At 41.9% G+C, this 66,968-nt stretch overlaps 3 protein-coding genes across 3 annotated transcripts; 1 reads left to right on the top strand and 2 right to left on the bottom strand.

The window, feature by feature from the left end:
* The first annotated feature begins 21,416 nt into the window (after nt 1-21,416).
* On the top strand, nt 21,417-30,533 carry LOC134449571 (fucolectin-3-like). Its single transcript, XM_063199587.1, has 6 exons — nt 21,417-21,623; nt 21,800-21,858; nt 22,192-22,501; nt 29,046-29,200; nt 29,327-29,606; nt 30,224-30,533. Exons 2-6 carry the CDS (start codon nt 21,801-21,803, stop codon nt 30,372-30,374), a joined length of 954 nt encoding a protein of 317 aa, XP_063055657.1. The 5' UTR covers nt 21,417-21,623; nt 21,800; the 3' UTR covers nt 30,375-30,533.
* Nucleotides 30,534-40,536: 10,003 nt separating this feature from the next.
* LOC134449818 (uncharacterized) lies at nt 40,537-49,375 on the bottom strand. The gene is made up of 8 exons (XM_063199926.1): nt 49,318-49,375; nt 48,534-48,703; nt 48,174-48,268; nt 47,606-47,764; nt 45,716-46,009; nt 41,651-41,805; nt 41,245-41,524; nt 40,537-40,687 (listed from the first exon to the last, which is right to left on the bottom strand). Exons 1-8 carry the CDS (start codon nt 49,373-49,375, stop codon nt 40,537-40,539), a joined length of 1,362 nt encoding a protein of 453 aa, XP_063055996.1.
* Nucleotides 49,376-55,268: 5,893 nt separating this feature from the next.
* si:ch211-215k15.4 (uncharacterized) lies at nt 55,269-58,309 on the bottom strand. The gene is given in 6 exon segments (XM_063199925.1): nt 55,269-55,419; nt 56,207-56,489; nt 56,991-57,031; nt 57,033-57,140; nt 57,487-57,784; nt 58,300-58,309. Coding segments are annotated over 6 exon segments (891 nt in total).
* Between the last annotated feature and the right edge of the window lie 8,659 nt (nt 58,310-66,968).

Genomic DNA, 66,968 nt, shown 5'->3' with positions numbered 1-66,968 from the left:
CAACCTGGTCCCCTAGCCAAAGCTGTGGGCAATGTTTTTATTTGTTTATTTTTTTAGGAGGATTTTTTAGAAGTTTATTTAGGAGGAGTTTTATTTGTCGTATGTATAGGCTTACTAAAAGTAAAACATGCCGTGAAATAAAGTAGCCTCCCTGTACCCCAGGGGTGTCAAACTCATTTTGGTCCGGGGGCCGCATACAACCCATGTGGACCTCAAGCGGGCCGCATTAGTAACATCATCGCAAAAAAAAAAAAAAAACGTAAAGCAGAGGATTAGTGTTCAGTGCGTTGAATATGTAGAAAGCAATGCAATACTGATAATCCTATGCAAAATTTCCTTGACTTCATTCATTCATTGCTAACCATCAATGAATTAAATAAGGGACAGTTATTTTTGGCAGGGGGTCTGGGGGTTTTCCCCCAGAATTTTTTTTATTTCTTAGATGTAATTTCCTGCATTTTCACGCATTCTAACATCCCGTTTCCAGTTTCAGCTTAATAGGAACCAATACAAATCCAATTATATTTATTATTTAATTACAACCAATACCAATACAATACGAATAAGAAATATTACATTTTATCTCTATATATGAGGTCTATAATATATGAGCTTTATCAAATGCCTGTTACAGTACAAATTCACCATTTATAATAGAAGTGTGATGTGCACTTTACTACATATATACAGTATAAGAGAGGGACCATTGGGTTAATGTCATGCAGGTCTCGATTTTGTGCGTAACTGCACATTTCAGTTATTTCATTAAAAAAAAAAAAATATTTTTTTTTTTTTTTTTTCCGGGCCGGATGGAACCCTATGGCGGGCCGGATGCGGCCCGCGGGCCATATGTTTGACACCCCTGCTGTACCCTGTACTGTGCATAGGTGTGTGTGTGTGTGTGTGTGTGTGTGTGTGCGCGCACGCACGTGCGTGAAAGTACAGTATGTGAATGTATGGGTGAAAGTAACTCTATTGACATTTGCAACAATGTTGCGACATGAGCGGAAAGTGGAGAGAGTGACAGAGCAATTACAGGATCAGTGTATCATTTTGTCACGGTCCAAATGCCCTTAAAGGTAGGGTCTGAGATCTTTGAAAAACGGTTCCTGCAAGCTGGAAAAATGGTTCCTGCAATAAAACGTCAATGTCAGAATGGCGGTGCGTCGGAATGTCGGTGTGTAACCGTTACAATTATAACTTACTGCTAGCTTGTCATGGTGAAATAGAAATCCCCTTGCGGACCACCTGCTCTGTCAGGGACTAGAGGTCCCCGGACCACTCTTTGAGAATCACTGCATTAAAGAAAGTTGTCCTGCTTTCTTTGTTTGCATTAATTTACAGTCAATCATTGCACCAAAACATGGTTGATTTCACTCACACCCGGGTGCAAATAGCAACAATGGCTATTCACACACAGGGGCAAACAGCAACAATGGCTATGCAAATATCCACAATGGCTATTCACACCCAGGTGCAAATAGCAACAATTTCTATTCACACCCGGGTGCAAATAGCAACAATGGCTATTAGCAACAATGGCTATTCACATCTGTGTACAAATATCAACAATGACTATTCACACCCGGGTGCAAATAGCAATAAAGGCTATTAGCAACAATGGCTATTCACACCCGGGTGCAAATAGCAACAATGGCTATTCACACACATGGGGGGCAAATAGCAACAATGGCTTTTCACATCTGGGTGCAAATAGCAGCAATGGCTATTCACACCCAGGTGCAAATAGCAACAGTTTCTATTCACAGTCGGGTGCAAATAGCAACAATGGCTATTCACATCTTGGTGCAAATAGCAACAATGGCTATTAGCAACAATGGCTATTCACATCCGGGTGCAAATATCCACAATGGCTATTCACACCCAGGTGCAAATAGCAACAATTTCTATTCACACCCGGGTGCAAATAGCAACAATGGCTATTAGCAACAATGGCTATTCACATCTGTGTACAAATATCAACAATGACTATTCACACCCGGGTGCAAATAGCAATAAAGGCTATTAGCAACAATGGCTATTCACACCCGGATGCAAATAGCAACAATGGCTATTCACACCCGGGTGCAAATAGCAATTGGTATTCACACCCATGGGGGGCAAATAGCAGCAATGGCTATTCACACCCAGGTGCAAATAGTTTCTATTCACAGCCGGGTGCGAATAGCAACAATGGGTATTAGCAACAATGGCTATTCACATATGGGTGCGAATAGCAGCAATGGGTATTCACACCCGGGTGCAAATAGCAACAGTTTCTATTCAGAGCCGGTGTTCTGTCGAGATGTGTTGCCTCGTCGAGATGAGCGACCGGTCGCCCTATTCGATAGTGGTGTTCTATCGATTTGCGATGCCTCATCTAAATGAGCGACCTTGATTTTCCGCGGAATCGGTCCACGTAGGACTGTTTTAATAACCATTACTTTGTTTATTTCACGGACAGGGGTGTGCAATCGTTCGTGCCGAGTTTAATAAGAACGTGCGGCTGCTGACCACTAAAAAACCGTGAGCCTCTCGTTTGAGCAAGTTAAGAAACGTGCCATATGAAAGAGACTGAGTTGAGTTTGCGCAAAATACTGGAGAAAGTGTTTGGGATCAGGGCCTGGCTACGGGTTGTTTAATGCAGTCATTTACTGTTGGTTTGGTTTCAATGCGACGTGGGCTCGCAAGGCAAATTGCCACATGAAATCATGTGCTATGGGGATAAGTTTAGATATTCCCAGATAGCGTATTGTGGCTTTGTTTTGGCAGATGTCTGTCTTTTAATGACCGGAATCATATTTTCATAACATCCCCACCCCAGCAGTGCATTTCTTATTACCATGTTCAGGCATTTTACAATGCAGTCGATTCAAGTTCTTGAGTGAAAAGGAGCATTTTGACAGCTCAATCAGAGGTGGCGTTTTTTTCCATTTTGTAATGAGAACGCCTCCTCTACATAAATAGTCTTTTCTGATCGATGTTACAATGTTCGAGGCTGAGTGTGTGAGCAATTACGGTTATAGGCAACAAAGTAGCAAATGTTCGAGGCCACGCTATTTCGCAGATTTCCCAATGATCTGCTGGATGATCCACGCTATCTCAATTACAGTAACGCGAGTTAAGTAGTTACTTTCCACCTCTGCCGTTTTCCCCCCAGGGGATATATCGTAACTTTCAGTCCATGACAGTCGGTGGACAGGCTATAGCCTATGCTAACTAGACTATGGATGACTGGTGGTAACCTCAGGCTACAGTTTGAGTCACTAAAGTTGACAGTCTCAGGGGGATCCTGTCGTAACTTGCGGTCTCACAATTCGATGGGCAATCACCCGCGAGGGTGTGCGCATGCGTGCGCATGCTCAGTAGCGAAGAGAATCACATTTCGACGGGTCGCTCATATAGATAGGACACCGGGTGCAAATAGCAACAATGGCTATTAGCAACAATGGCTATTCAGATCTTGGTGCAAATAGCAACAATGACTAGGCCTATTCACATCCGGGTGCAAGTAGCAACAAGGGCAATTTGCAAAAAGGGCTATTCAAGCCTGGGTGCAAATAACAACAATGGCTATTCACACCCGGATGCAAACATCAACAATGACTATTCACCCCAGGCTGCAAATAGCAACAATAGCTATTAGCAACAATGGCTATTCACATATGGGTGCGAATAGCAGCAATGGCTATTCACACCCGGGTGCAAAAAACAACAATGACTGTTCACACCCAGGTGCAAATAGCAACAATGGCTATTCACACCCAGGTGCAAATAGAAACTATGGCTATTTACACCCAGGTGCAAATAGCAATTGGTATTCACTCAAAAGGTGGAAACAGCAACAATGGCTATTCACATCCGGGTGCAAATTGCAACAATGGCTATTGACACCCAGGTGCAAATAGCAACAATGGCTATTCACGCCCAGGGGCAAATAGCGACAATGGCATTTCACATCCGGGTGATAATAGCAACAATGGCTATTAGCAAAAATGGCTATTCACACACGGGAGCAAATAGCAACAATGGCTATTCACACAGGGGGGGAAAGGTGGTACTAATTCTAACGGCCCGGCCCAACGCAGCACGGCCCTCGGCCCGCGGATGGGATAATAAAATATTAATAATATATTCTTGCTTTTTTAATTTTTTTTTTTTAGAAATGTATAATTACAAAGAAATAGTAATTGGAAATAAGCTTATTAAACACACAACTGTCGATTCCCATAACGTTTTCGTCAGTTCTTTATTATATTGTCATTTACCCTTCCCCCTGAGCTCTTGCGAAATGGTGCGGTCCAATCTGGCGCGCGAGGCGTTGAATCGGACAGCATCCGAAAAATGCTGGCAGCAGGTCTACAGAGCGACTGAGGTCTTAGGCTTGGGCTAACCCATAGAATGTTAGTAATATACAATCTATGTGTTAATCACATGATGGTGAGCTGGTGGTGACAGTGAGGACAAATTTTCTCCAAGAAAGATAGGTATGCTCACTCAATGACATTAAGTTTTAAGAAACTCCACCTTTATTGTCACCGCGCACAAACGGAAAAAGTGGATGAACGTCCGTGATAAACTATGAGCCTCGTGGGGATTAAGTGAAATCTTAACCACAGAGTGGTGGGCAAATGTGAAAGCAACCGACAGCATCAGTTGAAACTAATGTGCGGGAAATTAACGCAGATTTGACAAACAACCTGTAGCCTACGTTGGGGATGCTGCCATCCATCCAGGGGCGCCGCCAGAAATTTTGGGCCCTAGGAAAGATTCCCAATTTCCTCCTCCCTTCCTCACGAACTTGACACTTTTTTCCTCGCTCTTGCGTCCCTTGGGGGTAGGCAAAACAACCGTGGTAAGTTGAAAGGAGACAAAATGTCACCATCCACTCCACCTTAGGTTTGAGACTCTTCGCCAATTGTGTTGTCATCAACAAAATAGACAAGGCAAGCGCGTGCATTTTAGGGAACTTACTTTGCCATTGATCAGATCGACTTATATCATAGTTTTTTGACATTAAGGAAAATAGCCTACCGAGGACGTGGTGGTTAAGCAGGTGAGTCGTGGTAGAGTCGGACATGGGCATGAGACTACACGGCTATGCGTAAATCTCAGACGTCTATGATGAGATAATAAAAGTAGAGATCTTAAACGAAAATTTGCACTGCAGACTGACTGTAAAATCGGTCTCTTGTTTAGATAATTCAACTGCGTTCGGGCAATTTTGTTTGTTCAGTAGGCCTAGGCCTATCATTTTGATCTTGATCACATTGGATCAGGGTCAGTGAGCGATTCCTTTCTTTGAGGAAAAAACTGAGCGTCCTGTTGTCTTCTTCTGTCTCTCTCCGTTTTATAGTGTCTGCTTCATTTAGGCTACAACTTAGGCTATCTAGGCCTATTCCATCACCAGCATAAGTCAATCACATCGGTGCATCTGCTCAGCGGCTGATTGCGTAGGCTATCACCAGCCGGTCAGTCATGTAGCAGCAGGTTCGCGCGTTTGACAGAACTGGACTGCACCATTTCACAAGCGGGGGGAGGACAATACGATATGATGAAGAACTCGAGAAAAAAGTTATTCAACTCGATAAACCTAATCTAATTGGTTCATTATACAGGATTCAATTTTGAATATTATCGGAAAAGTCTAAAAAGAGCAATATTATTAAAAATATGTCATCAGCAACCTCTCTGGGCCTACTGTCAGTGGTTGGGCCTTTAGAAAGTGTATCACCTCTCCCCCCCTAGCGGCGCCCCTGATCCATCATCCATTGAAGTACAGTCCCCCTACAATGCACACCCTTTACCGAGGTAATGCCACGTCATCCACCTCGGTACGTACCGGGCCTAGCTGCAGTGTACCCAAACAACCGCCAGGTGGCACTTGGGAGCGCTCGCTATACTTGGGAGCGCTTGCTATACTTGGGAGCGCTCGCTATACGCTTTACCACGTGGTAGCGCATGTTCAGGTTTGTAATGAGAGATCAAGGACCCAAGAACCCATAATCCAGAAGGATTTAAAAAAAAAACCTGTATATATATATGATCTCTCTCTCTCTCTCTCTCTCACACACACACACACACACACTTTCTCTTGCATACACACAATACACATTCACTCACGCGCACACACACGGGCGCGCGCACACATACACATAGCCTACACACACACACTCTCTCTCTCTTTCTCTCTCTCTCTTGTTCATATCAGATAACCATAGTACAGAGTGGTGAAGAAGCGTGTAGGCAACATTTATTACCATATGGAATATTTTAGACGATGTTGACGGCATATTAATATATGCTCATATTCACCAGCACGCACCGATTCAGCGGATAACAACATGCCTAATTAAATTGTGTGAGAACACCTCCAGGAAGTAGGAAGAGTCATAAAAAGAATAAATAGCCTAATGAATTTTCTTTTTTTTAATGATGATCGGATGAATTGCCATTAATGTGCAAGCTCTGACAAAATGTGTAGACCTAAATTGAGTGTAGCCACAAGCCCCTATACCGATTCTCGCATCGCAAGATTTGAAACGTCTAATATTGCAACTTCAAACTTGTTTTCTGGATGTGGATACTTTTTTCGTTTGGTAAAAATTACGGAGAGTGCAATAGGGGGCCTAAACCTCACCGCAGTAACCTACAGCGCCGCGTTTAAGCGTTTGAGCGTTGGCTATTTATCTTATTTATCTTACATAGCCAACAGCTGGGTCGATAACCTAACCTACACTTCCCTAATGAATTTAATGTTGTCACATTGGCAAAAATTAGCAAGCGATTGATATTGCTGTTTTCGTGCTCAAATTAAGTGTAAGCAACTGTCGGGTTATTTGAGGGAAGGACAGGCGCACACATGTGGAACTCTGGTTACCATAACCAACAGAACAGATGTCACGTGTCAGATGTCACATCCCCACCTGCATTTTTTGCTGTTTGCTATGACTAATCAATGCACCGAGTGTAGTGTAGGCCTATGCCATTAAATTATGCCCAAAAACTATGCCTATGCCAAAACATTTTTAAACTAAACAATGTCTGCGCAGCCAGGGATTCTCTCTCTCTCTCTCTCTCTCTCTCTCACTCACACACACACACACCCGCATGTTCATATAGGCTAGGAGAGGACGTTAATTTGGCATAGGTCAACTGCAAGGGACTACTAATTTGTGACTTGACGTGATGTGTGAATAATTACGCTATGCAACAGGCATATTTAGCCGCCCATTGAAAGGCGCGTACTCAGTCATTTTTGTGCTCATCGTATTGTGGTAGCCTGAATGTGACTGTCGTGCCGAAAAGCGAGTCCCTGCCAGAACAAGAGTGCCCTCATTGAAACCAATGTCATTTTTTGAGAGAAAAATATACTCATTTTTGCAGAATGAATTACATAATATATGAACTAAAATATGCTTATGAAATATTACTCGTCCTCCACTTAATATGAGCTATTTGACTGAAACCGCAACATTTGTTATGACAATTATTCGATTCTTTTATGGAAATAATACTGAAATTGTAACCAGCTCTTTGTAGCCTAATTCTTCCAGAAGGAAAGCAGATGCTTTATGGATATGCTTTCCATCCATGCACTCTCCGTGCATGCAGGGGTGGTGGGAAGACATCAAACGTGCCATCACCATCCCCCCGGACCCACGAAACCCACTGTGATGTCATCTCATAATCATGGAGTTCCGTGCATGCGATTTCATCTGGGTCAGTCAGAAATGCATGCACCCTGCGCACCGGGAAGTGTGTTTTTTCAAACAAGAAAACTGGTTCATCATATGCATGGCTTAAAGGATTTATCCGAAGTTGGAACAAGTTTGCCTGATTTTTGCATGTTTGGGATGAAATACAGTCACTCTAGAGCAAAATCAAGGCAAAAGGATGCGTTTTGAGAAAGTTTGATAATATCACGTTAGCCTCGTTAGCCATATCAGCTATGCAATATGAAAGATGCAGGCATCGTTTTTCGGCGGTTACACACATTTCAAAAACACAACATTTTAAAGTCTTGCACAGCTCAAAACAACGTCACACGTACCTCATAATATGTTGAGGGTATCCACACATAAACCGAAGTGTCCAAAGCCCTTCATGTATTCTTGAAAGGTCTGCAGAATGTGTTTTGTGAAGCTACTACCTTGAGAATATATAAATTACGTTCAAGCCAACTATTTGACACTAAAGTCCACCAAGTAGATTGCCGAGTGCGTCGCATCATCAGCTGTGGTTACTCGCTATGGAAATAATCATAGCTGATGGTGCGACGCACTCGGCAATCTACTTGGTAGGGCTTTGATTTTGCTCTAGAGTGACTGTATTTCATCCCAAACATGCAAAAATCAGGCAAACTTGTTCCAACTCCGGATAAATCCTTTAAACTGACTTTAATGTTTGCCAACGTGCTATAGTTTTCCTCTCGTAATAGCACCTGGCGTGACCACAGTTAGATGACCTCGCGCGGGTAAACCCATTAAAATATAGCTTAGCCTTCTGTGACTATTCAGAGCAATATGAACCAATCAGGTCGGCGTTGCTATTAAGCAAAATACTTCCCTGATGTCTACTTAACCAAAATAAGCTGCATTTGTCTAATATTTGGAGACATCGCTATGCCCTTTCTGCGGGGAAGCGACTCTTTCTCTCGCCCACACACACACACGCGACGTAGCCTGTAACGTAACTCTTTCCACTCTTCGCAAGACCTAATGCCATTCGACTCGTCTAGTTGGATACCAGTCAAACTCACAAGCTAGATAGCCAATACTTTCGATTGTGCTGTTTGGAGAGGACGCATTTAGGCAGTATTTAAGCATAGGCTACACACATTTCAACTTTCACGTTGTGCGATGGGTGGGGGACAAGTTTGGAATCGCTATAAGTTAGAGATTTACTTAAGAACATAGGCTGGCAAGATGTAAATGACACGCACTGCTAGAGCAATATGAACCAATCAGGTCGGCGTTGCTTTTAAGCAAAATACTCCCCTGATGTCTACTTAACTAAAATAAGATGCATTTGTCTAATATTTGGAGACATCGCTATGCCCTTTCTGCGGGGAAGCGCCTCTTTCTCTCCCTCTCTCTCTCTCCCTCTCTCGCCCACACACACACGCGACGTAGCCTGTAACGTAACTCTTTCCACTCTTCGCAAGACCTAATGCCGACTGACTCGTCTTGTTGGATAACAGCCAAACTCACAAGCTAGACAGCCAATAGTTTCGATTGTGCTGCTTGGAAACGAGGCATTTAAACTGTTACAATTTAGGCAGCAAAGAGAAGACGGCGGTCTTCCCGGTGTAACACCCCAGCCGTTTTTTAATGGGAGCACTTGAGATGACTATGATCCAACTTGTCTTGAGCACCGTCGTAGCGCAACAAATCGTTATCGTAAACATAGCCTAGGTAATTGGAAATTACAAAAATAGGCTACAGTTTATAGACTTTGGCTATAGGCTAAGCCGACTTCTCTACCTGTTTGAATTAGTGCAGCCTTACAGGGAGGACGTTAATTTGGCATAGGTCAACTGCAAGAGACTACTAATTTGTGACTTGACGTGATGTGTGAATAATTAGGCTACGCTATGCAACAGGCATATTTAGCCGCACTCAGTCATTTGCTCATGGTATTGTGGTGGTGAATGTCCCGACCCCGTGTGTCCGCGTGCGTGCAGGGGTGGGGAAAAAATAGCCTACATCAAGCGTGCCATCACCACCCATCCCCCCGGACCGTTTTTTTCACTTCAAATCTTACCCGACACACACACACACACACACACACACACACACACACACACAGATACGCCGCTAATCGCTCTCTCTCTCCGTCTCTCCCTCTCTTTCTCATTGTTGCTATACGTGCATCTGGATAGGCAGTGTGGTCACCCAGCACATTTTCATACAAATGCTGTGTTTTTTTTTAATGAAATCTTTATTCAGTTATTTGTGAACAGTCTCTGCTTTTCTCTTTCGATGTTGCGTCACCGTGGACAAGTGTCTGCTCGAAAACTTAATGCAAAGCGGCTAAAATGTTCAGAACGTGTTGAACTTTTCAGAACATGAATGTTTGTCTGTGGGGGAGGGGGTGGGTTACAGCAGTGCAGTGCAGTGCACGGGACTCACTGCACAGCCTTTTGTGACATGTCGTGGCGTGGCCATGGTCGTGGCGCATTGAAAGGATGAAATGTCCACAAGCAACAATAAAAAAAACCTGTCATCAACCTGTTAGTCCGTATCCTGAGGATATCCGTTCCTGACTTGAATAGGCTAGCGCAGAAATAATTAACAGTCATCACTTATAAGTTAGGGGCGGAATTGAGACGGTGAATGCAGGACAGAATAATAAAAACAAAACACCCTCGACTGGCGGTCATGTTTAGGGATCACGCTTGTGTTGTTATCAAATGCCCAATGCTACGTGCAACGCGCAATTGGCTGACTCTTTCCACTTGTAGCCTACTAAAACTGAGGGAGGGATCAACGTACAATGAGCTACACTGAAGCAGATTACTCTGCTTCGCAAAAAAAGCAGTGCACCAATAATACCCCGTTTTCAACCTACTATTTACTAGATATATAGGCTAGTAATAGCATTAAGTTGTGCTACCTTTTTTTGTGGTAGCGACAGTGTAGATCAGGTAATAGCCTGCAATAGGGGAAGTGGCCAATGCGCCAGTTTTAAAGACAGAATGTCGTCGCCAAATGTAAAATCACCTCTCTCATGCTGACGTGACGGGGCACTACTTCATTAGGCTACAATGTTGTTCATGTCTGTTTGACCTTTTCACCATTTCAAACCCGTCAATCTGGTCACGTTCGGTTTAAGTCCGACGGAAAACTTGGATGCAGAAAATGAACCGTGATTTGACGAGACAGCTGCAGGTTAGATATTGCCGGGCCATCACTAAAGCATTTTGGATGATCTGCGCATTGCACAGCCTATGGTTACCTGACTGACACCGACCACCAATATGCTCTGTGAGTGCAATGGAATTGCGTCGCGGACCCAGGCGGCAATACTAGAGTAGGCGCAAAGAAAGGAAAAGGAAAACGTTGAGTAGGCCTAAGCTATCTGCGCAATTTTAATTGTTAGTGAAAATTATATTGGAATTGGGGGCAGGGGGGGGGGGTTAGTTCCAAAATTATAATCTTTCATAGGGCCCAAAATTCCTGGCGGCGCCCCTGTATTTGTCTTCACTGCAGGTGAGAATGTGGCGTTAAAGGGGTAGTCCGGTGTGAAATGGTTTACGTTGTGTCAATATGTGATGCTGAGCGCTGACGTTTGCCTCATACCTCGCATCCAAAGGTCCCCTGCATTCCGAAATCCGAGTGGTAGGCGGACCCCGCGAGCTAGGTGAAATGCAGCTTCTGTTGGGAGGTCGCGGCACCTGGGCTAGCCATGGGGCTAAATCTTTACTTTACACCCATTTACGAGGCTCAAAGTTGCAAAAATGTTGATCCCGTAGTGTCGGGTGGTTGTTGACATGTAAATCCAGGCACTGAGAAGTTTGATAGTGCACCGTTGTTTTAACTACAATTACGTTTTTGAAGGCTGCGCCTCGGAGGACTCTGCCGGGCGCCGCCATCTTTTTTTCTAGTCGCGATACGTCAATAGGTCATGTGATACATCACGTGGTTATTGGACTGCAGTCGGAGACCGTCTAAAACTTCAGCTTCAGCGACAAAACACCCATTGTATATATAAAAAAAACAAACCAAACCTATAAGTACTGTAATATTTTGTCGCTGAAGCTGAAGTCAGTTTTAGACGGTCTCCGACTGCAGTCCAATAACCACGTGATGTATCACATGACCTATTGACGTATCGCGACTAGAAAAAAAGATGGCGGCGCCCGGCAGAGTCCTCCGAGGCGCAGCCTTCAAAAACGTAATTGTAGTTAAAACAACGGTGCACTATCAAACTTCTCAGTGCCTGGATTTACATGTCAACAACCACCCGACACTACGGGATCAACATTTTTGCAACTTTGAGCCTCGTAAATGGGTGTAAAGTAAAGATTTAGCCCCATGGCTAGCCCAGGTGCCGCGACCTCCCAACAGAAGCTGCATTTCACCTAGCTCGCGGGGTCCGCCTACCACTCGGATTTCGGAATGCAGGGGACCTTTGGATGCGAGGTATGAGGCAAACGTCAGCGCTCAGCATCACATATTGACACAACGTAAACCATTTCACACCGGACTACCCCTTTAAGAGGGAAAGCCACTCAGTCACACCTTCACCTACACGGCTTTGCTTACAACGCTATTGATGGGAATCGAGATGGAATATGGGGTCATGGGTCCTGTAGTAGCACGGAGGCTGACCTTAACCCTTGGTGGAGGGTGGACCTGCTCCAGACACACAAAGTCTTCTCAGTGATCATCTCCAACACTGTGGCTAGTGTCCCCAGTCGGCTGAATGGAGCTGAAATCCGGCTTGGCAATTCTTTGGACAACAATGGCATCAATAATCCCAGGTAAAAGACTGCTCCGCCGATGGATAAATGATGAATGGGACTTCACACATATCATTCTTAATGTGAATTCAGTTTAAAAAAACAAACAACAAAATGCTGCTCACTATCGGCCCTGGTGCCACCCCCTGTGGAGTCAGTTTTGACAAATAGAATTCACGAACAATTAATCCACAGGGATATCCATCCATATAATGTTTTGATAGCTGCACAGCATGCCTAGCCTGGCCAGTCAGACTATATAGCAGTAATATGACGAGTTTAGTCTTGCACTGCATAGTTCAGAAAACTAGAGGCTGTGGGTTCAAACGTTGTTGTTCAAATTTTCTGCCACAACCAATTAGAGAGCAAATATTAGTAACCTGTTCCAGCAGTGACAAACCTGCTCCATCGACTCAAGCAGGGGTTAAAAAACATTGTGTTGAGATTGGAGGACAGGTTTGCTGTCCTTTTGTGTCTCACCTCCAACGGTGCAGTACTAGACCAACTCAACAGACAGAAATAGTTGTTTGTCTCTAGGTGGGTTTGTGTATTTGCTAGGCTACATTATGCCATAATTTACGCACAGATTTGGAATATAATGACTATGGTTCACTATTACAGTGGATCTGCCACATTAGGTACAGTGTAATAAGCAGTGTAACAACATTTAATACCATGTAGTGTAATGCCAGTGTAATACCATGTACCAACCCTAACCTTAACCTTAAATGTACAAAAGTACGAAATTGGTACATGGTGTTACACTGGTATTAAATATTGCTACACTGGTTACTCTGTACCTAATGTGGTAGATCCACTCAAATAGTGAACCATTAAAATAAAGTGTAACCTTATGGGGTCATAACTTGGACTATGTACAGCAAATATTGTCTTTTTAACCTTCTCATCTTTTCAGGTGTGCTGTAATATCCTCGATTCCTGCAGGGTTTTCCGAGACGTTTCAGTGCAACGGCATGGAGGGACGCTATGTGACAGTAGTGATACCTGGACGTGCAGAGTATCTCACTCTCTGTGAAGTAGAGGTGTACGGATCACCACTGGACTGAAGCTCTTCAAAACAACACATCATCCATTATGTTGAATAAAGCAGCCGTAATGAGGGGCGTAGCAGCAAATTGTGGACCCTATATGTACACTCAGCTCCCAGGACTGTGTGTGGACCCCCTATATCACTGTTGTACCCGAACGCGTTCAATGAACGGAAGTTCATAAAAGGGTTCATATTTTGAGCGAACGTGAACTGAACGTACAATATTTACAAGATGATGAATGAACTATGAACGCATTCATTCTGGAGCCCATGAACGACACGTTCATTAGTTCATCATTCCGTTCATTCTGTAGTTACCAGATCTCATTCATATTCCTAAACACGTGTGTCAGAGAGTCTAGTATTATGTCTTATCCATTCTCTCTAACAGCGTCAGACACCATTCTCTCAAACTGCCTTCCGTCTCGTGCAAAGAGGCGGGACCAAGCAAACAGCAGGCATAGCTACTTAAAATCAGAGCGGCCAGCAACCAGCCAGCAATGTGCGAGTTTTCTGACTTCCCGGTGACTTTTTAGATTAAAGGGGTATGCCACTATTTTGGGGCTTAATACAGTTAACATTGTTGGCTGCAGTGTTAATTTCGTCAACCAGGACGATGACGAAAATATTTCGTCAACGCCCCATTTTCCCATGACGATGACGAGACGATGACGCACAAAAATTGCTTCCAGAACATAAAAATATGACGAAAATAAAAATTGATTTTCGTTAAGGAGACTAAGACGAGACGAAATTTACAAGCCATGGACGAATGGACATTAAAAATGTAATTGTTTAAAATTAATTTGTAATTGTTATTGTTTCTTGAACTTCATAGAAGATTACACACTGTTGCCCTGTTTGTCTCTGCCTGGCGCTGGTGCGGCTCAATCAGTAGGTAGTAGCCTAGTTCAGTGAGTCCTGTTCAGTTGAGTTTTGGTCCTAAAATGTTTCCCAGAAAGAGAAAAAGAAAGAGCCGACGTTGAGGCAAGTGTTAATTTTGAAACATGTTCAACAACCCTTTTGTCCATAACGAAGACGTGTGTGTTTGTGCAGTCATGATAATAGTGCTACCGTCACTCGCGCCAATCTTCCTGTCATTTTAAACCTCCTCGAGCTTCCTCTCTTCTCCTTTCCACTTACGCATACGACGACGTCCGTTGTCTGTTCTTTTGTAATGTTTGCTATATGTAGCGTGTAGGACTGAAGGCAGAGTAGTTCTGTAATTCATTTTCCCTTTTGAATGGTTGTCTTCCAACCCCCTCCTGTGTATGCGTTGGCCTTAGCGCAAACGTGATTGGTTCATTAGGCGCTGGCATCTATATGGGCACCTGGGGTCCTTAGGCAGGTAGCATTCCTCCGGTGTTAGCTGGGAGCTGTGTGGCTGGCGGCGTTTGGTTGGCGTGTGTTTCACCCTAAGGGGGAAATGCCGGGAGCCTCTTGCCTTGTGATCGCAGCGTTATCTGCTGCCTTGGTACAGCGTCTGACTGAGCGTGCGACTGTTTATGTAGGCACGACTGCCTAGGCATCCGTATGATGTGCATCAAGTGCCGGTCTGAGTAGACTACTACTACTGTAGTGGGGTTGCCTGTGGACCCACCCCAACGCTTGTGTCTGTGTGTAACACAAGATAGCCACAGATCCATATGCTGCACAGTTCAGTTGCTGTTCTCTTTTAAGTTCTTTTGAGTGCATGAGTTGTGTGAGTGTGTATGTGCTGCTGCTGCTGCCTGTTGGTTGGCTGAGTCTCACCCTGTTAGTTTTGTTTTGGTTTATCCCCCTCTGTCCTGGTGGCCAGAGGGACAGGGGACTAAGTGTATAGTGGGCCACAGGCTGAGGGGGACTCATTTATTTTCTTGTTTACCTTTTGTTTGTCTTATTTGTTTGGTCCCCACTTCCAAATCCCCTTCAACTCCCGGTCTGCACCAGGCCCTATTGGCTAGGCCTACTAGCGGTGGCGGGCCTAGGGCATCCAGTCTCCTCGTGTTACCAGACACCAGTAGCAGAGTGAAATAGTGAACACTGAGTGATCAAGTGTGTTTAATTGTAAACTTAAGGTTGCAGTGTACATGCTCTGACGGTGTTGTACCGTAAGGGTCGTTTCCCCTCTCGTGTGTAAAAAAGCTTGCAGTGCTTGAATATTCTGAATTATTTGTGGTCTGCCTTAAGGGGTTTGTTTCCCGTCACGTGTGTAATGGAGACCGAGCCCTAGTCTGTCACCGTTCTGCTGAGTTGGCTGGTAGCCGGCCGGGTACTTAGGGTTCCCCCCTCCCCATGTATTTGTTTGTTTATTTCCTCTTCCCCTTCTGCAACACTTCCAAAGAGTCTTTTAATTGTATAACTTAATAAAAGCTTGTATTTTTATACTTTTCTAAACAACCTTGTTGTGTGGATTTCTGACAGAGTTCCTCTTGCTCTAAGGGTGTTAATCAAGGGGTGGCGTAGTCTACTGTAGGGGGCGCTGACGCTACATGGTGTACTGTAGGGGGCGCTACATATATTGGTTGTATAACCGTATGAATGCAAGCAAACCATGAAGATCGGATTCATGCATTTATTTACATCAGACACCGGGAGACGTTTAAGGGATGCGCGCGCTACAGGGGAAAAGTTGTTTAAGTAGTCTAAACAGAGGCACGGCTACTGTAGTTTTGATAAGAATCAATGTGTGGGCGATCAGGGTTTAAAGTGCGGAGAATTGAAACTTGTTCCCGTCGAGGGCAACGCTAAAAAAAAACCAAGGCAGTCGTCATTCCTTCCATGCGATGCGTATTACAATAGTGTCTCCCAGACATTCAGAGTTCTAAAAACTCATTGCTTAAACTTGGATATGCTTATCGATCCTCAACATCCCGACAAACAAAACAGCATTAGTGTTCAACCATTGTTTGTCAATGTCCTTTCTGTCGTCCAGTCTGCATAGAACAACTGCCTTCTTTTCCCCAGGAATTTTGCAGGGCGTCCTACGAAGTGCGCGTAATCTATTTGAAGTATTCCAGGAATGACGCACGAGCATTGCCAATCGAAATAACGCGAACTTGCATAGTCTAAAATCAGGAATATTTTATCTGACTCGCGGCCATCGGGGAGCCACTATCAAATATCAGGGAAACTTCTTGGACTTCATTGGGATGTCTGGTCTTCCCACTGCCTGCAATCTGCAGGCTATGAGTCACGCGGTCAGGTGAAGAAGAGCTTGTAGCCTACGTGATCAAATTCAAAAGCAAATAATACGCAGCAGCTTCTAATGCGCGAGAGACAGAGAGAGAGAGAGAGAGAGAGAGAGAGAGAGAGAGAGAGAGAGAGAGAGAGAGAGCGCAACCTGCACCTGGAAGTGTGTGTGTCTAATGCTCCTTTGCTCTATGCTGTTGAAATTACTTTTACAGGACTGATTTGGGTTTTGGTGGAAAATAAGCTAGTAACAATGTGAATATTTGCTGCAATAGGCTATCTAGTAATAATTTGTGTAATAATTTGACTAAAATGACGAAAATGTGAAATGTTGACTAAAATGACTAAAATTTGACTAAGACTAAAATTAATTTTCGTCATTTAGACGAAGACTAAGACTAAATTGTGAAGGCAATGACTAAATTTGACTAAGACTAAAATTGATTTTCGTCATTGTGACTAAGACTAAGACTAAATTTAAAAAAGCTGACGAAATTAACACTGGTTGGCTGGGGTTTGTAAAGGTGGTAAAGTGTCTTATTTTTCAGGTTAAGCGTTGTTCCTACACTGTGCAGGAAATGGTCAAAAAAGGTACTGCAACTATGCTGCTCATTGAAACTGGGCTGCCTATTGCCAAATTTGATCTTCACATGAAAGTTTACTAAGTAATAAACTAATATTTTCTAGTATGGCCCAAGTACAGTCATTTTTGTAGCTAAAAATGGCTATTTCTGGAAATTCAAAATGGCGGACCATGGAGAAGATCCCCCTTTTCATGTATGAAAAGTGCAATTTTTCCAGTCATAATGAATACTTAGAATTTGATGGTGGTGGTAAGTATTCATGAAAAAGGTAACATTAGTGAATGGGCTGCATGGATTCTGGAAATAAACAACCAAAAATCTCACACAGTGTCCCTTTAAGGGAATTTAAAGGAGGGAATATGTCTCTAAGCTTGTGAAAGTCAATGGATCCGTGTAGCATGCTACACGGATCCATTGACTTTCACTGGCTTAGCGACATGCTCCCTCTTTTAACTTGTCTTAAAGCAAGGCAACGGCTTAGATGAAAAATAAGACACTTTACAACCTTTATAAACCCCAGGCAACGATTTTAACTGTATTAAGCCCCAAAATAGTGGCATACCCCTTTAACGCTTCTAGCGACCGTCTTCGGGGCGTTTGGAATAAGTGTGGAGTGTTCTCGCTTCACTATTGAAGTTCAAATGCGCCGCCCGCAGCATCACCAATAACAAGAGAAATCTGTATAGGCCTACTGGCATGTTGCAGGATGACAAATTTTGCGCAGGAGACAGAGAACAACAGTGCAGGAAAACGTTACAGAATCCATGCACCCGTTTTAAGTGCAGTCCATACAGTAACCTAAAAGAAGTGAAATCGCTCAGCACACAGTGTCTAAACAACAAACACTGTAAAGGACTACTAGGCCTACTGATAAACCACTCTTAATGCAAACTAAAATACAGTAGACTAATATCTAAAACGAATTAAATAGGCCTATGGGCTTTGTCAATTAGGCCTACACTTTTTTTCAACATGGGGGGTGAGCTGTGAACTGAACTATGAACTAGTAGAAAATTAACTTTCCCAACACTGCAGAAAACAAAGTTAAAGACTATACTCTCTACTAATAATAATAAACCGCTGCTGTAATGCACAACTAAAATACAGTTATATCCAGAAATGTCCTTGTTAACACTAATTAACCCATTAAATAATGGCTATCTGTGGAGCATTTATATGGGCTGTGTCAATGAATTTAGATTTTTTTTGGGGGGGGGGGGGTGAACTGAAATGAACTAGTTCATTTATTTTGTGAACTATGAATGACCTAGTTCATTTTGAAAAAATTATGAACTATGAACGAACTAGTTCATTCTGAGAGCTGTGAACTTGAACTTGAACTAGTTCACGTACAAAAGGAACTTTCCCAACACTGCCCTATATATTGGGCCCTGCTGACTCAGTCACACTCTACTCTACTTTTTATATGTGGCGCAATCTATCTTTGCATGGTAATTGCACAAAATATAGTCCACTAAATTGCTCAGATCTTCAATTCACAAAAATTGGCGCACCTCTTGACACAATTTAGCACCACAAGGGATTATCATAGCCTGTATGTGTGTGTGTGCACGTGTGTGCTCCTGTGTGTGTGTCGAAAAGAGAAGGCCACGATGAATCTGCATGTAGCCTAATTATTTAAACTTAAGGAGAAATACTTCACCTTAAAATCATATCTCTGCTTGAAATGGATATTTACAGGTGAATTTAGTCATGAATCTTTTTTTCTGTTTGCCATAACTACACAGTTATTTGTCTGACTATGTTTTGATCCACCAAGATGGGAGTTTTAGAAATCATGTGCACCAGTCCCTATAGGAAGATGTAATCTTTACTGACGGCAATAAAACCTCAATAATAAAATCTTCAAGTAGTTTTGCCTTTGTGTGGTTTTCCCTTCGTGGTGTATGAAGTAGATGTATAAGTATGTAACAAGATAAGATAAGATAAACGTTTATTGTCTGTTTGCACAGAAATTTGTCTTGCATGACACTTCTCCACAATCCACATATAAACACACATTAAAGACACACAAAACACAATGTTTCCCAACCTTTTTTTGTCTCGCGTACCCCCTAAACTGTTTTGTTGTACCATGAGTACCCCCTAACCAATGCTAAGTATCTATGTCTTAATCCCCAATCAGTTGTCCCCTCTTCAAAATAATATTTTCCCACGTACCCCCTGAGGTGTGCTCGCGTACCCCTAGTGGTACACGTACCCCTGGTTGGGAAACACTGGTCTAGGTCCATAAGCTGTTAGGGCAGCAGAGTCCAATAAAAAATAAAAAACGTTACTAATTAAGTTACAAAGTTAAGTTACTAAAAAGAAGTTACTAAAAGTTCATGAAAAAGTTAATTAGTTACTAATTAAGTTACTAAAATTAATTTACTAAAATTGTCACTGTTCTCCCCTTTTGCTATGCTATAGAATGAGGGAGAAAAGAGTGTTTATATTACATTTTTCGACAGCAAGGCATTCAGAAACGTCTCTCAGAAGGGAGGAGCTAATATTCCTGCAGCACATGCAAAGGGTCCAGGGTCTTGTCCGCCATTCTGAGTGTATGACTTTAAACAGATAGAGTAGTAATGTTGCTACAATTTCAGTACATTTGAGGTAATTGGTGGTCTATAGAATTAAAAGAAACGAGACACCCAATGCTTATCCGGCCAAATTTACCTGATGGCCCAATTTACCTGAACATACTCTATCATATTACTTCCACTTCTTCTTTACACACCTTTTCCTTATTTCCCGTTTGTTTGCTTCTTTTTAATACAATGGGTTGCAGGGATAGGGAAACAAGGTTACATGTGTAATCTATGAGCCCCATGACCATGGTTGAACATTCAGGTGAAGGAATTCTGGGAAATGGTCCGAAAATGTTGTAGTTAACACATTTACAAAACTCTGTGTGTGTGTGTGTGTGTGTGTGTGTGTGTGTGTGTGTGTGTGTGTGTGTGTGTGTGTGTGTGTGTGTGTGTGTGTGTGAGTGTGTGTGTGTGTGTGTGTGTGTGTGTGTGTGTGTGTGTGTGTGTGTGTGTGTGTGTGTGTGTGTGTGTGTTGTCTGCACATGTATGGAGGCATGAATGCCTGTGCATGATTTTCATTTTTCCTTATTGCACCCTTACTGCTCTTCCTTGAGTTCATGTTTATGACCTGGAGCTGATAAAAACATGCACACCATGACACCACCTACATAAATAGGTCTGAATGTTTTAAGGCTGAACATTAGTAGGCTATACCCTCAAAGACGTCTCACTTGCTAAGACCAACCGAGAAAATGAGAAGGTAAGACAGAAATTACCAACCATTTTTCCCCCAATATGAAGGGTCTAACAAAATACAGCATTTGTATTTCATCAAATTCACAAACGTAAACTTAAAAAAATGACCTCATGTGAAAAACTATATAAAAAGGTCAGGCAATTTTAATGCTGAGCAATGCACATGGGTAAGCCTTCAAAGAGATATCTCACAAAGGGAAACCAAGAACAACAAGGTAAGAAAGAAATAGTTTGCAACCTTTTTTCAAGTATGCCTATAAAAGTTAAGGTACCCTGAAAAAAGAGCCTGCAACGATACATTTTTACAATACAACATTTCCATGACCAATTTAAGACACTGACTGGCTATACAATATTTTCCGTCCAATCACATTCACTGCTTAATAGAAATAGTAGCCTTGCCTACTAATACAATAATGCATTTTTTTAATAACACAGTAACCCATTAGTCATTTAAAATAATAATAATAAAAAAAACAGAGCAAAGGAGTTTAAAGGTACTATAATGCAATACAATCAGGATGGTCTAGAAGATCACAATGTAGGATTAATTAAGTGTCTATAATAAGAGTGCTGTAATGCTGTAAAGTGTTCATGGTACAGCAAGTGCACAGTATTGTAGTAAAAAGTCCTGGGTAAGATGTCCATGGTATCAGATGAGGGCAGTAGGGCAGTAAAGTGTATAATAAGTCACCAGTAGAGGCAGCCAGATGGAAAATGTGCAGAATAGAGACGCATGGGGTCCAACCAATCACATCTCCTTCTGAGGCGTAGGCCTATATGGCCATGGGGTTAAGCTCCAGACCTCCACAGCTGAACAAGCTCCTTTGATTGGTTTGGTTGGTCAAAGTTTTTTTGCGGGGGTGTCGTGTTGGAGGGAAACCTGCTCAGGGTCATCCTTGCAGTGATTGTTGTGAGAGTTGCTATGCCCACCAAAGTCTTCATCACGATTCAGTGATCTCTTCCAAGTACCATCTCAGTAACATAGCACAGCATAGCATGCATGCTGAGCACAACAGACTGTCAAAGTATCTGCACATTGTTGTTTATGACGATTGTTGAAGGTAAGATGAATTTTAATTAACACCCACTTTACATAGATTTTAAGTGTGAATGCATTTTATTGGGTCACCTTGTATAGACTAAACAACCTTTGGCTTCCTCCAGCTGAAAGACATTTATCATTGAAAGAAAATAAATTAATTCATTATGAACTATTGTCTGTCTTTTTTGTCTCTAGGATGGAAACACATTTCCTGTTTGTGTGTTTTCTTTTAACAGTTATTACAGCTTCTCAAGGTAAGCACTATTACACTTTTACACTGATAATAACATTTTAATTAATTTGTATGACCATCAGCTTAATACGTTTCCCTCATTTTTGTTTTGAGCTGTACTACCAAAAGTATACATTTATGAGAGTGTGCTCCCAATATTGATAAAACAGCTTCTTAACAGAAATGTTCCCAATCAACCAATTTGTGTGCATATCTCTAAATAGAGGCTTACAGTATACTGCAATGTAGTTATCAAATGGCGGTCAGGGCATAGGTTTGTCCTCTAATAGTTCCCTTGTATTATAAACAAATATTTAAAAATATGTATTTTATTGTTTGTCATATTAATGTCAAGAATGCTTGACGGAAAGAAATTTAGCTTTGACTGGAAGGGCCACCCAGTCAGACCTTGTGAAATCGCCATACGCGGGGGAAGGCATTGCCCAAAATGCCATTGATGGAAATCGGGACTCACATTTCCATCATGGATCCTGCACTCTAACTGATGAAGATACTAACCCCTGGTGGAGGGTTGACCTGATGAAGGAGTACGTCATCACATCAGTGGTCATCACCAACAGAGGAGACTGCTGCCATGAGAGACTAGATGGAGCTGAGATTCGCATTGGCAGCTCCCTTATTGACAACGGCAACGACAACACACAGTGAGATTCAATTTTAAAAAGCAGGAAATAACTCATTAAAAACTCAGAATACACTGAAAATCTCTTAATGAATGTTGTTGAATACTATTAAATGTTTATTGCAAACACTTCCCTAGCTGTGTCTTGCTACAAGTAGGCCTATATCAAGGAGGGGGAACACTGTAGTACTAAAGAATTTGATAAGATATATATTCAAGATAGTCCTTGTGCACAAGCCCTCAGCAATGCAGGTGCAGGTGTGAGGCAGGAGAAGGTGAACAAAAAGAACAGTAAGCAGTGTCCGGTGTCTTTTGAATTTTGTTAATTGGTAAGATTGATCTTTATCCATTAATACGTAAGAACGCAAAGTAACAAAGTGACAAAGTAACAAAGTTCAGCATCTAATAATAATCTACTGTGTACAGTTCTAACATACACTATTGTGCAACTTAAAGGTACACTGTGCAGGAAATGGTCAGAAAAGGTACTGCAACTATGCTGCTCATTGAAATTGTGTAGCCTATTGCCAAATTTGATCATTCCATGAAAGTTTACTAAGTAATAAATTAATATTTTCTAGTATGGCTCAAGTACAGTCATTTTTGCAGCTAAAAATGGCTATTTCTGGAAATTCAAAATGGCATACCATGGAGAAGATCCCCCTTTTCATGTATGAAAAGTGCATTTTTCCCCAGTCATAATGAATACTTAAAATTTGATGGTGGTGGTAAGTATTCATGAAAAAGGTAACATTAGTAAATGGGTAGCATGAATTCTGGAAATAAACAACTAAAAATCTTACAGTGTCCCTTTAAGACACATCATCAGTGTTAGCACCTGAGCTCATTGGGTGTTTCGGGTCTCACAACAGACACCCTCGCCCATGGGACCCAGCCGGGGGTGATCAAGTCCCCGCTTGTGTCTTAAGAGCATTTATTTGTCCACGGATCGTCCGCTTGATCCACAGCCATCTGGACGCCTTTTCTGCTGCATCACTGATGTTTCTAATGGCTTTTCTGTTCTGCAGTCCTCTCACTCCCAGCATCTTAAGTGCCCTGATCAGAGACTGGCCAGCGAAACCTCTGAATACGTCCTCGATGGGGTTGCATTGGGTCTTCCACCCCCTGCTTCGGCATTCACTTGCCAGTTCCTTTTACTTGGCCCTCTTCCTCGCAAAAGCCTCCTCCATCCTGTCTTCTCAGACAGTCAACTCCAGAAGGACCACTTGTCTTGTTGTTTCCAACACCAGGACCATGTCTGGCTTGAGTGTGGTCACTCCGATGTTCTCCAGAAATTTGAGCTGTCTCCCTAGGTCAACCTTCGACTGCCAGTCCCTGGCTGTTGCCAGCAGCCCCCCTGATTGTCTCCTTAGCTGTTGTGGTTTCTCCCAAGCCTTAACAAAGGCTATGGCCTGTCTTGCTGGTTGTTGGTGTTTGTTGGTGGAAATCCCTGTGCTGATGGCCTCTGCAATGACCCGTAGCACTTGGTCATGGCGCCACCGGTATCGCCCCTCTCCAAGTGCTCTCGGGCAGCAGCTAAGGATATGCTCCAGTGTTCCCGCTTTCTGGCAGAGAGGGCGCAATGGGTTCTCAGCCAAGCCCAAACGGTGGAGGTTGGATGGGCTTGGGAGGACTGGATGAGGAATTTGATCCTGTGTGTCTCATATCACCATAACTCTGACCACGAAACCTTCCGAGCCGCTGCCTCCTCCCAAAGAGTCCATGCCCCCTGCTGCCGCATCCCTACAATCCTACTGCAGCGGGCTTCCTCCCCTCCTGCCCGGACCTCCTCCTGGATTAGCTGATGCCTTTCCTTCCCCTTGGCCTTCTTGTAGGAAGGTCTAGGGTTGCTTCCTAGTCCTGCCCGCCCTGATGCCGCTGCTCCCACCAGTTCACTGTGACGCAAGCGGGACTCAGCCTGGTTGACTGCCTCTTGAGCGCACCACTTCCTGCCGGTCCTGACTTCTATGCCAGCCGAGGAGACTTTGATGTCCCTGGAGTCCCTATACAGCTGCACCTCGCTTGCTCGGGTCACCATGAACTCCTCCGTCAAACTACTGAAGGGTAGCTGCAGTTTGTAGTTCCTCCCGTACAAGGCGATGCTGCTGAGGCTTCGTGGTAGGCCCAACCACTTCCGTAGGAAAGAGCTGATCTTCCTCTCAAAGCACTCAACAGTGGTAATTGGCACGTTGTAAACCAGCAGTGGCCAGAGCAGTCGAGGCAGGATACCGTGCTGGTAAAGCCAGGCTTTAAACTTGCCTGGTAGTCCTGATTTGTCCACTGCAGTCAGCCAGGTTCCCAACTCCTCCGTTGTTGCTTGGAGTACTGCAGTGTCCCTCAAGGTGCAGTCATAGATCTTGCCTTGGCTCTTGACTGGCTTCTCTCATACAGATGGAATTTTGGTGTCTCCTATTGAGAAGCGGAACTTCTCTGAAACGTTCCCCTTTTCCACCACTAGTGACCTGGACTTGGCTGGCTTGAAGTTCATCCGGGCCCAGCTGATGAGATGCTCTAGGTCTTGGAGGATCCAGCTACAGCCCAGGACAGATGCTGTAGTCACCGTCAGGTCATCCATAAATGCTCGGATGGGAGGTTGTCGCATACCAGGGGTGAGTTTCTCAAAAGAGAAGTTGTTAGCCTGTTAGCAACTTCGGTAGTTGCCAATGGGAAAATGCATTGAAAACAGCAAAGTAGCTAATGTAGTTAGCAACTTTGGTTTTGGGAAATTCACCCCAGAGTTGGTGAGTGGTCCTCTGCACTCCACCTCTGCTGACTTCACCACCATATTCATGGCCAAAGAAAACAATACCACAGAAATGGTGCATCCTGTGTGTGATAATGCCTTTCTCCAGCCGATGAAATGCAGATGTTACTGCTCCAGAAGTGACTCTCAAACCGAAGCAGCTGTAATAGTCCAGTATGAGGTCTTTGATCTTGCCTGGAACGTGGTGTCAGTCTACCGAGGTTTCCACCAGCTTGTGTGGCATGGACCCGTAGGCATTGGCAAGGTCAAGCCAAAGGACTGCCAGGTCTCCTTTGCCTTCTCGTGCCTCCCGGATCAGCTGGGTAACAACTCCTGTATGCTCAATGCATCCTGGGACCTTCGGGACTCCTCCCTTCTGCACAGAGGTGTCGATATAAGTGTTCCTCAGGAGGAACTCCATTAAGCACCAAGCAACAATACTGAAGAATATCTTGCCCTCGACACTGAGGAGTGAAATGATCCTGAATTGCTTGATGGTACTTGAGCTCTTTTCCTTTGAAATCCAGACCCCCTCTGCGTGTCTCCCAGGGTTCACGTTAGCCGGCTGTGACCGGACATTGATCGGTTTGCATCATGAATGACCGGCAAAATAAAATGTGACCGGCCAAAATGTCCGGCAAAAAATGACTAAAATTAATCAGTAAATAATATTAGCTATTTTAAATACTGAATGTTACACAAAACACCAGTGATATGAAACTGAACAAAGCCGAAAATAGTTATGAATAGCCTATGTAAATGAATGTGTCGTAGTCTAAACCGCACACAATAGTGTTGCTTGCGCTCTCGTCCCCCACGTTCTCCCCAATCAAGTTGCTTCCCTATCACTTGACTCACGCTGACTGATGTCGAGGAACAATTCAGGTTTTTTTTATTTTATTTTATCAGTAAACACAAAGGGCATTGCGGTTGCACAACCATTTCATGCCCAGTTGCGAAGTCAAGCCTGGGACCCAATGCGATGGCATGCGCAGCATCGCAGCGAATCACTTTCACTTTTACCTCTACTGAAAAATGGTGGTGGATCTCCAAGTAGGCTAGGCTACAGTCGAGGGTCAAATTAAACATTTCAGAGAACGATATGCTCATGAGAAGTCCCAGTAAAAGTGCATGCAGGGCTTTATCACTTTTTTCATCACCGGCCAAAATGGCTAGTGGATGTATCTCACACGCCCACATATATAGAGCGTCGTACGGAACGTGTCAATTCCCTTGAGAGCGCAGGAACACAACGCAATACAGTTCAAATTTCAGTAGCGTTGTTACCGTTACTGCACAACCATTACAGTCATCACATCGTTACCCAATTTGAGTAGGGAAATCCTCTTCGGATTTGCTGATAAAACACAACGTTTTCAGTCAATAACTTAGCTAGATATGCCTATGCGCGCAGCACGTTGGCTAGCTGCTTTTTTTTCTTTCAGTTCGTTCGAGCTCTCGGGTATGTGAAAGAGAGCATGCATTTGCTCCTCGTGCATACAAGCAGCTGGCTCTTTAACACCAGCCAACTGGCCCAATGCTAGTGAAATTTAAGTTTTGCTGGTAGAAAAGACCTATTTACTAGCCACTTTGACCCATTAGGGAGTATGTGTTTTGCTGAGGGAAGGTCTGTTAGATATTCTAAATGTCCGGTATTCTGCAATGCAGCCGGCCACTTGTCTGGCCAGTAAGAATTCTAGCGTGAACACTGGTGTCTCCACTGCTGTGCCAACCAAGGACTGACCCTAAGGATTGTCCATAGTCGCTTCAAGAGTCTGGGGCATCTCTTGTAAACAACATATGGCACTCCACTGGGGCCTGGTGCTGAATTTGATCTCGCTGCCTTGACAACCTCCTCTACTTCTTTGAAAGTTGGCTCCTTGGTGTTAAATGCCGAGGGGGGTACTGGCGGGGATATCAAGGTTCTGCATGGCCCAAGATCTTCCTCTCTTGCATTGTCACTGTAGGTGGCATTGAGGTACTTGTTGACCTCCTCTTTTGACCAACGATCTTCTTGGTGAACCCAAAGGGATTTGAGATGAAGGCTGCACGTCTCCTGGCGCTCTCTCTACCCCTCCTCCTATGCCACTCTGCTCGACGGAGGGTGACGAGCCTTTTCCTCAGTGCACTCCGGAGCTCTGCCGGCTTTCTCCTCCTCTCTTGTCGCCTTAAACTACCGACCAAGCAGCCAGAGTTCCTGCTGCAGCTGGCTGAGTTTTAGCTCCCGTCTGTTTGGCTCCCCTGAGCGTCTGGTTGGCTGTTGTTCCTTTATGCTAAATCTTTCTGCTCCGATGTTAATGATCATTGCAGACATTGACAGCAGCTTCTGGTCCGCATCTCCCCTTGCAGTAGCATCCAGGACTTGGTCCAGATCTTCATCAAACTGGAGCCATTGTCTTTCTTTGTTGGAAGCAGGCCACAAGACCCGGTGGTGTTCAGAATGCGAGGTTGGACGAGGTTGGACTTGTGGGGCGTGGAGGGTCTGGGCGCTGAAGGTTGACTCCTGGCCGGGCTCCTCCTGCGTCTCACCAGGCACTGGACATGTGCGTTGCACCACCTGCGTCCCCGTCAAGCATTTCATTTTGGTCTGGTGGATCTTTTAGACCATAGGTTCTTGCAGACTTTGCCTCATGGACAGACTGCACTCGTAGTCGTTTTTCCATTCCGCTTCTTTGCTGGTTCATCTGTCCTGTTGGGGTGCTCATCCTCCCCCCCCCTCGGACACCCCTGGGTGTATACTTCATTAGGGCTTTTCTTAGCGTGTTTGTGGTTGCACCCTCACAGGAGCTGCAGTTCGGGTTGCTGGCCCTATCTGCCCCGGTTACTGTCTTTCCAGTCATCGGCTGTCTCTCCAGTCATGTCTCGCCATCCTATTCATGGTCGTCATCCGGCCTGTTCCTAAAGGTCACTGGCTTGGCCAGTTCAACTAGTTCTAACATACACTATTATGCAACTTAAGACACATCATCAGTGTTGGCACCTGAGCTCATTAGGTGTTTCGAGTCTCACAACAGACACCCTCGCCCAGGGGACCTAGTGTACAGAATATACCAGAGTAGGCCTATGTCCAGATTAACTGTCCCACAGTCATGTTGACAAAAAAGTATAGTTAACAGGTGGGAGTAGGAAAGATTGAAGAAAGAGATTTGAAGAAAATTCAGTAGCCTTGGATGTCCCCGAGCTTTCTGGTTTTAAGCTGCACACTGAAATGTCTCCTGGATGGGAAGAGTTTGTTGGCCAAATGAGAGGAGCTGCTGTGAATGTGTGTGCAAACACAGTAGGGTCTTCTTGTAGACATCCTCAAGAGCTGGAAGTGAAATGCACATGTGGGGCAGTTTCACCATTTTCTGCAGTAGAATGTGGTCATTGAGAAAGCAATTCCCATACCAGGTTGTCAGTGGACAGATGGTTTTTTCTCAGTCCCTAAAAATATTGATGCTGATATTCCTCCTGGGAGATTGGAGGTGTTGGTAGACTACGGCAGATTCTCAGAGAGGTTGGTTCCCTTTTCAAGCTGGACGCTTATTCCACCTTCATGCCATTGAAGTGGATGATGGGTATCTCCCTGTCCTGCTCCCACCAAGGAAATTAACTGTTTGGTTTTACCGGTGTTGAGGAACAGCTTGTTTTTGGCACACTATTTAGCTAGGTGTTTTAACTGCACCGTGCATTCAGACTCCACCTCATGATGACGAGTGTGTGGGCCTAAGTAGCTCACAAATAAGTTCTGACAGTATGACATGATTGATTAGGAACATTTGTGCACACACATTTACATTATTGTTACTTTATCTCTACATGAATCTCTATCCTTATTCTTCAGAGTTGGAGTAATATCCTCTATCCCAGCTGGGGAAAGCCAGACCTTCACATTCAGCCCTGGCGTCAGTGGTCGCTATGTTAATGTTTTTCTGCCAGGCCCCAACAGGACTTTAAGTCTCTGTGAGGTTGAGATTTATGGCTATTTGGCACCAACTGGTAAGTGATCTCTTAAGAAACACAGTATGTAACAATTAAAATGAATACATGCATAAAGTAGAACATTTTTATTACATAATATGCACACCCTTGTTACATTTGTTGGAATTCTGGTTTTCATTGCAGGTGAGAATGTGGCCTTAAGAGGAAAAGCCACTCAGTCATATCTTCATTCACACGGCTTCGCTTATAACGCTATTGATGGGAATCGTGATGCTATATGGGGTCATGGGTCCTGTACTCACACAGAGGGTCACCTCAACCCCTGGTGGAGGGTGGACCTGCTCCAGACATACAAAGTCTTCTCAGTGATCATCACCAACACTGCGCATGAACCTAGTCGGCTGAATGGGGCTGAAATCCGGATTGGCAATTCTTTGGACAACAATGGCATCAATAATCCCAGGTAAAAGACTGCTCCGCTGATGGAGAAATAATGAATGGGACTTCACACATGTCTTTTTAAACGTGAATTTAGTTTTTTAAAAACCCAACTAAATTCTGCTCACTATCGCCCCTGGTGCCACCCCCTGTGGAGTCAGTTTTGAGAAATAGAGTTTATGAACAATTAATCCAGGGATATCAATACATACAATAATGTTTTGATAGCTGCACACCATGCCTAGCCTGGCCAGTCAGACTATACAGTAATATGACGAGTTCAGTCTCACACTGCATGGTTCAGAGGGCTGAGGGCTGTGGGTTCAAACGTTGTTGTTCAATTTGCCTCTGCATGCCATGACCAATTAGAGCAAAAATCAGTAATCTGCTCCAACAAAGACTAACCTGCACCAACGAATAAAACAGGGGTTAAAAACCTTGTTGAGATTGGAGGACAGGTTTGCTGTCCTTTTGTGTCTCACCTCCAATGGTGTGGTACTTGACCAACTCACCAGACAGAAATCGTTTACCTCTAGGTGTTTGTTTATTTGACAGGCTCCATTGTGCATAATTTACACAAAGATTTTGAATATAAAGACTTTGACTCTGTACAGCAAATAATGACCTTTTTAATTTTCTCAGGTGTGCTGTAATCTCCTCTATTCCTGCTGGATTTTCTGAGACGTTTCAGTGCAACGGCATGGAGGGACGTTATGTGACTGTGGTGATACCTGGACGGGCAGAGTATCTACACCTCTGTGAAGTAGAGGTGTATGGATCACCACTGGATTGAAGCTCTTCAAAACAGCACACATCATCCATAACGTTTTCCTTTTTTGAAAACACAGCCATAATGAATGTCATCATTTAGAGAACCCAAAAGGAATTGTGATTTTTTTGTGTGTGTTAAGATAAGATAAGATAAGATAAACTTGTATTGTCTGTTTGTACAGAAATTTGTCTTGCATGACACTCCTCCATAATCCACATGTAAATGCACATTAAAGACACACAAAACACAACATGGCCTAGTAGTCTAGTCGTCTAGGTCCATAAGCTGTTAGGGTAGTCCAATAAAAGTTTAAAAAAATTACTAAGTTAAATTACTAAAAACAAGTTTCTAAAAGTTACTAGAAAAAAGTTAATAAGTTAAACACTGTGTTTGTCTGTGTGGTTGTTGTTTTTCATTTCATTCTAAGGAATGAAAGGAAAGATGTTTTAGGGTTATCACATCCAGAGACACTGACAGGGGGGACAAATGGGGGAGTTTGGAGAAAAGGTGAGAATTGGATAGTACATTACATAGTATGTGCTGGGGCCCTTTCAAATTACTTTTTGTCCTATACAGTATATATAGACCATTTTTATGCAACACCTAAATTAAGATTCAACCCATACAGTGTTGGTCATATATGTCATACCTTTAAGTAAGTGTTGAATTAACTTGCAAAGTTTACTGTGTAGGGCCCATCAAAAGCTGTCAACACCGCTGATCACATCATATTAAAGGTACTGGTTTCTGTGTGGCGCAATCTATATTCGCACGGTAATTGCACAATATAGCCCACTTCACTATAGTTCACACAATTGCTCAGAACTTCAATTCACAAAAAAAATGTCAACACCTCTTGACACAATTTAGCACCTTTGTTATGTCAGCTCTTAAGTATGGAATGTTTTCGAGCGTGCTTATTGCTGAAACTCAACCGATTAGGCCTACTTAGATCTTTTACATCGGCCCCAACGATTGACATTGGCTGTGCCTTTCGCTAAAAAGCTTAAAATAAGCTAACTCCATAATGCCGCGGCATTTCTCAGAATGTCTCATCATTAGATACCTTATGTGGGATGGCAAATCGATGGTGAAACTTTCATTTTACACCGGAGCTATCCTTTAATGATGACAAGGCCCGCCCCCCATATATTGGTAGAATCAAGTCAAGGCCTTCCTTACATGGGCCAAGCCAAACTTTTTTCTGTGCACACTCTTTTTCAACTATAAGCTGTTTGTCAGTGCCTGGTTAATACTGCATAAAACATTGGTTGCCATTAGTTATTATATATTTGTTTTATAGATTATTACATAATGCACCATGTTATTACATTTCCATCATAAAAAAATCAACAGCCGCATTTCATAATAAATTCCGCATTATGTAATAATTTGATGACAAAATGAGAAAAAAGTTGTTACAAAATGCGTTCAAGGAATTTCTTATGAAATGCGTAAATTATTACATAATGCAGAAATTTTCACTGCATTATGTCAGAATTTATTGCATTATTACATATTGCACCGTTATTACATAATGTGGTGTTACAACCCTCCACCAGGGGTTGGTCTGTGAGACAGTGTGTGTGCAGGATCCGTGACCGTAATTTGAGTCACGGTTTCCATCAATCGCATTTAGGGCTAGACCATCCGCCGTATATGCATCTGACTGGGTAGCCTTTCCATTTAGAGCCAAATTTGCTGGTTAATAAGCAAACTTAATATTAATATGACATGCACAAAAATGTCAATAAAAAAATGTTGATTTGTGATGCAGCAACATAATATGTTAGTAAAACCAGTAGCAATATTTTAACATATGAAACACTATTCTCATAAATAATGAATGGATGAATTTATTTCTTCACACCCTCATCATTTATCTTTCAGTTACACGAGTCAAAGAAAGTTTAACAGCATGGAGAAAAGGATCCCCAAGCATGTAAGCTTATATTAAGGTGCCCATGATACAAAAAAAAGAATTGATAGTTCAGCAAAAAGAAAATGGTTAGGCAAACAATTTGCAATCGATTATATTGACCTGCCTTTGCTCATCACCCCATGCCACAACACATTCACAACACATAAATAGATTTGGAGCACAGCAGAAGGACAGTGGTGAAGGGATTTTTTTCAGATAATGATCAAATTAATAAATCAAAATTAAATTAATTAATTCATTGGTGTTTACCTGGCACACCTGTAATGCCTGCTAAAATACTCAAGGACAGGAACAGTGTTTCCATTCTGCTACGGGGAAACGGATAAAATCAACTAGACTAAAGATGGAAACTGTTTGTAATTTCTTTCTTTGTCTTTACAACTGAGACGTCTTTGAGGGCACAGCCTACTACGGTTCAGCCCTATCAGACCTTTATATGCTGTTGGTCTCATGAGCTCATTTGTTATGTATAATAAACAATTTCACGTGCTGTGTTATCAGCTACCGATTATAAAGAAGAAGACAAGGAAGAGGGCTAAGGGTACAATAAGGAAAAACAAAAATATGCGCAGGCCTCATGCCAGCATGCACATGTGCGCCACACACAAACATGCACGCGCGCACACACACACACACACACACACACACACACACACACACACATTAAGGCATACCCTGTTTTACTATCTACAACCCACTATATTAAAAAGAAGTGAACAGGAAATAAGGGAAAGCAAAGGTATGTTAAGTAGAAGTATGATATTACTTATTTGAAACTATGTCGTACAGCTAGTCTTTAATTACATCCAATACTTCTACTGTTCTACATCTACTTCATACGCCTTTGAGGAAAACCACACAAAGGCAAAACAAATGTTTTGAGATTTTATTATTGAGGTTTTATTGCAATCAGTAAACCAACTTCCTTTAAACGGCTTTGCTGTATGAGGCCAAATTAGGACGCTGATAAGACAAAAGATTACATCATTCTAGAAACTTGTGCACATTATTTCTAAAACATCATGGTGAATCAAAAACTAATCACACAAAGAACTGTGCAGTTATGGCAAACAGAAAAATATCCTTGATTAAATTCACCTGTAAATATCCATTTCAAGCAGAGATATGATTTTAAGGTTAAATATTTCCCCATACGTTTAAATAATTACAGTATAATGCAGCTTCATCGTGGCCTTCTCTTCTCGACACACACACAGGAGCACACATGTGCACACACACACACAGGCTATGATGACCCCTTGTGGTGCTAAATTGTGTCAAGAGGTGTTGACAATTTTTGTGAATTGAAGATCTGAGCAATTTAGTGAACTATATTTTGTGCAATTACCATGCGAAAATAGATTGTGCCACACAAAAAAGTCGAGTGGAGTGTGACTGAGTCACCAGGGCCCAATGTATATGTAGACGGGGCCCACACACAGTCCTGGGAGCTGATTGTACATATAGGGTCCACAATTTGCTGCTACGCCCCTCATTACGGCTGCTTTATTCAACATAATGGATGATGTGTGTTGTTTTGAAGAGCTTCAGTCCAGTGGTGATCCGTACACCTCTACTTCACAGAGAGTGAGATAGGCTACTCTGCACGTCCAGGTATCACTACGGTCACATAGCGCCCCTCCATGCCATTGCACTGAAACGTCCCAGAAAACCCAGCAGGAATCGAGGAGATTACAGCACACCTGAGAAAATGAGAAGATTAAAAAGGACAATATTTGCTGTACATAGTCCAAGTTATGACCCCATTAGGTTGCACTTTATTTTAATGGTTCACTCTTACAGTGGATCTACCACATGAGTGTAATACTCTACAGTGTAATAATCAGTGTAGCAATATTTTATATCATGTAATAACAGTGTAACACCATGTACCAATTTTGTACTTACATCTAAGGTTAGGGTTAAGGTTAGGGTTGGTACATGGTGTTAAACTGGTATTACACTACATGGTATTAAATATTGTTACACTGCTTAACCTAATGTGGTAGATCCACTGTAATAGTGAACCATAGTCATTATATTCCAAATCTGTGCGTAAATTATGGCATAATGTATAGTAGCAAATACACAAACCCACCTAGATACAAAAAACTATTTCTGTCTGTTGAGTTGGTCTAGTACTGCACCATTGGAAGTGAGACACAAAAGGACAGAAAATCTGTCCTTTAACCACAATACAATAGTTTTTAAGCCCTGTTTGAGTCAATGATGCAGGTTAGTCACTGCTGGAGCAGGTTACTCATACAGCATTTGCTCTAACTGGCCGTGGCAGACAATTTTAACAACAACGTTTGAACCCACTGCCCTTAGTTTTCTGAACTATGCGGTGTGAGACTAAACTCATCATATTACTGTTGTATAGTCTGACTGGCCAGGCTAGGCATAGTGTGCAGCTATTAAAACATTAGTATATGGATGTATATCCCTGTGGATTAATTGTTCATGAACTGCGTATTGTTAAGGCTCAATCTATTATCTCCCTATCTTTGCATCACCGACCTTATACTACGTGTAATGCAATGACGTGGAAAAGGATATGTGAGATATTACTGCTTGCTTGGTTGCATGCTAGGTGTACCCAAGGAAGGAACATGAGCATTAGCTTATCGAGGTGGCAGCCATGCAAAGTGGTCTCCACACAAACGCCTGCCAATAATTTCAACCCATGACTCTTTAGACAGGTCATCAGCTGGGAAAATTAGGCCTTTCGTCCTACCGCACTTTTCTCTGTGGATTACTGACCAGAAGCCCTATTGGAAGAAATTAAAGAAATGAAAATAAATTTGGCCACCTTGCAATATCCAAAGGAAAGTGCTGAAAATAATGATTGAAATGCACATACAGAGTCTTTGGCTGCGAAAATTAGGCCTAATGTCCTGTCAGGGTCTTCACAGTGGATTACAGACCAGAAGGCCTATTGAAAAAGATTCACCAGCTGGTTGCCATCTCAAATGTGCTCCAAAATTCAAAATGTTCTCTGTTTTTCAGAATGGCAGACTTTCATACATTTTTCTCAATATTGTAAGACCATAATTATCAATAAAGATAACCTATTTTCAGTGAAATCTCCTATCTACAGACGTGAGTACAAAGGTTGGCAACAGTAAGATGTACATTTCCTATAGACAATATCCTAAGGGTTGATGTCAGAAAATGATTGAATTACACATACACAGTTGACTGCTGAAAAAAGGCTATTGATCTGCCAAACTTTTCACATTAGATTTCTGACCAAAAGTTTTTCAGGCCTACATTTTTTTTGCATAAAGCAAGGGTGAGTGTGCGTGCGTGTGTGCGCGCGCGCGTATCCCCCGCTCATCTACAGTGTCTTTCCCATACACACTATTCTGCCTCCTCCACCCCCCACACACTATTCTGCCCCCCAACCCCCTCACTCATCCTTCCCATGCTACTCTGCCCCTCCACCCCTCACTCACCCCCCACTATTCTGCCCCCCACGCTCAACCCCCCTGACTCATTCTTCCCCCACAAAATACTCGCCCACCCCCCACCCAATGTGAAAAGTTTGGCAGGTCAACCCCCCCCCCCCCCCCGACTCAACTTACCCCCCCCACCACACACACATACATTATTCTACCCCCCCCGAACCCCCCACACACTATTCTGTCCCCCCACCTACTAATTCAACCCCGACTCATTCCCCCCCAACCCCACACACACACAGATGCTCCTCCGCATCATTCGGTCCCCCCAACCCCCCCACCTTACCCCCCCCCCCCTTGGTGGCAAGATACAGGGGGTGGACAAAATATCTGAGACACCTATCATTTTAGTGTGGGAAGTTTCATGGCTCAAGTGGACCAGCCTGTTGGCCAATCTTCATTAATTGCACATTGTAAAGTGAAGTGTGAAGGTTCAATTAGCAGGGTAAGAGCACAGTTTTGCTCAAAATTTTGCAATGCACACAACATTATGGGTGACATGTCAGAGTTCAAAAAGGAGAAATTCTGTGTAACTGTTGCATCTTTGACCGAGACAGCAAGTCTTTGTGATGTATCAAGAGCCACAGTATCCAAGGTAATGTCTGCATACCACCAAGAAGGATGAACCACATCCAACAGGATTTACTGTTAATGCAAGAAGAACTAAATGACACTAAAATGACAGGTGTCTCAGTTATTTTGTCCACCCCCTGTATATATATTCATGCCTTTTTCTAGACAACCTTTATACTCACGTCTGTACAGTATTGAGAAAAATGTGTGAAAGTCTGCCATTCTGAAAAACAGAGAACATTTTGAATTTTGGAGCACATAGATGGCCCCAAGTTTTCATCTTTTTCAATAGGCCTTCTGGTCTGTAATCCACTGTGAAAACCCTGACAGGACAATAGGCCTAATTTTCGCAGCCATAGACTCTGTATGTGCATTTCAATCATTATTTTCAGCACTTTCCTTTGGATATTGCAAGGTGGCCAACTTTATTTTCATTTCTTTTAGTTTAGTCAACCTTTGTTAACATGTCTGTAAGGAAATAGGACAGAATAATGTTGAAAGTAGTTCATCGTTCATGAATATCACCTTATAGTACAATGTAATAATGCATGAAAACAAGTCATTTTGGAAAATGGTGGCCATATTGAATTCTGAGCAAAAATTGACGTGGCCCCATGATTTAATTTCTTCCAATAGGGCTTCTGGTCAGTAATCCACAGAGAAAAGTGCGGTAGGACGAAAGGCCTAATTTTCCCAGCTGATGACCTGTCTATCTTTGGGCACATTATCAAAGGACATGTATACATGTTTACTTTTACACAGTGCACTAAGTGTATGAATGACGTGTGGATTGGTGTGGTTGGAAACTAAAAACCCAATAAAAAATGAGTCTGTCGGTTGGCCTGTAGCCTATTCCCATCCAACAGCAGCACATATTAGGTAAGGGATAATGTATTGTTCACACGTGACTATAGGAAAATATTTCCCGACGGGGCGAATAACAACCCCCGACGCCAAAGGCGTAACCCTATAGTCACGTGTGGACAATACATTATCCCGCTTATTATACAGCCTTTACCAACATTAGAAAGCATAAATAGTTAACCAGTAGTTTAAAGTAACAGGTTTATTGCCATTTTATAGCGTGCGCAAAGAAAGATAGTTTGTGGAACGCTCATAATTTAAAAAGATTACCAAGCAACAGAGTTTGGCTACTTTCTAACTTGTTACAGCCACGTTGCGCTTCAAACTGTTTGCAGGCTGCCTTGTTCACTGCACAATATCTACTAAACTCGGGTTGATAACAGGATCATTTCTATCTACTCAGCGATAGTATTCCAGAAAAAAAGCATAGGCAACCCAAGCACGGTGTGGTAGCTTTTGTGATACGCAGCGGATTCTCATGTGCCCATATCTGCTTGGTAGACCGATTAAAGTTGAGTACAGGGTACCGTTGAGGTAAATCAAATATACCTGTGTAACAACAAGACTCTGATCTAATTTCAAAGTGCAGGCATAACATAAATGACAGTCCCAAAACATTTGGTGACCATATCGAAGATTGTGTAATCTCTGGTTATGTTGACATTCGCTTCCTATCATACCTTTGTCCCACATCACTTTCCGTAGCCTCGTACAAGTAGATGTACATGTGCATGATAATCCGGTGTGTATCACAAAAGCTACCACAACGGCTGTGCGCCCTGACCATCATAAGCCTATCGATCCTGCTACAGGCAGAGCATTGTGCGCCGAATGGTTGGCTGAAGGAGGCAACTTCTACTAGGCTACCCTAACTAGGCTACTACACCCTTAAAGAAACTGCCAATGAACTCCTCACTTGTTTAAGAAAAATACTAGTGTTAGGGCCTAATAAAAGATGTCACGACAGCGGCCGGCGGACAGTGACAGTTTGCTTTCTTGGAAGGGCAACACTCGCACTCTGACATGAGGGGTTGCTGATGAATCTTGATGGGCTACCACTCGGCCTTTGTTGTTATTATTAGCCATTAGTTTTGTCAGGATTAGACATAACTGTTAAAATTAATCGCTGAATGAGACTTTTGTAATTAGGAGACGTTTGGGAAGTGGCTGGTTACCGGAGCATCAGTGGGCTACCGGCAAAATCAGAAGGCAAGACATATCATTGAAGATATGACCGATCTACTTGCGGAGTGATCTCTGAAGTTACCATTATTTAGTGGGCACTATAGAAAAATAGTGACCACCGAACGTTGGGGCCGCCCATTGAAAGAGAATGGGGGCTCTCACAACATTCTAGAAGGCCGTATAATAAGATATTATATCAATTTTAGGACAGTGTCAGATCTCAGACTCAGGTGTCAAGCATCAATGGAAAATGAAGCTACCAAGTGAGACAATAATGGCAGTCCAATACGCCATTCATAGATCCATAAAAAGGTTACTGTCTGGACTTGATTGTTGGGAATGTGTGAGACAGTAGGACTGACACTGCGATACTGTTTGTTCATTATAATTTCTAACTGACCTGAATTACACTGTTCTGGTATCAGAATGCTTAGATCTGACCTGATTGTACTGTATCGTTCAGTTCTCAAGTCTGAATACTCTTGGGAAGGGAAATATTACAGAAGAGGTAGTTGCTATTTGAACATGACAATGGAGAACTATTTATTTTACACACAAGCAGCCAATATATTGCATTCATCCCACAGCTTTTGATACTGTACCTAACACCAAATAAGAAAACACAGGCTCAAGGTTGCAGAACGGTAAAGACGTTATACAGTAAGTTGAAAGTTATACAGGTTCATTTTGACAATTGTCTGTCTTACGTTTAGGCAGAAACGTATAGACATTTTGGGGGGCAGGTGCTGAAAGGGGGGAGGGTGTGTTGGGGGCATGTGGAACTTCCAGCTCCCTCACAAGGCTATACATTATATTGGGGCATTGTATATAATAATAATAATTTTCAAAAATATTTTGTTCACCTCATAGCTGAAGCAGGAAAAATCTGCACACTTCAGGTCTTGTGTATTACATGGCTTTATTGATTTCATTGCAAGCTTTTTGTCTTCAGACCTTCATCAGGCTAATCATAAAATCAGAATGAAATGAAAAAAAAAAACCTCAAGCAATCAAACACACACAAACAACGATCATAATTCATTGTGAGTTGTTTTGTGTTCCTTCCCATAGTAAATCATCTAATCTAATAGGATCCACAATTAGGTCAGTCAGTGGCACTCATTAGTGCTGCCCTACAAAAGCCAAGTGAAGCAACTGTGCCAACAGTGAAACTGAGAAAAATGTCTTCAAAGCCTTTGCATTAGGTTGGAAAATATGACATAGCAATTCTCTAATACGGGACACATTTATATCATAATTCTTTGTCTGGAGATGGAGGTGAAATGTTCAATGTATTCTGTTGCCAATGCATAGCCCATATGATTTGCCATGGTCATCTCTGACCTTGACTCCTGCTTACACCTGGCGGGTCTTCCTGCTTGTGCAATAAAACCACTGCAAATGATCAAGAATGCAGAGGTACATTCACTGGACGAGTTCCATTTATTTGTCAATCACTCAATGAAGTGAATAATTCATTCACATGATCATCTCAGAATAATATCATCATATTATTAGATAGATATAATGGGAGTACCGGTCTGACAAATGTGGGCCCTCTTGTGTATGTGTAATCAATTTAAATGACTCGACTGAACACATTGACAGTGAAATTGACTAAATTACACCCAATACTATTGTGCGAATTGGCCTTGTAAATGAGATACATAAGGAACAGTCAGCTCTTCGGAGATCATCATAACAGACCGCTTCATTCCCACAACCATAGCATTTCATCACTAAAATTTAGCAAAATAGGACCTCCGAATGTCCTAGTGGCTGTAATTACTAGAAAACACTAAGGTGAATCTGAGCAGGTCAGTGCTCTCAAAGTGTCATTCTAGTTTCCAGCATGATTTTACTGATATTTAACAGTAAGATTAACATCTTTGTGATTCCTTTGACTCATTCGACAATTCTATCCTCTATACAGTGTAATTACCATTGGAGAAGTTAACTCCATTCAAAGTGATGTGATTCCCCAAAAAGCATCTTAATTCATGACATGAAAAACAAAAACTACTCTCTCTCTCTCTCTCACACAGTTGTGTGCTTCCTAAATAATGTGGTGACATTCATTACATTACTTGACCTATATTTGCAGTGTTTTATCTGATAGCAAAACGTTATGGATGATATGTTGTTTTGAAGAGCTTCAGTCCAGTGGTGATCCGTACACCTCTACTTCACAGAGATTCAGATACTCTTCACGTCCAGGTATCACCACAGTCACATAACGCCCCTCCATGCCGTTGCACTGAAATGTCTCGGAAATCCCAGCAGGAATCGAGGAGATTACAGCACACCTGCAAAATTGGAAGGTTAAAAAGGACAATATTTGCTGTACAGAGTCCAAGTTGTGACGTCATTACATTCCAAATCTTTGCATAAATTATGCATAACCAAGCCTGGCAAATACATGAACACCTAGAGGCAAAAAACTATTTCTGTCTGGTGAGTTGGTCTAGTACTGCACCGTTGGAGGTGAGACACAAAAGGACAGAAAACCTGTCCTCCAATCTCAACAAAATGTTTTTAAGACCTGTTTGAGTCGTTGGTGCAGATTAGTCACTGTTGGAGCAGGTTACTCATCTTTGCTCTAATTGGTCATGGCATGCTGAGGCAAATTGAACAACAACATTACTTTGAACCCACAGCCCTGAGTTTTCTGAACCATGCAGTGTAAACTTGCCATATTACATAGTCTGCCAGTCCAGGCTAGGTGTAGTGTGTACAGCTATTAAAACATGATCATGTATATCCCTGGATTAACTGTTTATGAACTCTATTTCTGAAAATTGACTCAGCAGGGGATGTGTGAAACCCCATTCATTATTTCTCCATCAGCGGAGCAGTCTTTTACCTGGGGTTATTGATGCCATTGTTGTCCAAGGAATTGCCAATCCGGATTTCAGCCCCATTCAGCCGACTGGCGGCCTCCACAATGTTGGTGATGATCACTGAGAAGACTTTGTATGTCTGGAGCAGGTCCACCCTCCACCAGGGGTTGAGGTGAGGCTTTGTACAAGTACAGGACCCATGGTCATATACGCCATCCCGATTCCCATCAATAGCATTGGAAGCAACGCGGAATGAATGAAGGTCTGACTGAGTGGCTTTTCCTCTTAAGGCCACATTCTCACCTGCAATGAAAACCAGAATTCCAACAAATGTAACAAGGGTGTGCATATTATGTAATAACATTTCTCTAATTTATGCATGTGTTAATTTTAATTGTTACATACTGTGTTTCTTAAGAGATCACTCACCAGTTGGTGTCAAATAGCCATAAATCTCAACCTCACAGAGACTTAAAGTCCTTTCGGCGCCTGGCAGAAAAACATTAATATAGCGACCACTGACCCCAGAGCTGAATGTGAAGGTCTGGCTTTCCCCAGCTGGGATAGAGGATATTACTCCAACTCTGAAGAATAAGGATCAAGATTCATGTAGAGATAAATAAACAACATAAAACATCTAGCTACATAGTGTGCGAAAAACAACCTATTCCTCAACACTGGTAAAACCAAACAGTTCATTACATGGGAGCAGTCCAAGGAGATACCCATCATCCACTTCAATGGCAGAATAAGCGTCCAGCTTGAAAAGGGAAACAACCTCTCTGAGAACCTGCCGTAGTCTACCAACACCTCCAATCTCCCAGGAGAAACATCAGCATCAATCTTTTTAAGCCCTTAAGACACGGCATTATAAATGAGCTGTTACCAGAATGGCAATGACTAAGTCGTAATGTATTACGTGCACTGTCATGTAGTATAGTAGTTAACTTTCAATGTCTATTACAGCGTGCCACAGGAGGTACGCCGTGCATTAAAGTGTATATCGCAGGTTAACCACTACTTTGGATCAATGTGTACACACTGTATTCAATAAATGATCCACATATATAAGTCCCTCCAAAAACGATGTTAAACAACGATTTTTGTTGTTTGTTGTGGCAAATGTGGGTTTAACCGTAACCTGGCGACTACGTCAGGCGAGGCCATGGGTGAACGTTCTAATTTTATTTGCCTGGAATTTTACATAGGCGAGGTGACGATCACTAATGATATAACGGCCGTGGCCTGCAGGCCTATAATAGAAATCGCAACTGTAATCGTGCGGCTTTTCTCATGCAGGGCACTGTAACAACTTCCAAATGATTTAGTAACTTTTGGCCAACTAGTTTTAGTAGAAATGCTATTCATGCAGGGTTGCAAATTCTGCTTGGACCTATAGGCTAGACTAGGCCTATGCGACATGGGCTTCTTTTTTTTTACTAGTCCCTTCATATTTTTGGGATTGCTTTTAATCATGTTTAATGAACTGCCAATATCGTGTCAGCTAAATGCAATAGGCTACCTAAATTACAAACAGCACAAACAGGAAATGATCTGCGTAAAAATGTGGTGCTATTCGCCCGACTGGGGAGGGACTGTCCATGGTGCTGAAATCGCGTCAAACTTTTCCAATGTGCAAAACAGTAGGCTAAAGTAGGCCTATACCACCCGAGTCATGTCGCTGTTGTAAAAATCACATTTTCAATTTCCTTTGACTGTTCTATAGAATTACATGCAACTTCAATAAAGGTCACCCACATGCGTATCACAAATCAATAGCATAGGTAACCCACGCGGCGGCGGGACTATTTCGGTTAACCTATATTCCTTGAAAAAAAAAAAAGTCAGAGTGTCGCAAAAAAACTACACTGTCCGTAATTATAGGCCTACCAAACGAAATTATCCAATAGAAGAAATCAAGTCTTCAGTTTCAATAATCCACGTTGTGTGGCGCAAATGTAGCGCCTTCCAAGTCTCTAGCGGCCAAAAGTGACTAAGGTCACCTCTGATGATATAGCCTACTTATGTTCCAGGTTACTCACGGCACTGAGACGATGCAGGATAATCCATGGAAAGTCTTCAAGTAATCCAAACAGAGCGATTCAAGCAAGACAGTAAAACAACAATAGTTGCCAGATCAAACATAAATACCAAAACTAGCCTATAGGTAGGGTTGCCAACTGTCAATGAAAAAAATACGGGACACTTCATCGTGCCGGGGGTCTGGTCAAATTTTGCATTTCTTAGATGTAATTTCCTGCATTCTAACGTCCCGTGTCCCGTTTCAGTTCAATACGGAACCCGTACTTTTATCTCTAAATACAGGACGATTCCGTATTTCAAGGGACGGTTGGCAACCCTACCTATAGGCCAATGTAGATTTGGTATGACGTTTGATAAAAGCATCTCATTCAGAAACAAATCAAAAACAATCTTTCAACAGCGTTGGCTGGAGCCTTCGAGTAGAGCCTTTTGGTTGTATCTTTTCAGTCTCTATTTTCCTACTACCCGCGTTGAATCCATATTTTTAGATGCGTCCCAGCATCTCTATAAAAGGGTAGGCTATGTCTGTCCGTCCGTCTGAAACGCGTTCTTCAAATTGTTCCCTTCTGTGTCCACAAGGTGGGAGAGTTGACTATTTGGCCCGGAGCACGCAGCTGATTGCATTGTGAGACAAGTGCAGCGCGAGTACAATGAAAGTGCTGCTGCATTGAATAAGAAGCAGTGATAACGCGCCAGTTGCCCTAGCCAGGACAACTGAGGGGGCATTCAATTTTCGGCATTATTTTGCGTTTGGGCCGTGGGAGGCAACTTCGTTTCGTTTTCACCACTGTGAAGTGTGTGTCACTATGTTCACGGTCTTTACCTCCTTATAAGACTTCGGCCCGAGGATGTCAAACGTGAGGGGGCGCTTCATCATGTTGTGTATGATAGTGTCACGTTGTGCAGCTCAACTATGTGGTTTGTCAGAAACTCGCGGCAATGACAATGAAACGTGGTGCTCGAAACAAGTAGACAAATGCGCCATTTGACATACGGTGTAGGCGTACTGATGTTCTCGGACGTATTGCAAGGGAGGTTCATTCGTTTTCTGCTGACGACCGTGTGGACCGCACAGGTGCTTTCCGCTGTGCCCAGACAGATTGCTTTGCAGTCGTTTGAATTTGGTAATCTCTGACTCTCTTACAATGCAGCCGACTGCTTTGCACCTTGCCGTTAAAAAGCTTGGAGCGAATGATTCACCCAAACGGTTTTATTTATGTATTATTTGTCGCTGTTTACATTCTTTCCCACTTGGACATGATGCTGAAATGGCGTGATAGACCTACTAAAGGTTGATACTAACAATGTCTGGTAATTTGTAGTGTAGGCCTACTTGAAATTTGAAATCACAAGGCCATCTTCTCCAAATTCAAGCTTTCGAGACTCGCACTTTGAGGCAAGCGCAATCGTAGCCCCCACCACCCCATTTTTTTTTTTTTTTTTGGCATAGTTCGAACACTGGTTTTTACTGCCTCACGGTCACATGGCACCCTGTAGCGGTCATGATATAATATTGCCAATGATATTTATTTCATACCCGTACGGCATAATTCAATCACACACCGTACAGAATGCAGGGCTACCGCTACTGCGGGCTACTGAATGGCCTCGCCTGACGTCACACAATAGATTAGAATTCTTTGAACATGTTACTGAAAATACACACTTTTCCTCTTTATACATCATTTTCTGATGTCCTGTTGCATGAAAAAAAATGATGGATAATTGTTCAAGTGGTAGAACTATCAAAGGAAGTCCATTATTTTGAATAAAAATTAACCTGAGATATACACTTTAAGCTTAAGGGGCTACGGACTGAGAAAGAACCATCTGTCCATTGACAGCCTGGTATGGGAATTGCTTTCTCAATCAATGCAGAAATTGATGATGCTTCCTACTCACACCTGTTAACGACACTTTTTCGTCAAGATGACTGTGGGACTACTCCTGTATGTTCTATACACAATAGATTATTATTAGATGCTAAACTTCAGTTTGTTATTTTGTGTTCTCAAGGGCCGTACACACACGTCGCTACTAGTTACTCGCTCAGCAAATTAAGTCAATAGAATGTCAATGTGTTCCAGCGAGGCGAGTAGGCGAGTAGCCTACTGTACAAGCGATGCGATGTGGACGGATCCCGAGATTAAAATATTTTAACTTCCAGCGAGGCGAGTAACCAATTGGAAAGCAGCGTTCGGTAGTCTACTTCTCGCCTGTACATTGGTAGTTAAAGCCACGGGAACTTTCAGCAAACGTTCCGTGAGAGAGTGGCGAGTAGGCGAGCAAGCGAGAAGCTAGTAATGTGTGTGTACGTAGCTTTACGGATTTAATGGATGAAGATAGATCTCAAATTCTTTAGGGCAGTGTTCCCCCTCCTTGATATACTGATATATACATATATATAGCTTTTAATGAGATATTTCCTGATTTTTAAAAATTGAACCTCACTGTGTGTTGTCGTTGCCGTTGTCAATAAGGGAGCTGCCAATGCGAATCTCAGCTCCATCGAGTCTCTCAGGGCAGCAGTCTCCTCTGTTGGTGATCACCACTGATGTGATGATGTACTCCTTCAGCAGGTCCACCCTCCACCAGGGGTTGGTATCTTCATCAGTTAGAGTGCAGGATCCATGATGGAAATGTGAATCCCGATTTCCATCAATGGCATTTTGGGCAATGCCTTCCCCCGCGTATGGCGATTTCACAAGGTCTGACTGGGTGGCCCTTCCAGTCAAAGCTAAATTTCTTTCTGTCAAGCATTCTTGACATTAATATGACAAACAATAAAATGCATATTTTATTAGAGCACACACCTCCGCCCTGACCGCCACTTGATAACTACATTGCAGTGTACATGGGTTCACCGTGTTTGTAATCACAATGTTGTGAGGATGGGCAAGACACTGGCAGCCAACCACGTTAGCTTATTTTTTGACCGACAGCGGTTTCCAACAATCAGACCTTGAGTTGTGCGAAGCCAATGTCGCGCAGTCAAGTTAAAACAAAAAATTAGAACCCATGTATACTGTATGCCTTAGAGATATGCACCCAAAATGGTTGACACTCTCAATTAGTTTGGTAGTACAGCTTAAAACCAAACGTGAGGGGAACTTATTAAGCTGATGGTCATACAAATGAATTAAAATGTTATTGTTAATGTAAAAGTGTAATAGTGCTTACCTTGAGAAGCTGTAATACCGGGTATTAGAAAACACACAAACAGGACATGTGTTTCCATCCTAGAGACACAAAAAGAAAGACAATAGCACATCATGAATTCATTTCTTATCCCGATGAATATCTTTCAGCTGGAGGAAGCCAAAGGGCATTTAGCCTATACAAGGTGACCCAATAAAATGTTAAATGTTAATTAACACTTAAAAATCCATGTAAAGTGGGTGTCAAAATTAAAATTTGTGTTACCTTCAACAATAATCATAAACAACAATCTACAGATACATACTCTGACAGTCTGTCATGCTGTGCTATGTTACTGGGATGGTAGGTAGCACTTGGAAGATCACTGAATAGTTAAATCTAGTGATGAAGACAGGGTCTTTGGTGGGCATTGCAACAATGTGTGTGTGTGTGTGTGTGTGTGTGTGTGTGTGTGTGTGTGTGTGTGTGTGTGTGTGTGTGTGTGTGTGTGTGTGTGTGTGTGTGTGTGTGTGTGTGTGTGTGTGTGTGAGTTTGAGTGTGTGTAATTCTAGGATAGAAAATAAATGGATAGTCTCTCACCTTTGCTTAGTCCTCCAATAGCTAAGTTGCGTAGAAGAAATTCTCAATCACAATAAATCTAAAGTTGACCTACCAAAAGGCAGGTCATTTATTTAGCAAAACTTAGATTACAACCCTACTGCCCTATGGGAGAGTGCCAGGATTTTCCTAAAACCTTAAAGGAGACAAACCTTAGCAAATAATATCAAATCTCAGATCCCAAAGTAAATGTTAGAGGATGAAAGTGAAAGATGAAGAAAGAGTGAAAGAGGTGAAAAGAAGAAGGAACATTAGGCAGGGTCTTTCAGTTTTATACTGGGGGAGAACTTCAAACTTATCTCCGCCCACAACAGTTCATTGATTGATAGTGGTACATGAAGTTCATTTCTTTCCCGATCCAGCCAGTGAAGTGTTTTTTTCCCTCTTTTTTTCCCCCCCGGGATTGAGTTGAATAGTTCATCGCGTTCTTCATCCATGCTTCCATCCAATCCTGTGCTCAGCTCTCTGGTCAGCTGCAATGCAGGTTAAGTCACAGCCCCCCTTAGAGCAAAACATCACTTACAGTTTATGCCCTTATTGTAAATAACGTTGTACATCTTCTCATAACAATGATGTAATTGATGCTTACCAGTTGGTGCCAAATAGCCATAAACCTCGACCTCACAGAGAGTCAAAAGCCTATTGTTTCCTGGCAACAAAACATTAACGTAGCGACCCTTGAACCCATTGTCCCATCTGACGGTCAGAGTTCTTCCAGCTGGGATAGAGGATATCACCCCAGCCCTGAAACAAATCGGGAAAAAACACAACACACAACAAAATATTTAAAATACTGGCAGCAAAAAAGGTGATAACTCTTTCCACATTTAAAACAACAACTGTATACGGTATATCATGTGTGGACAGAAGATCACGTACAGTTATATTACTGGTAGGCCTATAAACTACAGTATATTAATGTTACCCTACCTAAATTGGTCTTATTAAATTATGGGTTATCACTTCAACCAGCATGCCACAAAAGAACGGATCCATAGGACAGACATTATTTATTCTGTTGAAAATATATTTCTATAGAGGCTATGACAAAAAAAAAGTTCTGCAATGTCCAGAAAATCAGATAGGGCCTGTGTACTGTGGTCTTGGCCCCAACTGACACAGGGCCCAGGCGCAGAGAGCTGAACATTCTCACCGTGGATTGCTGTTGCCATTGTCCAACAGGGAGTTGCCAATGAGTCTCTCAGGGTAGCCATCTCCTCTGTTGGTGATGACCCTAGATGTGATGATGTACTCCTTCATCAGTAGTTTTCAGAGTGAGAAGTCCGCACACTTATAATCCTTTTTGTTGTATTTTATTTTTTCATGGCAGGATAACGTTTCGACCTCAACAGTCTTCTTCAGATTCTCTTCGAGAAGACTGTTGAGGTCAAAACGTTCTCTTGCCATGAAAATATAAAATACAAGTGTGCAGACTTCTCACTCTGAAAACTACAGTTGGCCTTCGTCCTGAACCTTTCCCTAGGATGTGCACAATCCTCTCCTTCAACTGAATGTACTCCTTCATTTGGTCAACCCTCCACCAGGGGTTGGTCTGTGAGACAGTGTGCGTGCAGGATCCGTGATAGTAAATTGAGTCACGGTTTCCATCAATTGCATGTATGGCAATGCCATCCTCCCATGTATCTGACTGGGTAGCCCTTCCATTTAGAGCCACATTTCTTGCTGGTCAATAAGCATATACTTAACATTAATAGGCTATGGCACGCACAATAATGTCTATTTAAAATGTTGGCTTGTGATGGTGCAACATAACTAGCAGCAATATTTTAAGATATGCAACATTCATTCTAGACTTGGAGCACATCTGAAGGACAGATGTGAGGGGAACTTTTTTCAGATAATGATCAAATTAATGAATCAAAATTAAATTAATTAAAATTAGTTTTGGTACTTACCTGTCGCGCCTGTAATGCCTGCTAAAATACTCAAGGACAGGAACAGTGTTTCCGTTCTGCTATAGGGGATGGATGAAATCAACATGTTATATGTTGTGGTTGTTTGTATGTACCTTGCAGCTCTGCAGGAGCAGATTCCGCCTACGTCACCTTGAGTCAATCAGCTGATTGATTAGTGTGTTTGAGACTCTTGTGTGCTACACGGCTTGATTCACCTTGTGCCCTGATGAAGGCCCTGTAGCGGCCGAAACATGTTGGCAGTGGCAGTGTTTTTAATCATTTAAGTTCTAATGAACTAGCCTTTATAATAAAGCGGTTTTATCTAAGAAGAGTGCCTTGGCGTCCTGCCTTTTATTTAATTAAATTAGTATTGGTGTTTACCTGTCACGCCTGAAATGCCTGCTAAAATAATCAAGGACAGCAGGAACACTGTTTCCATTCTGCTAGAAGATGGATGAAATCAACATGTTATATACTCTATCAACTTTATTAATATTTTCAATTACTTTAACAAATACAATTTTGTGTATTGCTGTATTTTGTTAGACCTTTCATATTGGTGAAAAATATGGTTGGAAACAATGTGTCATTTTTTTCATACCTTTTCATTCTCGTTTTTTCTTTACAAGTGAGACGTCTTTGAGGGCATAGCCTTCTAAGGTTCAGCCCTACAATGATCAGATCTTTTTAGGCTGTTGGTCTCATGAGCTTGTTTGCTATGTATAAAAAAACAATTTCTCATGCCTGTGTTATCAGCTGCAGGTCATAAAGAAGAACACAAGGAAGAGCAATAAGGGTACAATAAGGGGGAAAAAATGCAGGCATGCACACGTGCGCCACACACACACACACACACACACAGGCATACACTGCTTTGTAACATTCTTCACCTGAATGTCCAACCATGGTCAAGGGGTCATAGATCATAGATATATCAGCAACCAAAGAAGCAAACAAACGGGAAATAAGGAAAACCAAAGGTGTGTAAAGAAGAAAAGGAAATACTATATGATATTACTTATTTGAAACTAATTCGTACAACTAGTCTTGTAATTATATCCAATACTTCTACTTCTACTTCATACACCTCTGAGGAAAACCACACAAAGGCAAAACAACTGTTTTGAGATTTTATTATTGAGGTTTTATTGCAGTCAGTAAACCAACTTCCTTTAAACCGTTTTGCTGTTTGAAGCCAAATTAGATTGCCGATAAAACGAAAGGTAACATCTTCCTAAACTGGTGCCCATGATGATTTTTTGTTAAATCCCATCTTGGATCAAAACATAGTCCCAAAGAACTGTGCAATGGCAAACAGGAGTTTACCAAATGATTAATGATTAAATTCCCCTGTAAATATCCATTTCAAGCAGAGAGATTACTTTATGTGATGACCCCTTGTGGTCTTAAGTGTCAACCTGTGAGGTGTCTGCCTGAGTCTTACAGTAGTAGCATAAGAAATACACCTAGTCATTGCAGAATAATATAATTACAATATTGGTGTAAGGTGTGACATCAAATGAAAATGTTGGCCCTCTGATGTGTTTCATTTATTTTGATTCTTCCATTGAAGACAATTGTTGAAATTAATTGCATCCATTACTGGTGTAAATAACACACGTTATATCTTCTCAGGTTAGTACATTCCAACAACCATAACTACAGTGATGCCAATGGCATAATAACATTTCCTGTAGTAGACAAAATACAAGGATATGTACTGGAAGATAGCTTGAACTTTGTGCATCATATCACAAGACTCTCCATCCATCCGCCTGTCATAATTTGTATAGACTTTAACTTGTTGTGTGGTGCGGTGGATGAAAAAGTAGCTCAGGAACCTCAGTCAAGATTTCTGAGTGATTATAAAAATTTGCAAGACAGGACTTTTGGGTTTCTTAGTTGCATTCATCAATAGAAAACAGGTGCAATGATCCTCCTTGACAGAGGCCTGTGATCTCAGAGTTCCATTCGTGGTATTACTGGAATATTGTTTGTTAATTGAAGATCTGAGCAATTTAGTGGACTATATTTTGTGCAATTACCATGCAAAAATAGATTGGACCACACGAAAAAGAAAATTAAATATGATGTGATCAGTGGTGTTGACAGCTTTGGGCCTAGTACACCTTGTGAGTTAATTTAACACTTAAAAGGTCCAACACTGTAAGTGTTGAATTCTACTCTTTAAGTGTTGCATTAACATGGTCTAAATGTACTGTATAGGACAAAGTAATTTGAAAGGGCCCCAGCACATAATATCTAATGACTATCCAATCAAATTCTGGGGGCCCTTTCTCCAAACTCCCAAATTTGTCCCCCCTGTCAGTGTCCCTGGATGTCATAAAACTAAAACATGTTTAATCATTAGAATGAAATGAAAAACAACAACCGCACAGACAAACACAGTGTTTAAACAGACACACATAAAATTACAATTAATTGCGGGTTCTCGAAATGATGCTGCACTGTAAACCCACAGGTTATATGGACCCAAATACATGAGGTCTCTTGGATATAGATACATTGATTTCTTGTTTGAAACCCAAAAGTTTTAGATATACATAACCTTTTTTGACCACTTTGTACATACAACCTATATATTTGGATTGAAATAATCAGACAATTTGATTCACTGGCAACTGGAAAGATTTCATTGGCTAGTTTGAAAAGCAAATACATTGGCCCCGCCCCCGCAACGTTTCTCAGGAACGAACAAGACTCCTGTGACTGGCAGCAGGGCAGCAGGATGAGGACCAACAGTTGAAATATTCAATGAGAAATAAGAGGAAGAAACAGAGGAAAGAAGACAAGGAACGATGAGGGTAAGTGCACGCGATTCACTGTTTTCAGTCAGTCATTTCAGTGTTACTGTGTAGTAGTGTGTCTAATCATGCAGTATCTCTTGTCTTTGGTAAGTGCTATCATGCCAATGTGTAGTTGATGTCAGAATGTAGGCCTATTTCCCATGCTTTGTATTAGATATCTATCATTGGGCTGTGTATAGTTTTCAGTTTTGCACATGTTTTAGTCTACTTAAATGATCAGAAACGTTTTTTTCCAGCTATTAGCTGCTAGCTTAAACTTGAAAGCAGCTAGCTATTATGAGCATGTCCACAGTGCAATGTTGGTTACATTTCAGTGCCATCTTGCTTGATTGTCTCAAACGGTTAACACATCATTGTTTATTTGAGGTTGTGAACGTAGATCATTTTTTTGTCTTTGTGAAGTGGTATCACTGCCCTGGTTGTTTTCTAAATGTTTTAGCAGTGCATAGTCTTAGACCACTCAGCTAAGCTGCGTGTTCTAGTTGCTAATGTTAGCATGTGCATGTGTTTAGTGAGAGAGGGAGAGAGACAGAGTTTGTGCGTGCGTGTGTGTGTGTGTGCGAGAGAGAGGTTTTTGTGTGTGTGTGTGTGTGTGTGTGTGTGTGTGCGTGCGCAAATGTGAATGATTGTTATAGTGTGGAAGTGTTTTGACATTACATTTTGATTTATTGGTGTGTTCCAGGGTAGCAGGGTCGTGGGGGAAAACCTGAAGCAAGAATCCTATGACTCCCCTGATCGCCATTGTCCTGCTCCTCTTGGTCTGATGAAGTCAGAGAGGAGGACCGCTGCTGGATGTGCATTTGCGCTAAACCCAGGTTTGTGAATGTAATTATCAGTCATTTCCCGTCTTGATGGAGAACTTTGAGATATCTGACAATTCCCTTTTTGCAAGGTCATAATGGAGTTAGGAGCATGTGCACAGGTTGTGTGTGTGTGTGTGTGTGTGTGTGTGTGTGTGTGTGTGTGTGTGTGTGTGTGTGTGTGTGTGTGTGTGTGTTATTAAAAAATATTTGTTTCATAATGTAACCTTTGTATAGGTTTTGTAATATTTTGCCACAAAGCAGCCTATGTGACCCTTCTAGATTAGGCCTACCTGTAGTCTGTCATACTTCCTTGTGTTTGACCCTTCTATTGCAGCCAGTGTTCTGTTCTCAGAGTAAAACAACCCTTTTTATTTTTATTTCTAGGATGTGGATGATGAGGACGCCTACAAACACATCCAAATTGGAATCTTCGTTATTCATCATGATGGTGTTGCACTACAATCCCCTAAAACACATCCTTATGGACATTTTGTGATGGGCAATATCAAAAACTTGCTCCAGGCAATGTGCCTACCCGATGGCTTGACGTGCACTTCACCTGAACTACCCAAAATGCATGGTAAACACATTCCGGTTCATTCAACAGGTTTTTCTTGGGTTTGGAGAAAAAGGAGTTGAAGGCCAAATTGCTCTCTTTGACTAATAAGCTGGCCATGTAAGGTCACTTCAGATTAGTATTTTACATTTCCCACTATGTTTTCAGATGGATTGGTCTGTCATACGGTATAGTGGTTAAGATTGAGATTTGCACACATGCTACTATTTAGAGCAGTGGTTCTCAACTGGAACAGTCTTGGGACCCACCATTTTCCACTCTCATTCGGTTGCGACCCAATTTTTTAGCGTTCAAGTCACCACCTCTACAATGACTACACAGGTAGTGGGTGCTACCACAGCAGTGGCAAATACTCTAAACCAGTGTTTCTCAACTGGAGGGGTCATGGGTGGGTCACGGAGCCTTGGTGTAAAAAAAAATGTAATTCTAAAAAAAAAATCCAACTTTTCCTGCAACAATTTACAACTTTTATTTTGATAGGATAGTGAACTCCGTGTCATCTGTCGTCAAAGATACAATTTGTATTTTTATGCGAGATAGATAGCGTGCAACCAGTCATTCGAGTCTTGCTTACATTTTGAGAATTGCGAAATCCTTAATTCAGTAGCATATATGTAAATTTCAATCTTAACCAGCCTGTCCCATAACAAACTGTCTGAACATATAGTTGTAGAGGTAAAATGTCCAGCTTGACCTTGGAAGATGTTTTTGTGTTTGCTGATTTGGTTAATTCCATTATTCAAGTAATCATTGTGGGCCTTTGTGCTAAGTAGTTGCGTTTTGTATTCAATTTATCTTCATTTGTAATCTTTATTTTAAAATCTGTCAAGTGCAATGTACAACCATTTCAGGACTCTTAATGTACAAAGGCTGTTGAAAAAAGTGATGTTACCTTTGGCTTGTGAACAATTTATGTGTAAAAGAAAAACAGCTTTGAATGAGTTGTATATTTTTACAAAGTGACATTCCCAGAGTTTCTGTTGTGGAAGGGAGTGACTTATAATGCACTTTATGCTACTTTGTTGTGTGAATAGGCTAACTCCAACACTGTCAAATGGCCATACCTGTAAACAAACTACCCACTGTGCATGGTAAACATGCCCTGCAATTCGTTCAGCTGGTTCTGATACTACTGTGTTGTGAAAAAAGGTATATCAACATTTACAGGCATGGCCACTTGACAGTGTTTCCAAATAGGTTTGTATTTTACACTTCCTACCATGTTTTCATATAGTTTGGTATGTCATAGTGGGAAATCCTTTACTCAGTAGCAGATGTGTTAATCACAGTCTTAACCAGTCTATCCCATAACAAACTGTACAAAAAATATAGTGGTAAGTGTATTTTGTATGTTGTTAGTAAAACAAAAAAATATTTTGTATGTAACATGCCTAATTTAGAAATGCTTTATTGTTTTTTTGTTCAGTTTTTACATGGCTGCATTACAATAAACCTTCAAAGACAGTCAATCTGTTTTGTTTTTTATTCATAGCTCTTGCATCAATAGATGTGCTGTTTTGGAAATGTTGAAGTATGCATATTCTAGTTTGGAGTTTCCTTATTTAGTGTTGAACCCTCAATTGTACAAAGAAAATGCTATGTAAATGTTGAAGTGCATAAAAACATGTCTAGGTGCTATACTGAAGACCTCAACCCCATATTTAGTAGTAAAATAGGGTGCATATTTACCAGTAGCCAAATTAAAAGGCTTGGAAAAAGAACAAATAATATTGAATTATTTAAACAAACAATACATTTCAACCCAACTAATAAGTACAGATTACTACATCATGAGACAATCGTTTATTGTACTCAAATCAAATAATGCAGTGTACCTTAAAATTATGGTACACGCAACCTTAACTTTTTATGTTCATTCAATCGTTGAAAAATCAGTTTTTTTGAGGCAATGTGTTACCCCAAATGTTTTGGGTTCATTGAACATGTTAGGGTTTACAGTGTGTGACCAGGGGTGTCGCACAGGGTAGAGGGAAGTGTGACTGAATCACCAGGGCCCAATGTATAGGGGGCCCACACACAGTCCTGGGAGCTGATTGTAGGGTCCACAATTTGCTGCTACGCCCCTGGCTGTGACATTCATTATGGCTGCTTTATTCAAAGGCGTCAGTCCAGTGGTGATCCGTACACCTCTACTTCACAGAGAGTGAGATACTCTGCACGTCCAGGTATCACCACAGTCACATAACGTCCCTCCATGCCGTTGCACTGAAACGTCTCAGAAAACCCAGCAGGAATCGAGGAGATTACAGCACACCTGATAAAATGGGCAAATACAAAAGGAACAAGATCTATTACGGAGACCAAATTATGGCTTCATTAAAATCCAAATCTGTGTAAACAGTAATATAACATAGCCTAGTAAATACACAAACCAAAGGCAGATAACTGTCTATTTCTGTCTTGTGAGTAGGTCTAGTACTGCATCGTTGGAGGTCAGACACAAAAGGACGGCCGACCTGTCCTCCAATCTCACCACAATTTTTTTTAACCCCTGCTTTATTCGTTGGTGCAGGTTAGTCACTGTTGGAGCAGGTTACTAATTTTTGCTCTAACTGGTCATGGCATGCAGAGGCAATTTGAACAATGATGTTTAACCCATGTTGCTTATTAAATCTTAAGTAGGCCTAGGCCTAACTCAGCCTCCGAAGCAGATACAAACATGAAATGAGTTGAAAGCTAGCACCCTCGTGCTAGAATGTGTTCATTCAGCTCAAACATACATTTCTAATAAAAACCCTCAAATCTCAAAAGCCTGTAGTGTATGCAGCATACCTGTATATGTGTCTCCAGGCTAAAATGGGTTAAACCCACAGCCCTTAGCTTTTGAACCATGCAGTGTATTATAGGCTATTAATGGTGATATCCCTGTCGATTAACTGTTTAGGAACTCCGGAACCGACATTAACACTCCCCGGTGGCAGGGACGATAGCATGGTGAGCAAAATGTTGGCTTTTTAGTTTGTTTAATTAAAAGTGACATTAAAATGTATATTGTGTGAAGTCCCATTCATCATCTTTCCATCAGCGGAGCAGTCTTTTACCTGGGATTATTGACGCCATTGTTTTCTAAGGAATTGCCAATCCGGATTTCAGCCCCATTCAGTCGCCTAGGAATATTATCCAGAGTGTTGGTGATGATCACTGAGAAGACTTTGTGTGTCTGGAGCAGGTCCACCCTCCACCAGGGGTTGAGCTGAGCCACTGTGTGAGTACAGGACCCATGACCCCATATTCCATCCCGATTCCCATCAATAGCATTGGAAGCAAAGCCTTGTCCATAAAGGTCTGACTGAGTGGCCTTCCCTCTTAAGGCCACATTCTCACCTGCAGTGACAATGAGAACACACTGTAAAAAACATATTTGGAACGACTTTTCGATGGGTTTCACTTACAGTATATGCCATTAAATTACATTCGATTACATTACATTGCATTTGGCAGACGCTTTATAACCAAAGCGACTTTCAAAAAAAGAGGACATAATCAAGCCAACATCACAAGCAAATAGCCTACAAAGTGCACAGGAGATATACAGAACAATAAGTTCAGTTGCAAAGAGGAGTTCGTTTTTTTTTTTTTTTTCATAAAGAGTAAATAACGAGTACACACACACACAAACACACACACAAACTAAACTAAACTAAACATCATGTCAGGAGTCTGCCCTGGGGCAAAGCCAGCTCAAGCATTAGTCTAGTAGATACTCTCGAAAGAGGAAGGTCTTTAGTTGTTTCTTGAAGGCTGCAAGAGATGTGCTTAGTCTTGCTGCCTCTGCCTCTATAACGTTGTACATCTTCTCGTAACAATGATGTAATTGATGCTTACCAGTCGGTGCCAAATAGCCATAAACCTCAACCTCACAGAGTCAAAAGCCTATTGTATCCTGGCAACAAAACATTAACGTAGCGACCCTTGACATTATCCCATCTGACGGTCAGAGTTCTTCCAGCTGGGATAGAGGATATCACGCCAGCTCTGAAAGCAAATCAGAAACATAGCATACAGCAAAGCATTTTAAATACTGGCTGAAAAAAGATTATGCTTACCACAAAAAAATATTTTGAGTACAGAGGTTCAAAATTGACCATGTATTAAGCCTATAGCTAAATTACCCTTTTTATAGTTTGTCATATTAATGAGGATGCCGCAAGAGAACAGATGGGTCAAAAACTTCCTTTCTTTTGAAAAACTACATATTTTTGTTTATTTCTAGGCTATGACAGTGTTATAAGCAATTCAGCTACATATTTGCATGGAGTTAACCCCCAATGAGAGATAAGGCACAGAGCCGTGAGGCAGATTGAAGTTTTAAGATTCTCACCGTGGATTGCTGTTGCCATTGTCCAGCAGGGAGCTGCCAATGTGAATCTCAGCTCCATTGAGTCTCTCAGGACAGCAGTCCCCTCTGTTGGTGATGACCACTGATGTGATGATGTACTCCTTCAGCAGGTCCACCCTCCACCAGGGGTTTGTCTGTGTGTCCGTGGCAGTGCAGGATCCATGATAGAAATTTGAATCACGATTTCCATCAATGGCATTGTGGGCATCACTGTACCCTGCATAGGGGTTTTCAATCAGGTTTGACTGAGTTGCCTTTCCATTCAAGGCTAAATTTTTAGCTGGTAAAGAAAAATAGATAAAAAAATAGATAAACATGTATATGGCTTGAAAATGGGGGATGACACTGATGTACTTTAAAATGTTAACCTTAATATAAGGGTGTATTATAAAGAAATTAAGATGTATGTAGTTTTTGAAAGACAAAAACAGTGACTATTTTCTGACAGAAATCTTTTGAACTGAAGATAGGTTTCAACTCTGTGTAGATGGGCAGTCATGGGTAAGTGGTTAGGGCATCAGACTTGTAGCCCACGGTTACCGGTTGAACTCCCGACCTGCCAGGTTGGTGGGGGAGTAATTAACCAGTCTCCCCCATCAACCTGCACTGCTCCCTTGGGGCACCAATGGGCCTACCCCCTTGCACGGTTGAGGCATACATGCAATTTCGTTGAGTGCAGTGTGCACTTGTGTGCGGTTGAGTGCTGTGTCACAATGACAATGAGTTGCAGTTTCCCAGGTGAGCTTTCACTTCACTTTCACAGATCTCGATGAAAAAAAACTTACATTTACTCACCTTGCACCATTGTGAAGCCCAATGTAAAACAAATAAACAGGTGAAGAATTTCCATTTGGCTGATTCTGTTAAGAAATCACACATTTTCATTAGGTTAGTCGCTACTCCTCCATATGACTCATTAAAGGTTAGTCATTATGAACTTTTTGTTGATTCCTTACAAACACTACATGTATACATACATATACACACATACATACTGTACATACACACACACACATACATACACACATACATACATACATACATACATACATACATACATACATACATACATACATACATACATACATAGGCCTACATACATACATACATACATACATACATACATACATACATACATACATACATACATACATACATACATACATACATACATACATACATACATACATACATACATACATACTGTACATGCATCAGTATTTTTGAAGAAGATAAAAAAAGATCTAGATGACGTGTATTACATTTTACCTTGCCTGTCTCATCCTCTCTGGATTCAGGTGTGTCTCTGTGAAGAATGATGCAGCCTCAAAACCTTCAAACTTATTTATGCTATGGTGCTATCAGCTTCCCTCAAACAGGTTTGTCATTAATAGGCCACATGCGGCACCTATAAAAGAGTTAATGTTTGGTCTGTGAAAGCCAAGTCAGTTGCCAAAAATAACTTGTTTTTCATCATCATGATCGATAACGGGCTCATCTGCAGTAAGAGGCTATAAGACTCCAATAGCCTAATGCTTATCTGACTGACCTGGTTGGCGGATCCTGAACCCCAGGCGGTTGGCAGCTCCCAAAACACCTGAAAATAAATTGAGACGTTATGTGAAGTTATGAAAAACAAACAAAAACAAAAACAAATAGCATCTAATGTAATAACGAATAACTAACTAATAAAAGGTTTTCAAACAGTATTGTTTCAATGTTAGTGAGTCACATATAGTGTATAGAGATCAAACAACAAAAACATGAATATTATGATAATAATCAATTCCTTTTGTTGTGTCTGCTTTATTTTGTTTAGGCCTATATGGTTTTACAATTGTCTACACTTTTGAGCTGTTTTGCATTTTGAGGCCAAACAAATAGGACAAAGATAAGACGAGAGCCAACATCCTGCTTGTACCTATACAATTATACGACTATGACACCTGACTGATAAGCTTCCATTTTCAGATCAGAACATTGTCATTCATATGAGCGCCATCAAGTTGACTTCTCTACTATGGAGGCATTATATTCAGGCATCACATTATATTCAGATTCTCATCAAATGAAAACACAGATTTTCAAAGATGATTCATGATCAAAGCAGTTCCCTGCAAGTAGGTAAAGCATAACATGATTTGAAATACTGTATTTAATAACATAGCTACAACAAGACAAAAAAATCATGTTTGCATAGGCCTATTTGTTTTCAACTAGGCCTACCTTTGTTTCCAACATGGTCAACGTTGACTGGTGACTGTTAAAGGAGAAGGCCATTTTACAAATCAAATGTATCACATCAGTTTGAGGGACCTGTGTGAAGTTGGCACCCCATACAGTATGTTGAAAATCTGATTAAAAGCATTTTGGTTCGATTGTGCATCGTTTGTGCACGATTGTGCAAGCAAAATGAGCGTTTGTGCACAAACTCTCTTTAAGATATTTACATTTTAAGAGGTTGGTGACCTTAGGTCACTCAGCACCCCATTAACCTCCAAATGACTCAAAAATGGTTGGAATCGTTTGTGCTTCGTTTGTGCACGTTTGTGCAAAACTAATGTTTGTGCACAAACCGTTTTTATGTTATTTAACTTTTAATTTTTTGGAAGTAGGTCACTCAGCACCCCATTAACATCCAAATGACTTCAAAATGGTTGGAATCGTTTGTGCATCGTTTGTGCACGTTTGTGCAGGCAAAAATAACGTTTGTGCACAAATCGTTTTTATGCTATTTAACTTTTAATTTTTCGAAAGTAGGTCACTCAGCACCCCGTCAACCTCCAGACCGATCCTCCATTGAGGCAGTCAGTTCATATGCAAAATAGGGAGGCGGAGCACTCGGAGGGTCGGCAGTGAATGAGTCTGGGGAAACTTCCTTCAAAGTTCACAGCCTACCTCGTGAATTCAGGGAAATGACAAAAAAGTGGGACAAACATAGGTACATCCAGATGTCCACGAGCGCTTGTAGAATCCACAGCCCCCCCCCATTTTTTTTTGTTATTTAACTTTTAATTTTGTGAAAGTAGGTCACTCAGCACCTCGTCAACCTCCAAATGACTCAAAAATGGTTGGGCATTATGTGGCCCTCTGTCGGCGATCATGTAGATGGGAGGAATATGATGACCTTGCCAAAAATGCAAACTCTGTTTGGTGCATTGATGTAATATGTATGCCTGGCTACCTTAGGTAGAGGAAGAATGACAACCAGGAAGAAGAGAAAAACTACAACTCCCACTACATTTGGACTACAACCAGTGCAGGTGTCACTGAACACCTAATGAGTCTTAATTGATATGTGTGTTTGTATGTTCCATTTGTAACTGAGCCCTGAGGAAGGTCAGTAGACCGAAAGCTTGGCCTATTAAAAAGAACACAAAGGGGATTTAAGTGTGCAGACATTTTTCTTTCAATTTTACACAGTTTTTGTTTATGTTTGGCACCTTTTAATCGAGAGTGCTGTGTGATCCGGCTATACACAGATGACCTTGCCAAAAATGTTACAATGGCCTGTTACAAGTCTGTCATCTTACCGCATGTTATCTGCACCAAAGATTAATTTTGTTCAACAAGAAAACTAATAAAACAGTCCTGAATGAGGGAAATATTTGAGGGAATATATTCCCATTTGAGGTTCGTCACAAATCCGTCCTCCACACGTTTGAATTACTGCTGCTTTTGTTGGTCATAACATGCAGAGGCAGCTTGAATGGTTCGGAGCAACCCACAGCCTGCAGTTTTGAATCTTGCACTGCCAGACAAAATGTTTCATGTTCTAGTCTGCCTTGTTTATACCAGACCCGTTACAGTCTGATCAGTTCTGCCAGTTTTATTGTTGGTTTCACATGTTCACACGTTGTTGTGCCGTTTGTCCAAATAAATGATTCAACACTTCATAGTTACCAGACATTTTGTCTTATAAGTGCTGTTTGTTTTCCTGCCCAGATAATTTCTATGTATAGCATCCATAAAGAAACATGGCAATAATACAAAAAAAGTAGAAAATCCATATAATCATTAAGCATGACATATTGTGCACAAGAAAATCGGGGTGCTGAGTGACCTACTTTCACAAAATTAAAAGTTAAATAACTAAAAAATGGAGGGGGGGACTGTGGATTTTACAAGTGCTCGTGGTCATCTGTTTGTCCCACTTTTTTGAAGTGTGAAGAGGGTCACTGCCATTCATTTTGAGGCTACCTGTGACCCTCCAAGTGGTCCGCCTCCCTATTTTGCATATGAACCGACTGCCTCAATGGAGGATCAGTCTGGAGGTTGACGGGCTGCTGAGTGACCTACTTTCGAAAAATTAAAAGTTAAATAGCATAAAAATGATTTGTGCACAAACTTTAATTTTGCCTGCACAAACGTGCACAAATGATGCACAAACGATTCCAACCATTTTGAAGTCATTTGGATGTTAACCCTTGGATGTTAACCGGGCTTTTTTGGCATTCCTGGGACCGGGGGGGGGGGGGGGGGGGGGGGGGGGGGGGGGGGGGGGGGGGGGGGGGGGGGGGGGGGGGGGGGGGGGGGGGGGGGGGGGGGGGGTGGGGGGTGGGGGGGGGTCTCTTTTGACATCATTGTGACGTCATTTCCTGATTTTATTGGCCAAAATGTGACCTTAATGTATTTTCCATCTACTTGGGTAATGCACATCAATTTTGGTTATTATGTGCTTCAGACCACTTCAAATGTTCACAAGGGTGTCTGATGCTAATGAAAATGAAAAAAAATATGAAAAGTGATGATGATGAGACTTAGATCAGTGATTTTTGGTCAGGCGTACCTGTCAGAAAACCGTTGCCATGGCAACAACAAAAACGATAAACCTAATCTTTTGGTATCACACTGTAGCCAACTTCATTTTAGGAAAAGTCACAAAGTTTCGTAGTCATAGCTTTAGTCATTCAGGAGTTATACGACATCAAAGTTGGTGCACAAACGAAGCACAAACGAAGCACAAACAATTCCAACCATTTTTGAGTCATTTGGAGGTTAATGGGGTGCTGAGTGACCTAAGGTCACCAACCTCTTAAAATGCAAATATCTTAAAGAGGGTTTGTGCACAAATGCTACTTTTTGCTGCACAATCGAACCAAAATGCTTTTAATCAGATTTTCAACATATAGGGTGCCAACTTCACACAGGTGTTTGAGGGTCAATGGTTTGCCCTGTAAAAATGTGCACGAGCCAAACTCAGTGCAGCCTGTAAGAAATTGTTGAATCTCCTGCTTCATCCCTCTCACATGCGCACTGTGACCCCTTGTGGTGTTCTTGTGAAGTAACACTTGCTCCAGGACCTGAAAAGCATTGCCTATTGTATGAGAATATCTTTGCCTGTTCAAAGAAGAAGTTTTGAAGCAATTTCACCAATTTGAAGCAATTTCACCATAAGCAGAACAATGTGCAGTTTTCTATAGGTGAGGAGGCTACAATAGCTGTCAACAGGCAAAGCTGATGGGCAAATGTTAGCCTATACGATCCTATTTTTTACAGTCTTCACATCTCATGTCATATCACCCTCTCTCTCCCTCTCTCTTCTAGTCTGGAGGGAATTTGTGGATTTTCATAACAATTGTTCACTTTGTGACAAGTTTCTGATTTTTTGCAAGGTGTTAGGCATGGGTGTAAGGTTTCCAAAAATCATTGGAGGCAAGTTGGCGGCGCCCCCTATTGGCCGGTATCCATTACTTTCAAAATGGCCCCTGCTGAAAAGAAAACGGGTTGTATCCTACCTTATTATGGTCTGAAAATGTTGTAGGGTGCAGCTTTTCCCATTTCACTAAATAAAATGATTGTTATGTAAACACCATATTACTATTTGAAGATAATTTCTTGAGAAATACCTGGTAATGGTCAATTTTTGCTCTAAAAATTGGCCATATTACCAAAATTAAGGTAAGCTGTGTTCAGAAACCAATGGCCAATGACTGAATTTGTAGGTGTGGTATTGCAGCTGGCTATCACAGGCAATTGAAGAATGAATAAGTGTTGATTGCGCCGCCTAAAATAATGACTAAAATACAAGTCATAATACAGGAACAATAAAATACTGTGAAATCCCAGTAATATCTGAACAAACAAAAAATACACTCCTTTACAGTGTGCCTGTGTGCTGTGCACATCACAGTAAACTTGAAATAATTGACAGTGATGTGCTGTGAAATTTTACAGTTAATTACTGTGACACCACAGTCATTCTTAACAGCATAATTTAAGTAAAAAGTGACCACACAAATGACATGAAAATGACCTTAAAATAGTAGTAAAGAATTGCCATAACAACTATTTCATTGAATGAAATGAGAAAAATTAGACTATATAAGCTTAACAATTTCAGACAAAAAAATGTGAAATAAGGCCATTTGTCTCCACTGATATGTATCCACTGATTTTTGAAAACCTTATACATAAACACTCTGACAAAAACCAGAAACTTCTCCAGAAGTCAACGATTTCATGAATAGCGAAATTTTCATAAGAATTGTTCACTTCTTGACAAGTTTCTGGTCCCACTTGGGTTCGTCATTAGCATGCAACTATTCCATCACACTGTTCTCTTGAAGTGCTGTTTTGCTCTTCTAATGACATTTTAGGGGATGCAGTGCTGTGTTAGAAAGATGGATGAGAGTTTAACCAATGGACATTCATGGGAGTTTCGCAGGTTGGCTCTAATTTATTAACTCTGAGGTGGGATACAAAAGAAAACATGATCCACTATGGGGTATCTAAGTCTCCGCCCCTTCTGGGCAGCTCATGAGGCTGTGAAAGTCAACAAGTTTGACTGGGCTGTAATGGACTGATCAAACCATGGAGGTAGTATAAGAACTGGAGAGTGAATAAGTCCCGCCTCCAGTCATTTCAATGGGAAATGCTAGGCTAGTGAATTCAGCCAAGCTTCAGCTTCAAAGATGTCGTTTCCACCACCAGTTTACTCAGCCAATTACGTGCCACGTTAATGACTGACTTACGATTGACGGGCATTGGATGCATGGAGGTGCCCAACCACACACCTGTACAGGTATGTGTGCCCAACACTAATCGCGTCCAACCTCTTTGAGCGAAGTGATGGTGGAATTGCGACGAGGAAGTCCCTTGCTAATCGCCAAAGCTAATCACCCAAATCCTGACCAAAGAGGCTTGAGACAAGAGGGCTTACTCACGTCATAACAGCGTAGTACGAAATGATGGCGAGGGGAGTACGGAAATGTTATTCACTGTGGAACAGGTCATAGGACAGCGTGAATGTCTGTCAGCTGTCCTTAATTACCCCCAGCAATTACTGCTGACCAACAGCTGCCGTTAATTGGCCACAAATTATCCATCATGGTGTTGCCCCCACTGACCATGTGCAAGGGAGTATGAAAATTGTATCCATCGCACCCACTGACCAATGACCATGCGCAAGGGAGTTAATTTTCCATCCACTCGTGTCCTCAGGCAACGCCCCCGTACTACACCGTGACCAATGCATTTCCCCCCGAGAGATTGTTCTTCTGTTGAGTTTCTTTGATCCTGACCCCCTGGATCAAACCAGTTTTCCGATCCGCTTTACATTCCCCCCTAGATCACATGCTGTGCATATGCTGTAATTCAGAATTATTGATAACCAATGTGCTTGTCGACTTCATTGGTCAAGCGATTTGTGAGATAAGTGCATGCAAAAATATGCAATTATTTGGACTACACAACAGAAGTCGCATGTCTAACGTTCAGGCACTTTAGCCGCGGTTCATGTCAAATACTTGAGGCACAAGTTGTAGTCTTTTACCCAGTTTCGCACAAAAACTAAAATAACCTTTCTTGCCGAAAATGAGCGGTCTCACGACACCAATTGAAACTTTTAAAATTCACTGCTATCATTTTATGTGAAATCCACAGCACATGCAGAGGCGATTCTAATGTCAGAGGGGGCCCCAAGCAAAAACCCAAAAGAATGGACATTTGACACAAATCGGCGCCATTATAGTTTTTTCACCATGTAGTAGCTTGGGGGCCCCAAACGGCTGCCTGCCTAGCCTGGTGACAAGATGCGCCTCTGTACACATGCCAAACTTCCATTCAAAATGTTGCTAGTTACAGTCCCAGAAGAAGGGTGTGACTTACATAGGTGCCCCATGTTGATTGCGAAAATGACATTGGTCAGTCTTGCTTCAGCTGCATGAAGTAACACAGCAAGCACTAAAAGCTAGCTCTCAAAGCAAAACATAATTTGCAACACTCAAGTGTGTGTGGGGAAAAACGATGTTTTGTTGAACCGCTATTTGCGATTTCGTTCATTATTACGCGTTTTTTTCGGGGCTAGAGTCTATTATATCTGAGGGGGCTCCTGGGCTGGCATATCATATTTCTGGCAAATGCCACCCCCTGACACCCCTTGGAACCGTCCTGGCCGAGGGCCGTCAGCTTGACATCGTGGGCTGCCGGTCTCTTTTGTAAAAAATAAATAAAATAAATACAAATTTCGGCCCTCGAGAGGCGTCGGCCCACCGGTAAAATGCCCGGTATGCCATACTGTCAGTCCAGCTCTGTTTCAGGGAAACCAAAGCACTAATATTGAATATTTATTGGGATTGGGCTGCTTGTTGCCAGCAGGAGTGTGTTGCAGGTTTCAATCATTCACCCTTTCATCAATTTCACAAAAATAGCATAGTCTATCAAAAGGTAGGCTATGTGCAATATGCTATATTTGTTGTTGCATTTAAAAAATTTAAGGAGCCATGTACACCATCCTACACCAATGATAGATGGCAATCACAGGTAATTGAAGAATGAACGTGTGTCAAACAAGCTGCCTAAAATAACTTGCCTAAAACACAGGAACAATGGAATACTGGGAAGTTCGAGTAAGATCTAAATTAACAAAAACAACAATAATACAGCAATTTACTGTACACCTGCACAATATGGTTGTGTACTGTGCACATTGCTGTAAAACACTGTAAATCATTGAGTTAGAAATTTGGGGTGAGATTTTACAGTTAATGACTGTGATACCCTGGTAATTCTCAACAGTGCACCATTTTTCAAGCAAAAAACTGCCTATGGCCACACATTTGACATGAAAACGAGCTTCAAATGGTAATAGGCCTATGGTATTGGCATAACAACCATTTCATTAAATAGATTGTAAATGTTGAATTATAGAACAATTTCAGGCAAAAATCAGGCAAAATAAGGCCATTTTGCATTTTATGAATAACAGCCAATAGGGGGCGCAGCCAATTTGCCTCCAATGAAATGTGAAATGGGATAAGCTGCACCCTAGAACATTTTCAGACCATAATAAGGTAGGATACAACCCGTTTTCTTTTCAGCAGGGGCCATTTTGAAAGTAATGGATACCGGCCAATAGGGGGCGCCGCCAACTTGCCTCCAATGATTTTTGGAAACCTTAGACCCATACCTAACACCCTGCCAAAAATCAGAAACTTGTCACGAAGTGAACGATTTTCACAAAT

Source organism: Engraulis encrasicolus, chromosome 5, assembly GCF_034702125.1.
Source record: "Engraulis encrasicolus isolate BLACKSEA-1 chromosome 5, IST_EnEncr_1.0, whole genome shotgun sequence".
Taxonomy (NCBI): Eukaryota; Metazoa; Chordata; class Actinopteri; order Clupeiformes; family Engraulidae; genus Engraulis; species Engraulis encrasicolus.
The sequence above is the reverse complement of the archived record's forward strand: the minus strand, read 5'-3'. Positions and strand labels throughout refer to the sequence as shown.

Coding starts and splice junctions, on each gene's coding strand:
- LOC134449571 (XM_063199587.1), top strand. CDS start 21,801: ATGGAAACACATTTCCTGTTTGTGTGTTTTCTTTTAACAGTTATTACA. Junction 22,502..29,045: donor AACGGCAACGACAACACACA/GTGAGATTCAAT, acceptor CTTATTCTTCAG/AGTTGGAGTAATATCCTCTA. Junction 29,607..30,223: donor AATGGCATCAATAATCCCAG/GTAAAAGACTGC, acceptor TAATTTTCTCAG/GTGTGCTGTAATCTCCTCTA.
- LOC134449818 (XM_063199926.1), bottom strand. CDS start 49,375: ATGGAAACAGTGTTCCTGCTGTCCTTGATTATTTTAGCAGGCATTTCA. Junction 48,704..49,317: donor AGGCATTTCAGGCGTGACAG/GTAAACACCAAT, acceptor CTTATTGACCAG/CAAGAAATGTGGCTCTAAAT. Junction 40,688..41,244: donor AATGGCATCAATAACCCCAG/GTAAAAGACTGC, acceptor CCAATTTTGCAG/GTGTGCTGTAATCTCCTCGA.